Raw genomic sequence first — 72,089 nt, 5'->3', positions numbered from 1 at the left:
ATTCCAATCCATTTTTCTTATGACTTATGTCAAATGTAGAGTGAGCTAAATGGGGAATATAATAGTGATCTATTTAGTATTGTGCATTCTCTTCTTGCTCCTCTCTTCTTAAAACTCAATAGTTTTTTTAATTTTGTTTCTTTTTTGACTTGGTGTGTTACCGGAAAGCTTTTCATATCTCTCAAATCTTTGAAATTTTCGATCATCCATTTATTTAATCCCTATGTTGTGTTTGGATATTTAATAAAAATGTGTGTGTGTGCATGCTTGCGTGCGTGTGTGTGTGCGTGTGTGTGTGTGAGTGTGTGCGTGCGTGTGTGTGCGTGTGTGTGCGCGTGCTTGCGTGCGTGTGTGTGCGTGTGTGCGTGCTTGCGTGCGTGTGTGTGTGCGTGTGTGCGTGTGTGTGTGCGTGTGTGCGTGTGTGTGTCTGTGTGTTTGTGTGTGTATGTGTGTCTGTGTGTGTCTGTGTGATAGACATAAATTTATGTATGTGATAGATCAAACCTAATTAGGAAAAGACATAAATTTATGTCTATCAACAAATTTAAATTTTTTAATCTTTTCTTTTCTCTAATCTATACCAAATTTATTCTTCTTCTTGTTTTCTTATCTTTTTTTTTCTTCTTCCCCTTATTCTACTAGTTTCTTCTTCTTCTCCTTCTTCTTTTTTCTCTCCTCATATTCATTCTTCTTTATATGATAAATCTAAAATTATATAAACATAAAACATAAGTTAAAATTAATCAAACATCTAATATAAACAAAAAGTCATACAACTCAAGACAAAAAAAGAATATATATATATATATATATATATATATATATATATATATATATATATATATATATATATATAGCAATGACCGAGTTTCCCTAAAAATAGTCATAACGAGAAAAGTGAGAAACTAACCTCAATGCACTAAAATATTCAGAAGGATAATGTTTTCCAATAAACCACACACGAGAATTTGTAAGTTTTGATCATCAATGAATACCTAACTCTACACCAAATGGTCACTGTTGTTGAGAGGAACTTTGCACATGGGAGAAAGTAAGCATAAATGAGCATTGTAGGTTTTTTTAAACTTATTTACGTCTCACCTAAAAGTACTAGAGTTAAAAAATGATTTTTAGTTTGATGCTTATAAGTCGGATATAAATTTACTTTTGACCTATAAGCTCTAAACATGAAATTTTCTTAAGTCATACTTATATATGTTAGACATAAATATTAACCATTTAATTACAAAAATATAACGGCTCATTTTGTTAAATATGTTATCTACAAGTTATTTTTATGTTAGTGCTTGAATTAAAAAAAAGATAATAGAAAGTATATAAAATTTAAAGTTTCTGAGTGATTTAATAAATATGCTATATAAATATTTTAATTAATAAAATTGTAAGATTACAATTTTACTAGTGATTAAAATTAATTTAAAATAAAATATACTTAATTCAAATTAATTTAAAATAAAAGAATGGAGAATTGATTCTATATATAAAAGAAACGAGGATCGATTCTCTTTATTTTTAACTCAGATTGTTCTTCAATCATGGTTACTTTGTAAATTAAACGATAATTTCATATTTTTTTATGATTGTTCAGCTAACTTTTCCTCCTCCTTTTCAAATAATAGTGAGGATATTAGAGGTTACTGTCTTTATATTTCTCTTTCTCTGCTACTAGGGAATTTGAACTTAGCTTTTTGAACTAATTATGTAGGTACAATATAATAACACACGATCACATAGTGTATTCATAATGGGTTAAGACACTCTAAATATCAAGTTATATTTATTTAAGTTTTTGTTGTTGATAAAAAAAGCATGTTAAATACTGTGGTTAACTAGAAATTACTTTTGTTAATATTAAAAATAAAGTTAAATCATATAAAAGAAGTACAAACCTCTCATTTTATAAGTTGATATATTTGTAAAATTGGGTTAAATATATAAAAAAAATATTAATTTATTGAATTATACACCAATATGTGAAACACAAGTGTTAGAAAGGTTAGACCTATATGGAAATTTCCAAAATATGGAAAGTAATTATTGCCCTAGGTTTCCTAAAGAGGTATTATGAGTCATCCATCACTATAACCCTATTTGAAAGGCAAGGCTTATCATCACGGAATTTTCTTTCTTAAATTTTAATGTCAAATAAACTTTATGGGATTCCAATGAGAAATAAAAAAGGTTGGATTGAATTAATCTAATTTAGAGTATATGTCAACTTGTTTATGTAATTAATGAAATTAGGTTGTAGTGGCATTGTAGCTAATTTTGTTCCAAGTGTCTCATTGTTATTGCTTCTTAATCAACTGTGTAGTTCTTCCCTTATCCACATACACACACTGCTTTATTAAAATATATGGAATTAACTTTCATTAAAATAATAAACATGGATAGTCAGCTAATTCGAAACAAAAGTTCAGGTTCAAATATAATAAGTAACTACTTTTTTTCTTTTTAAAGTTATATTGGACAATGGCGTCACATGATTAATTTACTCATTTTTTAAAGTTATATACGAGTCTTCACGTGAATTGATTGATTTTCAACTAGTCGTTTTTAAATTTAAATGCTGTTTCATTCTAATTTTTTTCATCTGTATAAATTATTTAGATGATGATTATAGAAGATATTTAATATCAATAGAAGACTAAATGAAAAAAGTATTAAGTGATTAAGAAAAAAGTATTAGATACGATGATATATATGTGTGGGTGTGTAAAAATTATACTTATAAATTTTTATTTATAGTAGTTTTTGTTAGTTTTTATCTTTATATAAACTTAATTATAGCTTAAACATATAATTAATTGTTAGGTTGATTTGTTATAATATTTTTTTTTTCTAAAAACAATCGACACGGAGCATGAAACGTTATTAAGAAAAGTACTAAAAGTTAAATCAGAAACAGAAAATATTTCAGAATTCAGTGAATTCGTACATATCCAAATATATAGTCAGTAATGGCTGTAATATAGTTTGCAGGAAAGTTGTTCGGGAGCATATTTTTAGAGTTAAAAATTAAGATAAAAATAAAATAAGTTTTCTTTTTCATAAGTTAAAATTAATTTGTACATAAACTAAAATTAACAAAATTTGAAACTTTCATAATTAACTTATTTATAAACTATAAGCTTGCAGTTTAAAGGATAAATTTATCAAACATATTCTCTCTCTATGTGTATGGGATATAAAATTCTAATTATTATATGTATTTATTATTTTGAAATTAAATTTCTAATTGAATAAGACGTTGATAGTAGAATATTATTTTATAGATTTTTTAATATTTTAAACCTAAGCTTTATATTTTCATTAACGTAGAAAGTACATATGGAATTAAAAAAAATAAAAATAATATAAAATTAAAAGAAGTAAGATAAAAAAAAGACTATAAATTAACATAAACTACCATTACACGTTACATAAAAAAAATGAATAATGATTTGTAAAATATGGGTGGATTGAATGGAATGCATTATGAAAATAATAAATAATAAGAAATTTTGAATTGTACAGTGATGAGAGCATAATTTTGTTAGAGTGTTGGAGACAGAGACACATGAATGTGTGAGGATAACCCACTTTTGTAAAGTGCAATTGAACAACAGAAGCAGCATTTGGATAAATTCAGACAAACCTTAGGCAATATCTTTCTCAATTTCTTAACCCAACAAAATTGTCACCGTCATATCTTTAAATCTGTGTTTTGTCATCAATCACGAAATTAACCAAAAAATAATGTCGTGGTTTTGGGTAGTGGAATGCTCACAATTACCACCTCTTGCAGTAAATTAACATGGATTTACTTTCACAAAATGACAATGTTTCCATAGTGCTTGAATGATTAACCCCTTTTTAATACCATATATACATGCACCAATAACAAAGTAAATATAACATCTAGTGTTAGTGACTTCCGACACATTCGAATTCACTTAGCCTAATCATGCATTTGATGTGATGCCAATATTCTTTATGATTGTGTTGAGAAAATCCAGAAATTAATAAGATTTATCAATCACGTTTTTTCTTACCAAATTGATTGAAATCTTTAGTGGTAGTTTAGGGTAATATTTGTATCTATCTTCGATTTAGGAAGGTTTGGATGATCAAGTGCAAATGTCAAGGTAAAATAAAAATATAAAGTGATGACATTGTGTTATATGTATTCTATTTAATAGTATCAACTATTAAATATTTTGATGATTCATAACAATTATATAGAGATATAAATAAAATATTAATATAGTTATCCAAAATAATAATTATAATAATATAATATTAATGTAGATCATATATTAAATTTCATTTTTTTTAAATATATTAGACTCAATTTATTCATATACATGCATTGATATAGATTTTCAATGAAGGTGTGCACATATAGTAATATTTATACTCTACATAGTTATAAACATGGATTTATCACTTTACTACTTAAAAGAAGAAGAACGAAAAACTCAACAACAACTCAGTCAAACCAACAAATTGAATAGAAATACATAAGCCCATATTGTACAAATTTTGTTTATTCTTCTCATATAGTTGTATATTTTGTTAGGTAGTACATATAGAGGTGTTGCACACACCTCACCTGCGGTTGTACCCTCTGCTATAATTTTCTATTATTCCTTTGTGTCCTTTCATAAGAAATAAGTTGTATATAAATATATTGCTTTGCTTTCATCAAAGACAGTAGAAATTATTATTTAATTCATTGGTTCTCAGTCTTTGTCTGTCATTTAATATGTTCTCTTATATGGTATCAAGATCCAACTCTTGGAGCTTTGCTAATACCTTCCTTTCTTCATCATGTCTGAAGATCACTCTGAATCTGAAACCACCTCCAATGGTGGTGTACTATACCCAGGGACCGATCGGCGAAGGAGAGATCAGTAGCCAAAATAGTCAACCGACCAGCTGTCCAGCAAGCGCAAACCAGGAAAGATAGATATCATTAATGGCCAATTAATACGTTTAATGGTCATATTAAGGACGAATATACGGTATTTATGAGTGATTGGAAGGTTATATTGCCCAAAAATATACTACACTAAGGAGAGATCAATAGCCAAAATAGTCAACTGACCGGCTGTCCGGCAAGCGCAAACCAGAAAAGGTAGATATCATTAATGGCCAATTAATACGTTTAATGTCCATATTAAGGACGAATATACGGTATTTATGAGTGATTGACAGATTATATTGCCTAAAAATATACTGCACTAATGGTTAATCAATGGACTTGGTTGTCATAAGTCTTATAAATATACAGTTGGTATCCAGGTACATATTTTTTTACTATCCCAATAAAATATAGACCTCTTTATGAAACATATCTTACTTAAGCATCAGAGTGTCTTTTGTAGGTCAACCACCGATCAGAGTGGATTACGTTTTTTGGAGAGCATTAGACAATAAAAAAAGAGCAGAGTAAAGAAGGACGACCGACCCTCTGACAAATTCAACCGAAACATATGGCGCCTACCGTGGGGCCGAGCAACATCCCCAAGAAACCACGAGGAACCAGACGTGTAGACGTGCGCTCGGCCTCGACATTGCTACTTCAGATCTATACCAGGTTTTGCAACAAGAGTACAAAAGACATGTCTTTTGTTTTGAGAACTTTCAGGAAGATTCAGTTCTACGTACTTTCAAGGTTCCACTTTTCATTATAATTTATAAATTATAATATATTTGTTTAACTCATATTTGTGAGTAAAAATATCCTATAGAGTAAAAATATTCTGCACGGGAAGGTTCAGTCCTATGTTCAACCTTGACAGGTTCCACTTTTCATTATAATTTATAAATTATAATATATTTGTTTAACTCATATTTTTGTGAGTAAAAATATCCTGCAGAGTAAAAATATTCTGCACAAGAAGGTTCAGTCCTACGTTCAACCTTGACAGGTTCCACTTTTCATTATAATTTATAAATTATAATATATTTGTTTAACTCATATTTTTGTGAGTAAAAATATCCTGCAGAGTAAAAATATTATGCACGAGAAGGTTCAGTACTACGTTTAACCGTGACAGGTTCCACTTTTCATTATAATTTGTAAATTATAATATATTTGTTTAACTCATATTTTTGTGAGTAAAAATATCTTGCAGAGTAAAAATATTCTACACGGGAAAGTTCAGTACTACGTTATACCTTGGCAGGTACCACTTTTCATTATAATTTATAAATTATAATATATTTGTTTAACTCATATTTTTGTGAGTAAAAATATCCTGTACCGGAGTTCAATCCTACGTTCAACCTTGACCGTTTTCACTTTTGATTATAATTTATAATTTATAATATATTTGTTTAACTCATTTTTTTGAGTAAAAATATCCTGCATAGGAAGGTTCAGTCCTACGTTCAAGCTTGACAGGTTCCACTTTTCATTATAATTTATAAATTATAACATATTTGTTTAACTCATATTTTTGTGAGTAAAAATATCTTGCAAAGTAAAAATATTCTGCACGGGAAGGTTCACACCAACGTTCAATCTTATCAGGTTCCAATGTGGTCTCGTTATAAGAATAAAATATTCAATATTTTGCTTTAATGCATGCGTTTTGTGAGTAAAAATATTTTGCACAAGAAGATTCAATCCTCTACAACATGTTCATCGTTCGGGGTGAAGTCCGAAAAAGGACTTCAGAAATCCCCGCTCAACATAGGAAGTCAGAAAAATGACTCCTACCTCAAGTCGCTCGGGGGAAGTTAGAAAAATGACTTCAGAAATCTCCGTTCAACGCAGGAAGTCAGAAAATTGACTCTTACCTCAAGCCGCTCTGGGGAAGTCAGAAAAGTGACTTTAGAAATCCCCGCTCAACGCAGGAAGTCAGAAAAATGACTCTTGCCTCAAGCCGCTCGGGGGGAAGTCAGAAAAAAGACTTAAGAAATCCCCGCTCAACGCAGGAAGTCAGAAAAATGACTCCTGCCTCAAGCTGCTCCGGGGAAGTCCGGAAAAGGGCTTCAGAAATCCCATTCAATGTAGGAAGTTAGAAAAATAACTCCTACCTCAAGTCGCTCGGGGGAAGTCCAAAAAAGGGCTTCAGAAATCCCCGCTCAACGCAGGAAGTTCAATAAAGAACTTTTGGAGCCTCTGCTCAACATAGGAAAAGAGCTTTGAGAGCAAACTCCTGCGTGGCACCGGCTGGTGATTCAAAAGCGAAATCACCTCGGTGCCGCTCGGTGATTTGAAAGCAAAATCACCTAGACCAGAGCAAAAAAAGCGAAATCACCTCGACCAAGAGCAGAACTACCTCCCACAACTTTTGCCAATCACTCTTTCCCGCCAATTTAAATATGTTCGGCTTGTTTAAACCCCTTCGCACCCACAAACAACTGCTCGGGACTTGGGGGGCTTAATGTACTATACCCAGTGATCAATCGACGAAGGAGAGATAAGTAGCCAAAATAGTTAATCGATCGGCTGTTCGGCAAGCGCAAACCAGGAAAGGTAGATATCATTAATGGCCATATTAAGGACGAATATACGGTATTTATGAGTGATTGGCAAGTTATATTTCCCAAAAATATACTGCACTAAGGAGAGATAAGTCGCCAAAATAGTCAACTGACCAACTGTCCGGCAAGCGCAAACTAAGAAAGGTAGATATCATTAATGGCCAATTAATACGTTTAATGGCCATATTAAGGACGAATATACGGTATTTATGAGTGATTGACAAGTTATATTGACCAAAAATATACCGCATTAATGGTTAATCAATGGACTTGGTTATCACAAGTCCTATAAATATACAGTTGGTATCCAGGTACAGATATCTTTTACTATCCCAATAAAATATAGACCTCTTTATGAAACATACTTGACTTGAGCGTTGGAGTGCCTTCTGTAGGTCAACCACCGATCGAAGTGGATTACTTTTTTGGAGAGCATTGGACAATAAAAAAAGAGCAGAGTAAAGAAGGACGACCGACCCTCGGACAAATTCAACCGAAACAGGTGGTAATGTAGATCCTAATCTTAACCCTTCTAACCCATTTCATATTCATCCTAGTGAAGTGCCTAGTTCTGTTACCATTATCCCTGTTCTCACCGGCTCAAACTACCATTCCTGATTTTGTACCATTTATATGACCTTAATATCTAAAAACAAGATGGTGTTATTACTAAACCTTCTACTACTGACCCCTTGCGGACTCCATGGGAATGTTGTAGTACTTTAATCATGTTGTGGCTCCTTAACTCTTTCTCCCCATCTATTCCTCAAAGTGTCATCTATTTTTAAAGTGTTGTTGCTTATGGAATTATCTTAGAGATTGCTTTTCTCGTAGTGATCTTCTTCGTATTGTAGAGCTCCAAGAAGAAATATATGGCATAAAGCAACGCTCTCTTCCTGTATCTGAATACTACTTATCCCTTAAATCTCTTTGGGAAGAACTTGATAATTACCGTCCATTTCTAAAATGTTAGTGTTCTGCCAAGACATATCATTAGTCAGACTTTATTATCCATTTTCTCAAAGGATTGGATGACCAATTTTATGTTCTTCATTCCCAAATCCTTCTTATGGACCCTTTGCCGCCAATATCTCGTGTTTTCTCTATGGTTGTGCAACAAGAGTGTCAATACTTTCTTTCCATGGAGAAGAAGAACCAAATACCTTCATTAACTTCAAATTCACCTCTTCTGGAAGGATGCAACGGTCAAGTTCCTCCAGGAGGTCTTACAGACAACAACACACGCAATGCTTCTAACAAGAAGTATGTGTACTGCCACCAGACCGACCATATTGTTGAAACTTGCTATGGCAAGCATGAGTACCCACTAGGTCATTCATGATATTCGGGTTGTCCTCGCTTTAATCCATATGACGACATTACCTTTACCAATAGTGCGACTCAAGAAACCAACAACAACGGCCACAACAACCCTTCTATTGAGGGATCCTCCTCTAATGGATTTGGATTTCACTTGACCTAAGCCCAATATCAAACCTTAATCAACCTCCTCCAGCCACAACCTTCTGACACTGATGGTACAAGTTCTTTCCAACCCTCTCGGGCCAACATTACTCAAGTGTCTTTCTCAATTGGTCCTATACATGTTTCTAACTTTAAGCTTGGTATTTCGTTTTTTTTTTTTTGCACCACATCCTTTATATAGCCACATAATCATCATTGTTTGTCCAATACACACACTATCCTTGTCACACATTCACAAAATAACATTCCTTGGATCATTGATTACAGGGCAACTCATCATATTACCTCCTCTTTAGATTCTTTTTTTAAATATTCAAAATCAAACCTATCCAAATCAATTTACCTAATGATACTATTGTCTTTGCATATTTTTCAAGCTGTGTTCAATTCTCCCAAATTTTATAATTCATCATGTTATTTTTTGTTCCCAATTTTACATTTAATTTGTTCTTTATTTCTAAACTTATTCTTTCTCAAAAATATTTTCTCACATTTTCTCATGTCCATTGTTATATACAAGAAATGGGGTCATTGACGACAATTGGTTTGGGTAAATTGAAACAATGCCTTTATCACTTGGACATTAACCAGCATGCGAGTTTGACATCACCTAAAGCCTCCTTCTTCAGTAATTTCACCACTTGTCCTATCAACAGTGCCAATCTTTGGCCTTTTAGGCTAGGATACCTTTTCGAAAACGTCTCAATGTTTTACACATAAATTTTCCTTTCATTTCTAAGCATGTTGATGATAATTGTGACATTTTCCATTTAGCTAAACAAAAGCGTTTGTCATATTCCCAAAGTATTAATAGATTTTGCAATTTATTTGATTTAATTCATATGGATATTTGAAGACCTTTTTTCTAAGCCCTATTTTCACGATCATAAATATTTTCTAACTATTGTTGATCATTTTAGCCATTTTACATGGGTTGTCTTATTAAATTCAAAGGGGAAGTCCATTTATATATTCAAAATTTTATTACCTTAATTGAAAATTAATTTCATATTACCATTAAGTGTATCCGTTTTGACAACAGGCCTGGATTTTTTCAAAGAGATTAATCCATTCTTAATGTGGCTAGGGCCCTCATGTTTCAATCTAACCTTTGCACACCTTTTTGGTCTTATGTTATTAAACATGCAATTTTCATAATAAATCGTGTTCCCTCACCTGTTATTAAAAATAAAACTCCTTTTGAATTATTGTATAAAGAACCTCCTGATTTTCTATGATTAAAATTTTTGGTTGTCTTTAATATGCGTCAATAAATCCTTCTCGCCAAAAATTTGATGCCCGCTCTAGACGGGGATTTTTTTAGGCTTCTAAACAGGAACCAAAGGCTATGTCATTTTTTACATCAACAACAAAGAAACTTTTGTATCATGTAATGTCACATTCAATGAGACATTTTTTTTTTTTCACCACCCTCTCCAGCTTCATAATCCACTACCAATACACCACCTGACCATGACACTGCCCAATTCATATTCACACCCTTCTAAAACCTGAAATAGACTATTCCTACCATCCTTCCTTTAAATTACCCACTTACCACGAGCCCGAAGACTCCTCAGACCCCACTCTTTGTCCTAGTTTATCTTCTCCATCACAAATCAACGACTCTCCCTCATCGCACCATCAACCCTCTCCCTCATCACCACCACCAAATTTCCCTCCACCTTCGCAACATTCAACCTGAGTCATTATTTTCCCAAGCTATCTTGATTATTATTATTGCAACATTTCTTCTAGTGATTTGGCAATTGTTCCAAAGGGTTCTAAACAATCATCTTCAAAGATCTTGTATCCTCTCCAATTCGTCGTTACTTCTTCTCACTTATCTTCTCCTTATTCTCACTTTGTAATGTCTCTCAATCAAGAGGAAGAACCAAATACGTATCAAGAGGCTATTGGCAGGAGGCGATGCAAGCCAAAATCATGGCCTTGAGGCAAAGCAAAACTTGGGACATTATTGCGACACCTTCTTCTATCAAACCCATCGGATACAAATAGGTTTTCAAAATTAAGAAAAGGCTTGATGGATTTGTGGAACGCTATAAAGCTTGCCTAGTTGCGAAAGGGTACTCACAAATTGAAGGGATCGGTTATCTAGAAACTTTCTCCCCTTTCATAAAAATGGCAATGGTAAAGGTCCTTCTTACTTTGGCATCAATCCACAATTGGGACTTGCAACAACTCGACATCAGCAATGCTTTTTTCCATGGGGACCTTTTAGAAAACGTGTATATGGTAATTCCTCATGGATTGTCTAGGAATCCTACTAATCATTGTTGCAAGCTTAAAAAGTCTCTCTACGGCTTGAAACAAGCAAGCTGCAAATGATATGAAAAATTATATCTTCTATTGTTGTCTTTCGGGTATGTTCAAGCATATGCTGATCATAGTTTATTTGTCAAAGTTAATGGTTCTTCTTTCACTACTTTCATTGTTTATGTTGATGATATCATGATTACTGGAAATTGTGCTTATGAAATTACTAAAATTAAGACCATCTTTCACTCTCATTTCCATATAAAGGATGTTGGTCAATTGAAATGTTTTTTTTAGGAATAAAGGTGGCTCATTCTAGCAAAGGAATTTATATATGTCAACGCAAATATTGTCTGGATTTTATTAAAGATTATGGTATCGTAGGTTGAAAACCCTCTTCCACTCCAATGGATGATTCTTTGCGTCTTTATCAAGACTCTAGTGATCCTTTGTCATACAGATGATTAGTAGGATGTCTTATTTATTTAACCAGCACAAGACCTTGTATAGTATTTGCCACCCAACAACTCAGTCAATTCATGGTAGCACCAACTCAAACTCATTTTCAAGCTACCTTGAGAGTGATTCGCTACCTAAAAGGATGTCGTGGAAAAAGTTTATTTTTTGGTCGCAAGTCCTCAATAATGCTTATTGGATTCGGTGATGTTGAATGGGCTACATGTGTTGATACACAACATTCCATCATTGTTTATTTTTTCTTATTGAGAACTCTTTAGTGTCCTGGAAAGCAAATAAGTAATCTATAGTTTCTAGATCTTTTATAGAAGCAGAGTACATGGCACTTGCCTTTGTCACTTGTGAGCTTCAATGGCTCTCTTTCCTCCTTGGTGATTTGAGAATTCATATTATTAAGCGTTATGTCCTCTATTGTGATAGCCAAAGTGCATTATATATTGCAGTCAACCAAGTCTTTTACGAGAGGGTGAAGAATTTAGAGATTGATTGTCACATCGTCCGTGAAAAATTACTCGCTGGTCTCGTGCACCTTTTACGAGTCTCATCATCACATCAGTTAGCAGATATTTTCACTAAAGCACTCCCTCTAAGGTTGTTTCACTCCAATTTATCCAAGCGGAAGCTTCTTGACATCTTCAAACCTCTAGCTTGTGAGGGGATAAAAGAAGAAGAATGAAAGGCTCAAGAATAGTTCAAACAAACCAACAAATTGAATAGAAATACATAAGCCCATATTGTACAAATTTTGTCTTTTTTCTAATACAATTGTATATTCTGTTAGGTAGTACATATAGAGGTGTTGCATACACTTCACCTGTAGTTGTACCTTATACTATAATTTTTTGTTATTCTTTTCGGTCCTTTCATAAGCAATAGGTTGTATATAAATATATTGCTTTGATTTCATCAAAGAGGGTAGAAATTAGGCTTAAATGCTTACTTTGTCCTCATGTTAAGAGGTGAATTTTTGTTTAGTACTCGGTTTTAAAAATGAAGACATTGGGTCTCTATGTTATGAAAAATGTATGACTTTAAAAATTGAAGTTACTGTGGATGTAAGGTGTGCAAGAAATGTCGTTGTGGCAATGAGTTGGCCTAAAACGTGGCAGCCAATAGAAATTCGTAAATTACTCCCCTTTTGCACTCTACTCCATGTGCTCCGAAACCAATTCCTCCATCACGCGCATCACATAAACACACCAACACACAGAATCATCTTCATTTTTCATACCCTTCACAAATGCATCAGATTTTCTTCACACATTTTCTTTAACCATCCATCATATTTCACCTGCAAAATTGAACCAAAAAGAAAGAGTTCCAAAAAAGACCAACTCAATTTCAATTTCACCTTTCTGAGACCATTCATCAGCACTAGTAACCTTGATTGGGTTCACCCTGGTCATCCCATCAATCACGAACCACAACTTTACCCTTCCTGCACCAATTCTTCTCCCACATCCCTATTATCCATCATCGTTCCAAAAAACAGAAACAAAGATAGCTTCATCTCTTCCGGTCCCTCCATTCTTTGTCAACATCGACAACCTATAACCACCCATCACCACCATCTTCATTGTCAATATCTAATCAGAACATAGTTAAGAGAGGAAGGGAGGTGGTCTCGCCAACACCTGCTCCATTCCCGATGGTGGCCATGGCTGGCGACTAGGGGTGCCAATGGCAGTGGCACAATGGTGGTGGAGAGAACTCGAAGGAGACCGAGCCCTAGCGGCGACGTGTCGCACAACAACGCGATTTTGGGGTTGAAGTTGTGGCAAGCTGTGCGGATCGAAGAAGGAGGCGCTAACGTTAACAACACCCCTGGCTGATCCATGTGTCATAGACAGCGAGCCTATTTGGAATGGACCGCGACAGTGCCTCCATCGCTCCTGATGAGCGTTTCGGAGTTTTAAGAGGATGGAAGAAACCCAATGCAGGAAGAGAACGACGTTGACAATGCCGGTGACGTCGTCGGTCTTGGTCGTTGCGACGACGAGCATGATAGCTACGAGCAACGGCGACGAGCGATGCCTCACGTGTGCTGTGTTTGTCTCCCATGAGTGAAAGAGAGCGAGCCAAAGGAGGAGGGTCGTGAAGGGCGGCGACGCTTCCAACGTTGGCGTTGTCAACGCCAACGACGTGCTAGGCCGGCCATGAGGAGCGACATTGATCCTTTTCGGGGTAGAGGCAAATGATTGTCGCGATGAAGAGGGAACCCCAAGCTTTCCCTGTTCCTAGATGGGAAAAGAAACCCTGGCTACCACGACGACATTTCTTGCACACCTCACATCCATAGTTAGTTTAGCGCTATCAATTTTAACGTCGTTAAACGGATAGGACTGAAGTCATACACTTTTCATAACATAGGGACCCAATGTCTTCATTTTTAAAACCGGGTACTAAACAGAAATTCATCTATTAACATAGGGACGAAGTAAGCATTTAAGCCTAGAAATTATTATCTCAATCATTGGTTCTGAGCCTTTGTCTATCATTTAATCTGTTATTTTATACTACTAGGTTAATCTTTCACACTAAAAACAACAGTCCAAGTAAAGAAATCCTGTCATGCCTCCCCCCTTTCCATTCATCTCTATATGAGGTGAATGGTTGTAGTATATCAAGATACTTTCTTTCAAAAATTCTTTTTGTCAAGCATACACTAATCATTTACTAATACACAAAATATCTCAATGAGACTTTATCTCACAATACACATTATACATGAAACCGAGTACTAAACAGAAATTCATCTCTTAACATGGGGACGAAGTAAGCATTTAAGCCTAGAAATTATTATCTCAATCATTGGTTCTGAGCCTTTGTCTATCATTTAATATGTTATTTTATACTACTAACGAGGTTAATCTTTCACACTGAAAACAAAAGTCCAAGTAAAGAACTCCTGTCATACCTCCCCTCTTTCCATTCATCTCTATATGAGGTGAAAGGTTGTAGTATATCAAGATACTTTCTTTCAGAATTTCTTTTTGTCAAGCATACACTAATCATTCACCAATACACAAAATATCTCATTGAGACCTTATCTCACAATATACATTGTAAATGATTCAATGACATTCACAATCCATAAACATAAACCATTCACAATTCCTCATGAAATGCATTTACCTAAATCAATTCAACCATAAAAAAAATCATAAATATCTCTGAAACCTACATTGGTTTCGCCATAGAGAACGCTCAGCAGTATGGGGCTAAAATGCTCCCAAACTTCATTGTAACTCTAGCGCTCAACACCATACCAGAGTCGTTCATCGTCATACTAAAATGCAACAACTTGATCTGATTGCACTCAATACCTATCCAAATGACCAAATTGGTATTCTTGGTATTGTGATTGATACAAAAACATGTTTAAACCTCATATCAAATACCAATTTGCTCAATAAGCTGACAATTCAATCCATCAGATCAATCTAAAAAAACAACCAAAATCTCAAACAATAACTCAACATACCAAATGACCAAATATCAACCATTCAAGAAGCTAACTAATTCCTAAATGACACAAACACGAGCCCCTAACATCAAGTTTCTTCAATAAACACTCCCCACTGAATTTCACATGTCAAACCATCAATTCTAGACAAATTCTAACCATTACAACCTATTATCAAACCATAATTCAACAACAATTTCAACTTATACTAACATCAGTTTCATGAGTTAAAACAATCAAAACAAGTACAATTTAACAAACAATCGCATTATTACTTACTCATACCAAACAACAAGATTTCATACCAAAATCAAGCAATCATACCATTACACAACAGAATTTTAGCAAGTTCATCTACCCACATTCAACAACTGAGTGAATCTAATCCAACTTAAACATACCAATTCATATTATAAAAGTACTAATATTGTAAAAACAAGGTATTTAGTTTCCCTTACCTGTCAAACGACAAAACAACTCTATAGAACTCCAAACAACTCCTACATATCAAAGAACTCTATCTGGACCTACAAACAATGAAATCACGATCATGAGACATTGTTATAACCATTGATCAACAGATAACTTAATGAAAGACTCAGATGACACATGCAATGAAAAACTACTCACATGTATGGGAAAACGAGAAAACTAGAGAAGAGTAGAAACTAACTAACTTTTTTGCAATAACTGATCGGACAAAGAGCTTTTAAGGAATAAGCTTTAGAGAGATAGTATATTTTTAGATAATAAAACTCGTTAACTGGAATTCTATTTATATTTTAAACTTTTAATATTAAAACAAACTAGTCTCATTATTTAGAACACACTGTCACTTCTAATCACTATTTTCTAAGTCTTTATATTATATTTATCTTAACCATCACACTATATAAATTCAAAGGATAAATACAATTTACTAAATATAAGCATCGAGCTTCATATAATTATAATTAAGGCAGTGACTCATGACAACCAGTTATATAAAAAAATCAATTTTTAAAGTTTATTAGTTCTCCTCTGTGTTATTCATCATGCTCCTGGTGTGATGAGTGTATGAGTAATATAGAAGAAAATGAAAAAAATACATTATTTATAACGAGAAGCAATTCGAAATAAAAATGGTCTTACGTAATAGAAAGAGTTTTGTTTTTTTTCTTTATTATGTATTCTATAAGCTTGTAATTTTTATTATTTAGTTATTATATCATCAGATATATATTTAAAATAAACTTGGGCTTTCTCAAACCCACAAGAATGAAGAAGAAAAAAAAGTAGAGGGTTACTACACCACCTAGATTGCTCTCTACACCACTACATTTTAAAAAAATTCTAAAACTATCATTTACATTTTAAAAAGTCTTACACCTCCACTTCTTTTCTTCAACGGATATGTCGTGGCCACCTCCGTTTAAGTTTTATGTTTTTCTTTTTAATTTTTAATTTATTAAAATCTTATATTTTAAATTAATTTATAGATTACTTAAATTTTTTTTGTTTTTTTATAATATATTACGTAAATTAATTTTATTTTATTTAATTAAATAATTATTATTAATTTAATTAATTTAAAGTAAAACAAAAACAAAATTAATAAAATTAATAATAATTATTTAATTAAATAAAATAAAATTAATTTACGTAGTATATTATAAAAGTATACAAATTTTAAATAATCTATAAATTAATTTAAAATATAATATTTTAATAAACTAAAAATTAAAAAGAACGTTGATTATAATTAATTAAAAAATAATATAATTAAATTAATATTAATTATTTCACAAATAAAATAAAATTAATTTATATATAGTTAAGTAACAAATTTAAAAGAAATTTAAATAATATTTATATATTAATTTAAAATACAATAAATTAAAAACTAAAAATTAAAAAAAAGCATAAAGCTTGAATGGATATGACATATGCGTTGAAGAATTTCTTCTTTAACGTGACATCAGTTGAAAAAAAGAAGTGAGATGTAGAATTTTTTAAAATATAAATGATAGTTTTAGAATTTTTTAAAAATGCAGTATAGTAGAGGAAGAAATTTGAGGTAACGTAGGGAGTAACCCTAAAAAAAATATAATTGGAGTCCAAGTTAAAGCTTAATTGAAGACCACCAAGTTCCATAAAAGGCATGAAAAGCATAACAAAAAAGAATCAAAGTATGAGAACTAAGAATTCATTCGTTGGTAGATGAAGTTGATTTTTGGAATGAAGTTGAGAAATGATGATTCTCATTTTCAAACGTTGGATTATCTAATGAAGAATTAAGAAAGTGATAACACCTAAATAACTATGTTCCCACTAAATTTTGTAATATAAATGTGGATTATCAAAGACACAAATCATTTATATTCAAATTCAATATATTCCATGAAATGTGAATTATCTTTCGAAATACCAAAAGAATGTTAAAAATTATTAAAACATCGATCCATAGATCCTTAGGTTTAAGCATTATGAATTATCGTAGTAGTTTATGATTCAATTTCAAAATTTAATAATAATCAATATAGCCCTATATTCAATTAAACTATAAAATCAAACCGATTCAGGAACCAAAAGGAAATATCATCCAAATTAATCTATAATATTCAACAAATTGAGCTATCAATTAATTACCTAAATTCATTTTCTAACTCCCATAAATGCAAATCATGATCATCATTTAACGAGTTTGGAGTTAATGAGAAAAAAAAAAATAAAATTTGATAATTGTGAAACAAAAATCAAACCCTTATAATTGTAATTGATTTTTTGACCTAAAACTTGAAAAGTCTAAAATGAAATCAGAAAACTTCATTCTGACTTCGTTCATACTACTCATACCTAACTTGAACCCCAAAAATACGAAATCAATTCTTTTAGTAAATTTCAAACTTTATTATTTTAATCATTAGAAATACATTTCTTAAAATTCTTAAATTTTAATTTGCTTACTCTAACAACTGATTTAAAAGCTTTAAATTTACCATGAGTGAATTATTCTCGTAATTTTCATAGTCCAAACACAAAAGCTATTATGATATGAACAACTTGAAAAGAAGAATAGTTGAGAAGAGAAACCAAAAGCTTCAAACAAAATCTTCAAGAACCAACTTATTTGTTGTATACGATGTAAGATGAGAGAGCTGAACGTTTTCTGGATGCTAAATTTAAACAGATTCCAAATGCTACCATTTCTTCTGATATTCATCAAGACAAGTACAGAGCAGAAGGAAGCTGAAATGCTAGTTCAACCACCATTTGTTATCAACTGTCTCAGATGCAGCTCAGACCAATTCAATTTTTAACTCAATCCATCTTATTTCTATTACTTAGAAATCAAGACCTCCAACAGTTTAAATACAACTTGCTGTTGGAAATATAAGTTTGATTACAAATGAAAAAGTAGAACATTAGTCTTTGATTCTAAAGACTGGTTTCCGAAATTGAAAAGAAGTTAATAGTGCACAATTATCTTTGTTTCCTTTCCGAAAGGAGATTCATCAAAGCTTGGCAAAAATGATCTACCAATATTCACAACTATACAGAAAGATGTAATGTAAGGACATTTAGAAGAAACTTGATACTTGTGGAGTTCCTCTTGGCTAAACCAACTCTCTGCAAGGATTTACATTTATGTGAAATTCACATCAACAATGATCTTGATGTTCAACAATTTCTGTTATATGATACAGATTTTACAGAGAACAGAATTTGGTACATACCATGAATTTGGAAGAACAGAATTCGTTCCCTCTCTCTCAATCTTGTGAACATAGATCTAAGTTCATCTACCCTTCAGTCTCATTGAAAGTGTGAGAATCAAAACTTAGCACCTTATGCTGCTGCTCGGAGCTCTGAACAACCACAACAAGAACATGGCTACTTCTATGCTGTTATTCCAAGGCATTAACAGTGAGTGTTGGTGGCGGTTCCATGGCAGGATTTGGGCAAACAATGGTGATGGTGGAACGGCACAAGGGGCAAGAGGCATGAGATTTGAGCCAAGGATCAATGCAAGGGAGATGAAACGCATGGTTGCATTTTGGCAACAATCTCAAACTCTCATTCTCTTCAAACTCACTCAAACAAACCGAACAATCATGAGCCTCCACCACCCCTTTGGTGTATTTGCAGACTGTGATGGATTTGATGAGAGCCTCATCCAAACCAGAGTTTGAGGAAGAAGAAACCTGACCCAGTTCACTGCTCCCATCTTCTTCTGGTGCAGAATCATTTGATTGCATGATGGTGCTGCGTCTGCAGAACCTTGAGATGATGGTGTAGTATGTGACCAATATGAAAGTGCTGGCTAATATTCCAATCACAGCAACTATGAGAGGAGAAAACTGAAATCCTGAAGGATCATCAGCATCAGCATTAGCACCAAAGAAGAGTGAAGGAGGAGGAGGGGAGTAGACTATGTAACACCACTGGGGGCAGTAGATGCTGCAGATTCCTTCAGAACAATCCTTTGGAGTCCATGGATATGGATTTGGATTGGAGTTTCTTGCAGAACCCATTTCTGTTACTTGCTCTGTGAATGAACCTAATCATTCATCCATGGAAGACTCAATCATTACCCATTTTTTGGATCTTACAAGAGAAGGAATCAGAATCAGAAGATGGGAAATTGAGAGAAAAGTAATTGAGAAGAAAAGCAAAGGTAGGTCATCACAATTTGCTTACTCATCTTATCTTCTTCACCTACTTTTTCATTCTACTTTCTTCTTTTTCTTCTCTACCATTACATTCTCAAAATGTATACCTATAATTATGCTATATAAAATTTATCAGATTATAATTAATGTCTTCAATCTTCATAATATATGAGTACATATAAGTACTTAAATATAAGTACAATTCATAATATGTAAATACATATAAATATTTTTCTATAAATTGATTTCAAATTTAAAATTTACTTTTTAACCATTTTCAAGATTATATTAGCATTTTAATTTTTTTTTTTCAAATTCGTTCCACCGTAATTTTAGTAGTGTAGGGAGTGTTTTATTTTAGGTGGTTGTACGATAATAAAACCATGTCAAGAAGCTGCAAAATTAATCGATAGTTTTGTCCATGTGACAACTTAATAATTGCTTCTAATTAATATATAAATGTTATAGTTAAATATTTTATAATTCAATCTAACCTTATCACATGGCTAGATCCCAATATTATTTATCAATTCTGCTACGTCGGTTTTTGTCGGCGGGGAAGATCGTTATTCTATGTACTCCACTCTCATAATGAATCTTAAAAAAAGGTTTAAAAATCTTAATTACACTAAAATAACTTTTTAATGTAACTTTATATAAAGAGAATGGTTTATATTGCCATGATTATTCATATCAAATTTTAGTATAGATAAATAAAAATGAATTTGAAAATATGCATTATTTGTGTTTTAATATATATAAACATGGTATTAAATAATTTTATATGAATATAAGTATATAGAGATCAATGGGGTATTTGTTAGTTAGTCGAAGTAGGCCATGTTTGTTGATCTATATATGTAGCTTTGAGTAGTCTTTAAGACATGGTTGGTATGATCACACTCAACATTTTCTATATATTTACATTAACTTGTCTTATATGTATGATATTTGTATATATTATCGATATTTTTTTTTCCTTTTTTATGATCCTGATTAGAAAAAATTGGAATGTCTTCACACCCACTATGAGAGGGACAGGGGTCTATTTATCAAATCCATATATTTTTTCAGGATGAATTTATTGTAAATTTAAATCACTTTCAATTGAAATTTCTTTAATCTAAATAACTCTTCAATCATTTTCCTTGACTTTTTTTTCCTTTCTCTTAATTTTCTTTTAGTCAGTCAACTTTTTCACTTCCTTTTTCTTCATTCAATTTCATCTCAATTCAAATCAAAACTTAATAAATGATGTTGGAAGACTATGGTGTATAAGCTTTAAGAGTTGAGATTTCATGTGCTCGGAAATTATTGAAAGAGTTAACTTGCTTCGTCTGTGGGTGGTATGATCTTCTTTCTGATTTTATTAAGTTCGATTTCCATAAAAATAAATGTAATCTAAGTGTTGATATTGGTATAATCTGTATTTAGTTTATATTCAATTTCTTTTTTATGATTGATACAACTTGAGATTACAATTTATAGTGATAAAACATTTTGTCAGCATATAGTAATAAAATTAGTTAACTTAGAAGGACTTGAAACAACAATAGAAGGTATCAAGATTTACACTTGTTTAAACTATGTTGGGTTTACTTACGTTAGGATATAATTAGTACAAATTCATTGCGTAATAAAATATTTAACTTACAACACCTATTTACCGAAACATATAGAACTAGGTCAAAAACTGCTATAGCTTATATTAAACCAAACCACTTTTAAATTTATTCACTTTGTACTAAATTATAACTTAACTTGGCTCATGTTCTAAAATAAACGCTATTCATATTACAACATTCATATTATAATTTAAATGACATTCAAAGTGCACAATCAAATATATAAAATATACTATTTCATGTTTATCTTTTCCTAATTTTATACTTTTGGTTGCATTATTCGATTAGTAACCAATAATATTAATTTTGGAAAAGCAAAAATTGAAAATTGGAAAATGGTTTTGTACACTATATACATTTACATTTCTAAATCACATAATGGATGTGATTTGTATGATAATGCAATAACCTAAGAAAATATGAATAAAAGAATTTGCATTGATCATCTGAGTTGGGAACATCTCTTGAGCTCACCTTTTCGATATATATCCTTCTTAGACAAAATTAAAATTCCTGTTTGCTCCTCAACTTTGCTTATAAGAAGTTTAAGTAAAGGAACCTTTGATAGGGTTCTCCGAGACCCTACCATGATCAACTTTTTCTGTAAGAAAAAAGCAAGGCCAATACTTGTTCAGACAAAAACATGAATAATTTGATATAACCAAACCCCTACGTAGGTTGATTTACAAAGTTCTTGTTATGACAAAACATGGTGAAAATTGTTTGAGGGAAAAGTAAGAAACTGGAAAATGTTTGAGCACAAGAGAAGTACCTTAGCACGAGTAAGAGCCACATTTATCCTGTGCCAGTCTCCAAGCAGAGAAGCAGCACAGCTTGTTGGGTTTTCAGTAGACCTTACAAAAGATAATAATATACAGTCCTTATCTCTACCCTGGAAAAAATACAAACAAGTGGCCATTTTATTGTGAGGAATGGGGATCTTTATCAGTGTAACGAGAGCAAAAAATTTAAATGAAATGATCAGAAGGAAACGCCAAAGTGATTCCTTAAATGTTAGAGAAATATTAAAGACTATTCGATTGTATGACTTAATTTTTTGGAGCACAGATTCACAAGTCCTACATAATACTTTGATGCTTGCTTCAGCCTAACCTGGTATTTGTCAATCGTATGTATCTCCAAGGAAGTCAGTATCGCCAAGGAAGTCGTGCAATGGCGGATGACGTTTGCCTGTGAATTATATGGAGTAATAATGCCAATGTGTTCTTTTCCGATTCCATTTTTAACTAATTCCTTTGCAATCTGCAACATGAGTAAATGGAAAAAACTGATTTTATGGATATGAAACAGACAAATGACACGAATCTTTAAACAGTTAAGGAAGAAGGACCAAGGCAATTAACCCACCAAGTTCTTCAACTTTGGGGTTGTCATGTATACCGATATAATGTTCAAGTGTATTTTAACCAAACATAGAGCATTCATAAAGCAATAAGAAAATTTAACCAAATATAAAGACATAAAACCAATTGATAGCTAAAAAAAGGGACAATAAAGCTATTTTATCTGCTAGTATATCGTATAAAGAGAGTTTCGTCCTTAAAGCATAATCACTGAGTTTAATCACTATTAGTTAGGTAAACATACTCAGATGACATACGGGTTACCGTAATATAGGTTAATTATTTTGTTTTTGTTAATCAGAACTATCAATGAATCGATCATTTTGGAAGAAATTACTCCTTCACAATACAATCAATACCTATGGTCTAACAGTACAGACTACCAAGGCTAGGGCAGCTTGACATGAAAAACGTATGAATTTGCGCGTAAAAAACAAATCTATATCATCTTTGAAAATGACCTACCTCAGCAATTATTTGAGCTTCAATAGGGTTATTCACAACCTTCTGATCTCTTGCCTCTAAAGCCGGCAACTTGTCTATGATGAAAAAGTAAATGTAAGCAATCTCATTTACAATGAACTAGAGGATAAAGGATGTAAAGGAAAATATGTTCAAACCAGTATCAATAAATATCACAGGTCTTCGAGGATTCAAAACCTGCACATGGTTATGCAAAAAGAGACTTAAAGACATAATTTAACTTATCCAAGCATAAACATTGTTATCGTATCTGTGACAGTGGCAATTTTTCCCTTAAAGATTGTTTATTTCACCCGCTCAAAATTTTATTAAAACTCAAACTTTACCCAGAATACATTAATAATACAGCTTAATATCTACATTACACTATGACTATTCAGTATCTATATTAAGACTGACAAATACAGCTCAGCATAATTTCCCAACCTAGAGACTATTTGACACTGACAACCAAAGGTTGATATCTGCGGAAATGAGTTTCTAAGACTTTTAATGAAACATTGAAGAAGAACTTCTAAATACTATTTTTCAATTTTAATTTTTCAAGGTGAATTACGTTGTATAGACAATGCTAATAACATACCTAGAATAAAAGAGACAATGCAAGAAGAAAATTACTGTTAACAAAAATAAATAAACCAACAAGCACAGAAAAAAGGAAACTGTCTTTTCTAAAGCGTACTATCCATTATAATAATTTTCAAGGAAGATCAAGCTCATATGAATAGATAGAACTAAGCAATAAAAGCAAAAATCCTCCATCTAGTAAGAATTCAGATAAAAACTTACTATAATATAGTAAGAATTCAGATAAAAAAAGCCTCACATGTTCTAGCCAGGCAAGTCACAGCTTAAGTCTGAAAACTCAAGTTTTGCATTAGCTACCTCCACTGAACCACACCTCAATCTGTCACCATATATCAAGGCATTTGAAAGGTCCATGATGTCTTGACACATACGATACTGCATATACCAAATATGTCAAGCCACTAGACAATGGATCAAAAGGAACAAAACAGAAGATTCTAATCCAATATCCATTAGCCATAACATACCTGACTCTGTAAGGCTAAAATAGCCTGTGGATGGGCTTCTGAGAGCCTACAGAACAAACTTATCCCCATGCCATTCTCTCGGGCTTCTGTACTCTAGGAATTATCAGATAAAAAATTCGTAAGATATTATAGAGTTTTGTACAAACAAAGAACAAATAGTTTAGGCACATACATTGACAAGTGGTGGCAGTTGATAATGATCCCCAACAAGTACAAACATTGAAGCAAACGTCAGAGGACCCAAGGACACCTGCAATGGCAATATTTACAGCATATTTTTGTGAAAGCATACAACATAATTACATACACGTGAACAATTGTTTCCTTTCTCTCAACGCTTCCTTATGTCATGGTTTGTTTCAATTAAAATTGATTTTTAAATGCATAGGGAGGAAAAGAGACAAAAAAGAATAAGACATGAATTGATACAAATTGAGGTGTATCATATTTACCGTTATTTATACTAATCAAATCATGGTAAGAGAAAGAAATAAAGAAATCAAAGAAAAAAATGATGAAACTAATCCAAGAGGACAATATAATTTACTTTATCTTGTGGAAAAAGTACTATAAAATATACGAAAGGAAAAAATAAGCTTACTGGTAAGGTTGTCTGTCCAGCTTCATCCATAATGCATACATCAAACCTTGTGTTGGCAAGCAAGGGACTAGAAATGCCAAGACAAGTAACTGCGACAACTTTGACTTGTTCCAACCTTCTTTTGATATCTTCAACACCTTGTACACTCATTGCTGAAATAGAAACCACTGTCAAAAGATTTATTACAAATCTTATTATAATTCAAATAGGGAGCGTACAAGCAATAAATTGGCAAACCTGAGAGGCAGTGTTCTCTGACCACCTCATTCACTACTTCGTGTCTTCCAATTCGTACAAAATCAATCCCCTACATCAATATAAATTATAATGACATGTAATATATGACACCTAAAAGTAGACATTGAAGAATATACAGAAATAATAATCGTAATCATTTAGAAAGAAGAGAGGCACGCATCAGTAAAAATTAGTACACCATGCAGGACATCAATCAAATCAATTTAGTACAAGTTTTCATGCTGGGATTTAGTACAGCAGAATTCCCAAGTGAAGGGACGTGGCAGAAGGTACAGGTGCAGACGTAAAGTCACAGTAGATTAATTTTAAGAGATGTCACAAATCTCAAATTAGAGGAATCAACGAATTTGATTTGTTTTATTTTTAAAAAATGATCTCCATTGTTATTTATTTATTTGTTTCAACAAGGAAGACATTTAAGGTAATCTTTCTGTTGAAGCAGTATTTTCACTGCTGAAAAATACATGAAAGTTTCTATATATCTAGGTTTACCAAAAAGTGACACTAAGAAATTTCAAATTTAAGAGGACCAAACAGAGGCAAGCCTCAAGGTTCTTGAAAAACCTTCGAAACTCCTCTAAAACAAACTGAACCAGTTTAAGATGGTTTTCATTCCCTTTGTTTCTTAGTAGTCAATCTGCAGGACACCAGAATAACCTTGTCCTTTCCTAGGCTAAAGAAAATAAAGCGATCCACAAATTGAAAAGTTTATCAACTACAAAAGTTTCTAAAAGGGTTTCAGGAAATGCTTCAGAGGTTAAAGTAGAAGAAGAATTGCAATCTAAAGAAAACTGAGCACACGATTGAAAAATTGCAAAACTATTGATTGACGATTCAAGAGAAGATAAAGGATGTGCCGTTTATCAGGACAAGAACTATGACAATATTTTGGAAGAGGAAAGCAAGGAACATTAAGAGGGATAGAAATTAACCTATTCTGTCTAATTTTAGCTCTGTAGTTTTTATTGATGTTGTTAGAGTTCTTATGTAATGTTATGCTAATTTTATAGGGCCTCGCAAATTTTATTTCACAGAATGCGTTTCATATTTTGTTATCATTATATATGTCATTAGTTTATTATTTATTTTCCACATTGACTAAAAATAAAGACAATTTACAGTATATAACTGAATACAAACCTCACCTTACAAGTTGCTTTTTAAAAAAATAAATTAGACTTAAATTTGAGTTCTTAACATTTATTACATTTACTAGAATTATTCATGTATAACACACATTTGTTAATTCATCCACTATGTTTCTTCAAAGTGCCCATAACACCATCCACAATATCATATGGCGTAGTTTTGGCCTTACGTAGACCACAATCTAGATTGAAAATTGAACTTCAAAAGTAAGAGGAGGATGTTTGGTGGAAGCTACAATGGAGGACAAAGAACGGTGGTTAGGATAATGTGTTTCACTCTTACACATGTTTGCGGAGCTTCAGATAGAGTACATAGTAAAGTTACACAATGAGAAAAAAAAAAGTTGGTGATTCATGTTGCATTAAGTTCAGGTGTTTAGTTCGTTTTAAGTTTTAACCAGTCCTAGAGAGGTTGAGTGCACTCTGACCTAAATCCAAACTGTCAAAAACCTCTAGTGATCTCCATTTTACTTTGTTATACTTTTCTAAGCAATTTGTTATACTTTTCTAAGCAATCTATCTTCTTCAGACTTATGGACTATTGAGAATAGCTGACAGTGGACAATTTAAATAAATGGTGTGGATTCTTATCCAGCAGCATGGAGCCATATTCAATTAGATGATATAATCCAAGATATTATAATATGCGGACATGGATACCTGTGCTTTTAATTTGATGAGTAAATTATCAACAGCAGAATTTGTATAGGCAGTAAGCAAAATGGATGTTCCTCTAATCAACAAGGCTTTCACGGCATGGACCAATGTGGACGTTTTCCCTGTTCCAGGCATCCCTAATATAAGTGCATAATCTTTTGCTGTAAGTATCTGAAAATCAATAACAAAGCATAGTCACAGAAAAATCATTTTAGTGATAAACTAAATCAACTTGCACACTAAACCTAGAAAAGGAAGTCAAGAAATTATTGCTTCATGCGGACCTTGAGAATTGCTCTACGTTGGTCATAATTCAAACTCTTCTCTGAGCAAACATAGGATATCGCAGGATCCTGGCTAAGTATAGATCCACTGTCAAATCTAGGAGCCTAGAGCCAGAAGACATCAACACAGGAAAAGATGAAGTTGTTAGTCATACAGAAATATAGTACCTAATTCAAACAGCATATAGCAAGTAATCCACCTCAAGGTCAACAATCATCCGCCGCAAATGAGCACTTCGATCATTTTGTAGAAAGAGTTGTACAAGATTAAACCTACAAGAAAAATGCATAAATAATCATATACTGAAATAACTTTCAATAACATAACACAATTTGCAAATTAAATTTGTGAATGAAGCGGCAGTCAGAGAAGATACCGCATAGTTGCAAAGGAAGTCACAGATTCATCCTTGTCAATTCTCCAAACCTGCTGAATGAGATCATTTACACTGGAAGAACTCCTGGGGATTCGTAATCGCTTTGAAAAGGAAACCTAAAGGAATTTGACAAAGTAAATAATTTGACAAGACATAGCTTTCCAACCAAGGATTGTGATGATAAGGCAATACACGAAAGAAACAATTAATAAAATACTCACAGATACATGATTTGGACTAATATCGGATATCACCCCTTTAGCAATAATTTGATGGCTAGATTGATTACGCAGTATCTAAGAAGTAAACAAAAGATAGTTATAATTAAAAGATAATAGTACATATCAATAACAAAATAAGATGCATAACACAACCCAAAGGCAGTTCTTAAAATATCCATTTGCTGGTAGGAAACAACATTCTCTCCTGAGTAGTACTACTTGTGTTAGATGATAAGATGTGTGTTTCTGTTATTTGGGCTTAGTCTATTATGTATTAAGGGCATTGGCCCATATCTTACAATATAAATAAACTACCCTATGTGTATGCTAAACACACAAGGGATATTCTCTCCCAATCTTCTCTATTTCTCATATGCTCAATGGTGATTTGCATGAAGAAATTTATATGGAGCAACCGCCTGGCTTTGTTGCTCAGGGGGAGTCATCTGGATTGGTATGTCGTCTTCGCAAATCCTTATATGGCCTAAAACAGTCTCCTCGGGCCTGGTTTGGTAAATTCAGTTGTGTTGTTCAACAATTTGGTATGTCTCGCAGTGAAGCGGATCATTCAGTGTTCTATCGCCACTCGAGTGCTGGATGTATCTACTTAATAGTGTATGTCGATGATATTGTTCTCACAGGAAGCGACTATCTTGGCATCTCTCAGATGAAACAACACCTTTGTCATCATTTTCAAACCAAAGATCTTGGCAAACTCCGGTACTTTTTGGGTATTGAAGTAGCACAATCCAATGATGGTATTGTCATATCTCAGAGGAAGTATGCGTTAGACATCTTGGAGGAAACAGGGTTAATGAACTGTAAATCTGTTGAGACACCTATGGACCCTAACATCAAACTCCTACCAAATCAGGGGGAGCCTTTCTCAGATCCTGAACGGTACAGAAGACTAGTTGGTAAATTAAACTATCTTACTGTTACGCGTCCTGACATTTCTTTCGCAGTTAGTGTGGTGAGTCAATTTCTAAACTCCCCATGTGAAGACCATTGGGATGCAGTTGTTCGCATACTGAAGTATATTAAAAGATCACCTGGAAAAGGTTTGCTATATGGCCCTAACAACGATACAAAAATTGTTTGTTATTCAGATGCTGATTGGGCTGGTTCCCCTTCTGATAGGAGGTCTACTTCTGGATATTGTGTCTCTATTGGTAGCAACCTGATATCTTGGAAAAGTAAGAAGCAGAGTGTTGTGGCAAGGTCTAGTGCAGAAGCAGAATATAGAGCTATGGCATCAGCTACTTGCGAGCTTGTGTGGCTTAAACAATTGCTTAGTGAATTGAAATTTGGAGATGTCACTCACATGATACTTATATGTGATAATCAAGCTGCTCTCCATATCAGCTCTAACCCTGTCTTCCATGAGAGAACCAAACACATTGAAGTTGATTGTCATTTCATTCGAGAAAAAATCATATCCGGAGATATCAAGACTGAGTTTGTTAACTCAAGCAACCAGTTGGCAGACATATTCACTAAGTCCTTACGAGGACCTAGAATTGATTATCTTTGTAACAAGCTTGGAACATATGATTTATATGCCCAGCTTGAGGGGGAGTGTTAGATGATAAGATGTGTGTTTCTGTTATTTGGGCTTAGTCTATTATGTATTAAGGGCATTGGCCCATATCTTACAATATAAATAAACTACCCTATGTGTATGCTAAACACACAAGGGATATTCTCTCCCAATCTTCTCTATTTCTCATAACTTGCATGACTGACTTAAGGACTAAGTCAAATAAAATGTCTAGTGGATTGTCTAGAATGCAAAGCCAATTTCTAATTTTTGTAAAAATATAACAGTGAAAATAAACAGGCAATCACAACTAAGTTTTGTATGATATAAAGTTGCTATAAGCATTGCCAAGAACCCAGTTATTTAAGATAGAAACTAAGCATGTGGAAATTGAACAATTTAATAAGAGAAGATTGACCATGGTGATAAAGAACTAAGAAAGAAGGAAGCTTGAGACTACATTTGGAATTAAATAGTAGATTAGGAATTGTATAGTATATTGAATTGGGCCTTTGCTCGGAGTATTTTAATTTTTTCTATGTTTTATGTAATTAGAACCTCTTATTGGGCATTATTTCTTTGTAGGCTTCTTAGATAGTTTGTTGGACCATTAGGTCTATTCAGTAAGATGGAGTTAGTAGTCTTAGGTCCCCAATATAAGTAGTCATTTTAATTTTGTGATTGAGATTGTTAGGTTCTTTAATCAAGAACCTAATGGAAACTCAATTCTCTTCACTCAACACAACACAACGATGCTGTAAAGGTTCTTTATTCACAAAACAATCAAAGATACAATGCAAAGAGCTTAACCTCTCCCGATCAGGACAACACGTTCCTGACAAACAATAGTATTTACTTCGCTAACCCCTCAAAGCTACCCTTACAGCCCTTATATACAAACCTCCTAACTACCCATTCTAACTGCCTTGGCAGTTAGGTTGTGTACCGGTCTATGTACCGGTTTTCCTTCTATTATATACAAGTAATGGCCTAACAGAGATTCTATCATTTCTAAAGAAACTTTGTTTATTTTCTTGCAAACTACTCTTGATTTGTATTTTTGAATGTTCGAATTCAATGTAGCATATCTTTGTTTCAACTTGTCAATCATTTTAGGATTGCAGTGTTGTTCCATACATTGGTTACCCAAATCCATTTGTTGTTGGTTTTCCTCATTTTTATTCCTTGTACTATAGTGATAGGTTCCTGATCTGGGAACCTAATCAAGAACTCACTTCTCACCGCAAAACACAAAGAAAAGAATGAAACTGAGTGTTATTCACAGAAAGAATGTTCTGTACAATCTGGATACAGAGGCTTAACCCTCTTCAAAGGTCAATACCTGTCAACAATGATCTCTCCAAAAGTCCCCTCCCTAGACAACCCTTTCCCTATTTAAAGACTCCTCCTAAACTGAACATAACACCCCACCAGGACAGTTATCCTACCCCTGCTTCCTAACTGTCCAAACAGACCCCTAAACCCCTCTAACAACTATATTTTATTATTGTCTTCCCTTCCTTCTAAGGCCCACATTCATATCCTATCATATAGTGACTGATGTAATAGATACAAGATGAAACTCAAGATTGGATCTATTATTAGCATCAATCACAATTCAACAAGGAATCAAAAACACAAAAAAAGGAAAGAATAGAATTAAGAAATGTGAAGAACAATGTCAAGACTCTAAAAAAATGGATAAGTTGAAAGAAAGATTTGACACTTGGACTTAGGAAATACAAATATAAGAATCAAGAGTAGTTCCTAAGTGTTAAGAAATAAACTTTAAGCTTAACTCAACCCCACAAAACCGGCTTGTAAGGTGAGGATTGCACTCACTTATATACTCTAAATTGGTCTTATCTTTAGTCGATGTGGGACTTTCAATACACCCTCCGCATGCCAAGTTATATACATCTTGTGACATTAATAGGTAATCCGATAACGGCATGATAGCAGGTGGAACAATATGTCCAACAAAAACAAAATCTTGCTACGATAGAGTTAGACATAAAGTCCACTTCTTAACATGGTATTAGAGCTTGAAAGAGGAGAAAGAGACAACTTCAGCGCAGTTGACCGCTATCTAAATGATACGATCCTATCTAAGAAAGTGTACACTCTTTTTTGTATTTGATTTATCTCGAAGTATAAACAAAGTAAATCAAAGAAGAATGCAGAAATAAGACAAAGATGAAGATGTCACTATCTAGCTTATTAATGAGTCAATGAAAATTCACCATAAAAATCTCAATCTTTAAGAACAGTGTTCTACGACAAGAGCCAAGAAAATCCTCTCAATGAATTCAAAATCCAAATATTGACAATCAAAACCTTTAGGCGCTTTGAGTTAGGATTAATCTCTCTTGTGTCTAAAACACACATAGGGTAATATATTTATAATAAAGAATGATACAAGTATATATGGCAACCAAACATAAATATGGTAAATAGATGATTGTGTTAAAAACAATATCTACCAATATCAAACAATAGCAAAGGTCAACGATTCTGTTACGTACCTGAGTACGTAAACTAGCCAAATACAACCTTTCACACTCTCTCACACGTAATAGAACAATAAACGAATAACAATGGATGAATGGATCTCTTTTATTGATGGTAATATCTGAATAAACAAGGGTAAACAATAATTGGGAGCATAACCTCCTTCAATTACTTTGAGAGCATAACCTCCCTCACAAGACAATAATGTCTGTCACAAAACTCAATAATCAAAAGCCTGTCTTTAACCCTTGACTCTAACCTTATTTATATTAATTATTTCCCGCCCATCTCTTATTAAATATTCCTCTAGAATATATCTGCATTTAATATAAATATCCTTATATTTAATATAAATATCCCTATATTTAATATAAATATCTATATAATCTCTCCGTATATTATCCTAGCATATATCCTTAATTATAAATATCTTACATTGAATATTTCCCTAAATATATATTTATTTACTCTAATTAACTTATACTATATTTATTTACTCTAATTAACTTATACTAAATATTCTCTCTGCTCATATACTTTCCAACCCTTATTATTACCCCTACCTTAGATCGTAACATTACTCCCCGCTGCAAAACAACCTTGTCCCCAAGGTTGGATTGGGGAGCTTGATCTCATGGCTCCTCATCAATTCAAGTCTGGAGGTTTGGGTGGTGGAAATTCTTCGTCATCCTCTGCATATATCAGGACTCTCAAACTCCTATCCGGACAACGGTGCGTAGGACCGAACCGCTCGCCGCATCTAAAGCACCTTCCTTCTTTCCTACGTTTTTCATATTCCTCATAAGGTAGATCCCTCACGTTTATGTCCTTTCGTCCGGTCCCCACATTCTCCGTGATGTCCGCTCAGCTCTCCACGGCAGTTACCATTCGGCCTTGGTTCGGGCGACTGACTCCAGTCGCGTATCCACCCCGTTCGGTTTTTCTCCAGATTGATTCTTGATCACACTTCCGCTCCCAGCCTTCACGCCCCCTTGGAACTCTTCCACGTCCTTTGACAGTCTCATAACGTCCATCAACTCCCGCGGATCAAGTAATCTGAGTTGATTACGGATCCCCTCCTGCAATCCTGCCATAAAGTACCCCATCAGTTGTGCTTCGGGCATTGTTTCTGTTTGGCCGACCAAGAGTTCAAATTCTTGGATGTATTCTTCCACGGTTCCTGATTGTTTACAGGCCGCCAGTCTCTCGAAGATGGTTCCCCGGTTTCTTCCTCCAAAACGGATCACCATTGACTCTTTTAATCCTGCCCACGAACGGTTCCTGGCCTTCTCCCTCCAGAATCTGAACCAGTGTCCCGCGACTCCCTCCATGCTGATATAGGCTAGGCGCAACTTTTCTTCCTCCGACACTCCTTGTAGCTCAAAGAATTTGTCCGCTCTATTGATCCAATTCAAAGGATCGCTTCCTTCGAAGATGGGTAAGTCTACCCTTCTCCTCCAATACGGTTGCTCCTCTCGGTGTCCACCATCTAGCCTGCTGCCATCTCTCTCGTCCTCCTCATTCCTTCTCCCGTTGACAGACCCCTGACTTCCATCAGGATTTCCCTCATGTCGTCGACCTCGCTCTCCCATCACCTTCACCAGTTCCTGGACTGCTGCCTCCAGTCCTCCCATGGAGATTTCTATGAGCTCTAATCTTCCTTCAATGACATTCACTCTTCCCTCCATGATGATCCGGCAGGTCGGACCAATTGTTACGTACCTGAGTACGTAAACTAGCCAAATACAACCTTTCACACTCTCTCACACGTAATAGAACAATAAACGAATAACAATGGATGAATGGATCTCTTTTATTGATGGTAATATCTGAATAAACAAGGGTAAACAATAATTGAGAGCATAACCTCCTTCAATTACTTTGAGAGCATAACCTCCCTCACAAGACAATAATTTCTGTCACAAAACTCAATAATCAAAAGCCTGTCTTTAACCTTGGACTCTAACCTTATTTATATTAATTATTTCCCGCCCATCTCTTATTAAATATTCCTCTAGAATATATCTGCATTTAATATAAATATCCTTATATTTAATATTATATATAATATAATATCCCTATATTTAATATAAATATCTCTCCGTATATTATCCTAGCATATATCCTTAATTATAAATATCTTATATTGAATATTTTCCTAAATATATATGTATTTACTCTAATTAACTTATACTAAATATTCTCTCTGCTCATATACTTTCCAACCCTTATTATTACCCCTACCTTAGATCGTAACAGATTCCCTGAGAACCTAGAGAGTTTCTCTGAAAAACATAAAGTTTCCTTTACAAAAGGGTTAAAACTTCTTAAACAAGCCAACACATGGCTACTAATAATATGTACCTAAAACTACTAGGCTCATTTAACTAATTAGGCTTAATGGTCCAACAAGTTATCTTAAAAGTTAACTTAATAAATAAAAGCCGAGAGATGCTAATTACACAAAGATAGAAACAATTAGAAAAAGCCCAACAAAGACCAAATACAATAATTTATAAATCCTAATCTATTATTTATCTCCAAATGTAGCCTAAAGCCTCCTTTTATGTACCTTCATGCATCCAAACTACAAACATTTTAAGTAAAGCTCTTCTAAGGCCAAGTTATAAGATTGTTGAAGATCTCACATGGACAAAAATAGCATGTTAAAGATCTTATGACTAGAGATATAACTAAATTATAATACATTTAAATGGGAGCAAACCTTACCCTATAAACCAATTTTGTAAGGTTGAATTATGTTTAAAATCCACTTTCTAAGGGAACATTAGATTCAATTGATAGACATTTATCACCCAACTTGAGGGGAAATGTCATTCATAGAGCCTCAATTTTGGGAAATTCATTCCAACCTTAATTTTAGGAGATTGATTGAGATTCACAACATCAATAGAATTTTCCATTTGATGATGTACCTTTATACATTATTTCGGTCTTCAGTTTGTTGCCAACTAAATGAGAATATATCTTCGGAATTTTGGGCATAAATTAACGTACAACTATTCATCTAATCCATATTTTATATCTACAACATGTAATCAATTATTCATTATGGAATGAACTTGTTCTGCAACACTTTTATGAAAATTGTGATGTGATTGATCTAATTCTGCTAAATAAAACTGATGATTAATGATTGTGAGGAGTGGAAAATGGGAGAAACTGGGAACCTAAATGACAAATTTGATCAACCAACCAAAGCATTTTTGGGTTTGTCAGTGACACACTTATCCCATTTTATAGCGATGATTCATAGTACATGGCTTACCTAGATGTATTTTGTTTATATAATATTTATCCACTCTTGGGTTCTAATTATATATTGTATACATATAAACTATAACCAACTAATTATGGATATTTCTTTTCTAATTGTTTCCTAAACAGACTTGGGACTTTGGAATCCCTTGGGTGCATTCTTCACTACAAAAGCTTTTGTGGGAATTATATCTTCCATACCACATTGCAAACTTTACCTTGATTTTGTTAAACAACCAGATATCACAACTACAGCCAATTATTTCCAAATAGTAATAGGAAAGTATACATACCACATGATCTCCACTTCGAAGTGTGGAATCTAAATCATTTTTCAATGAGACACTAGAAGACATATCGGAAACTTCATAGAGGTTAGAAGAAGAATCTTGTTGTATGAAACGATAAGTGAATTGATTATCTTTAAGGGATTTCTCAAGAGGTATTCCTAGTGAGTCAAGAACAATAGAAGAAAGACCACTACTGTTTGAACTCTTTGAACTATGTGATTGCCAGACCTCTTTCCTTAAAATCTGAAACAATAAAGGAGAGAAGTAAAAAAGAAGACTTTTTAAACTTGTAAATTGATTAAAATAAATTTCAAGGAAAAAACAAAAGCACAGAATTCAAACCTCAGTCTCTTTAGCTTCTAAGTCAATCAATCGATCCCATTGGCGGAGAAACTTAGAATGCGAAGAAGTCATGTAATTAGTTAGAGAATCAAAATCTTCTCCCAACCCACTGCTCTCTGTGCTTCCACCATTTGCCTAAAGCATTTTATAGTTGTGACACAAGAAATAGACATGTTACCCAGAATAGATTGTTACAAAAATTAAGCAATAACATTATGATAAACTTCAAAAAATTATTGTTTGAGATCTTTCTAATATCCTCATTACTATAGTAGATATCATATTATATAACATTGTGCAGAAACAAATCAATGACATCTATATGAACATAACACAAGATGAAAACACTATTTTCAGTAATAATGATCAGAAAGAAAAATAATGCAGCAATTAACATTAGTGTACTGGGAGAATTGGTTAAACTAACAGTAATCTTACAGGGTTCTTAAATACAGAAGTAAACATGCAATTGCAAAAAAAAAAAGCTTCTAATATATGTGTAGAAATCAGAAGAAAAAATAATCAATCTTAGTCACCTATGGTCCTATCCATTGAGAACATATCTAAGTAAAAGATGATTTTGAACCTTAAAATCACCAGCAGAAACAACCATAATAGGGTCTATATTAGAAGAGGTAACTGTTTGCAAAGATTCTGCACTTTTTAAGGTAAAGAAGAAGTACCTTGTGATAAATGCTACAAACATTAAGATGGCGACAACCTCTGCAAATGCTAGGACTCTACAATCAGCAAATGAAGGCTTGTAATGCCAATACAATGAACTTGTTAAAAATACTTTATAAAATTATGGAAAACTAGTACCTGTAACATTGGAGGCAGTTGCTGCAGAGTCAACGCCTTAAGAATATAACTTGCTAGTTCATTTCGTTGCATTATTAGCCCAGTTAAGTCAGATCTTTGAACCACGATGCCCTTTGTAAATAAAAAATAAAACAATTGAAGTTTATTTCCACATAAATAATCAGAATATTGGCTCCATTAATCTAGGAAACAGCTGGATATGGACCTTTCTATTATTGGCTCAATATCCAACAACAATATTACCTTCTCTTAGCAGAAATAAAAATAACTGATAACTTAAAGGAACGGATTTTACCTGTGTTTGATCAGATTGGAGATAATATAGAAGACCAGAATCAACAGTTGTCTGATACCTATTAACATAATCAGGACAAAATAAACAAAATTTCAGAAATTTTTTCTACATACTGTTAGAAATTAATAGTTTGGTTTGCACCTTTCAGACATCAAGAGAGTGTACAAAATTACTTGGGCACTGTGCTCAACTGATGACTGCAGATATGAAATGGAAGAGTTGCAAGTGAAAAATACCACAAGTAGGTATCATATAATATTTCTAGTGCTTGTAATGTGTTCATTGGAGTACCTATCTGATTCACTTTTTATTGACTGAATTTAAGTGAGGACCACAACTTGCCTGGCTATTTGGTGTTTTTCCAGTCTTGAACTCTACTGGCATGATCTTTTCCTCTTGTTCATCCCTTTGTGATTGAATTTTCACTCTGACTGAAGCATCAATCATCCCTTTTAATCCATATTTTGGAGCCCACACCATCTCTTCAATATCAATTACCTAAAACATTAATTATGAATACTAAGTTTAAGAGAAACAAAAGGGCACAACAACGACCAAATCAAAAAAATAGTTGCATATTTGTGGACAAATAAGCAATTCATCATTAAAAGCTAAAGTGCTCCCCCAAAACTTGTTAAGCTATTACAACTGTGCATCATCTACAAAATGTATATTCCCTGGCTAAACATTCTTTGGAGAATAGATTGGAGCTTGCCTCAGATATGCCAACATTCTTTGGTCCATTATCAAATCCAAATTTGACATTCGGGTCTTTTCTTTCCTGCCAAAACACTAAGTCATCAGTCACAATACTCAATGAATAAGAACTAGAGCAATAGGTGACAGGTTTAATATTTTCTAGTATTCCTACTAAGTCATCAGTCACAATACTCAATGAATAAGAACTAGAGCAATAGGTGACAGGTTTAATATTTTCTAGTATTCCTTATGTAGTTTTGGGATATGGTACAAGAGCATTGTTCAGTTGATTCATTTGGAGATCACCTTTCCTAAAAACTAATAAAACTTCCCCTTTTGTTTGATAGGTATTAGATCCTACCGAAGCTAGGGTCAAAACAACCTAAACTTCCCTTCTACCCTTTCTTTCCAACAAGAGAATATTCTTTCCCAAACATTGAACACCACAAATCTAATTAGCACGACATCTAAGATATAATGTAAATTATTTCACTTGAGATCTAAAACTGAGAAAAATAATTCTGAAGGGCTTGTTAGACCCTTCTCAATTCTCTTATTTATATAGATAAAACTGATACAATAGATGGGTGGAAGATGAAGAGATTGTCCTAGACTGCTAGGAACAATCATTATAGATAACCCAACACACAACTACCTACTTTAGGCCCTGCTATACTAATCATAGGTAGACTTAATAATTATTCTAACACTCCCCCTCAAGCTGGAGCATACAAATTGTATGTACCAAGCTTGGAACAAATAAACTCAATCCGAGGTCCCCTTAACGACTTAGTCAACACATCTGCGAGTTGGTCATTTGATCCAACAAACTCAGTACAAATTTCTTTTGACAATAATTTTTCCCGAACAAAATGACAATCAATTTCTATATGTTTGGTTCTCTCGTGAAACACTGGATTTGATGCAATGTGAAGAGCAGCTTGGTTATCACAATACATCTTCATACTCTGGATGTCACAGAAGTTAAGCTCTTGAAGGAACTGCTTCACCCATATAAGTTCACATGTTAATGAAGCCATTGCCCTATATTCAGCCTCAGCTGTTGATCGAGCCACTACATTTTGTTTCTTACTTTTCCATGAGATAATGTTTCCTCCAAGGAAAACACAATATCCAGTAGTAGATCGTCTATCAATAGGAGAACCTGCCCAATCAGCATCACAATATCCTGATACCTGAAGACTTCCTTTTTCTTCATATAAGAGCCCTTGCCCGGGAGCCTTTTTCACATACCTTAGAATGCGAATGATAGCATTCCAATGGCCAACACATGGAGCTTGCATAAACTGACTAACCACTCCAACTGCAAAAGATAGATCCGGCCTTGTAATAGTGAGATAGATTAGTTTTCCAACTAGCCTCCTATATCTCTCCGGGTCGGGAATAATTCACCTTCTTCTGTTGTTAATTTTTGATTTGGATCCATAGGGCTATCAACAGGTCTACAATCAATCATGCCTGTTTCTTGCAAAATATCCAGAGCATACTTCCTTTGGGAGATTACAACTCCATCTTTTGACTGAGCTACTTCAATGCCTAGGAAGTATTTGAGGCTCCCAAGATCCTTGGTTTGGAAATGTCTACACAAGTACTCCTTCAATTGAGATATTCCAGCAGTATCATTTCCTGTAATAACTATATCATCAACATATACTATCAAGTAAACACATTTCCCGGGAGACGAATGATAATAAAAGACTGAATGATCTGCTTCACTGCGTTTTAGCCCAAATTTTTGAACAATGGAGCTAAACTTTCCAAACCAAGCACGTGGTGATTGCTTGAGCCCATATAGAGATCGGTTCAATTTACAAACCATACCAGACTCCCCCTGAGCAACAAACCCTGGAGGTTGCTCCATATAAACTTCTTCCTCAAGATCACCATGGAGAAAGGCATTTTTGATATCCAACTGATGAAGTGGCCAATGACGAATGGCTGCCATTGCAAAGAACAATCGAATGGTAGTCATCTTTGCCACGGGAGAAAAGGTGTCACAATAATCAAGACCATAAACCTGAGTGTACCCTTTTGCAACCAGCCGGGCTTTGAGCCTATCAATGTTACCATTAGGGCCGACTTTAATTGCATATACCCATCGACAACCAACAGCCTTTTTGCCCGGGGGAAGTGGCACAAGCTCCCAAGTGTGACTGTGGTCAAGAGCCTGCATTTCTTCAATCATGGCTTGTCGCCATCCAGGATGATCAAGTGCTTCTTTCACATTTTTAGGAATAACCACAGGAGATACTGAGGATAAAAGGGAATAAAAGGAGGGCGACACTCTGTGATAACTAAGAAAATTATAAATGGGATGAGGGTTTCGAGTGGAACGAGTACCTTTTCTGAGAGCAATGGGCCAACCAGAATCATCTTCACCAGGAGGCGTGACAGGAGATGGTGACGGAGAAGAATCTGAAGGAGGAGATCCACCATTTTCTGGAAGAGGATTACTCACCGGGGTACTGTGTCGAAGGATATCAGTATGTGGAGAGGAAGGTTCAGGAGGACCTTGGGCATGACTTGGATTGACTGAGGCATTGGAGATATTAGACTCAACCACTGGAAGAGGAAGGACCTGGTGGAGGATATGAACATCTTGAACAGAGGGAGAGAAGAAAGGTGTCTGTTCAAAGAAGGTAACATTGGCAGACATGTAGTACTTTTTGGTTTCAGGAGAGTAACACCGGTACCCTTTTTGAAGCCGAGAATAGCCCAAAAAGACACATTTGATCGCACGAGCAGAGAGCTTGTCGAGCCCCGGAGACATGTCGTGAACAAAACAAACACAACCAAAGACTCGAGGAGAGGTGTGAAAGAGAGGATCATTGGGAAAGAGAATGGAGAAAGGACTTTATGATTGAGAGAGGAGGAGGGCATCCTATTAATAAGAAAACATGCAGTTAAGATGGCATCCCCCAGTGATGAACAGGAATATTAGCACCAAGCAAAAGGGTACGAGCCGTTTCAACCAAGTGTCTATTTTTTCTTTCGGCTATACCATTTTGCTGGGGTGTATGAGGACAAGTGGACTGATGCAAAATACCATGGGAGCTAAGAAGTGAAGAAAAATTTGAGAAATACTCTTTAGCATTATCACTTCTTAAGACTTTAATTACGTGACCAAATTGGTTCTTGATTTCATTCAAAAAGGATGTGAAAATGGGTAACAATTCAGAGCGATCTTTCATTAGATAAACCCAAGTACATCTAGAATACTCATCAATAAAAGTAACAAAATACCTAAAACCAAAAGAAGAGACGCGACTAGGTCCCCAGACATCAGAATGAATAATAGAGAAACTAGAAGTACACATTGATTGAGACCTTTTGGAAAGACAGATCTAACATGTTTTCCTAGTTGACAGGACTCACATTCTAAAGTCTGAAGACCACTAAGTTCAGGACACATCTTTTTTAACTTTGACAAGTGAGGATGGCCAAACCGATCATGTAACACTTTAGGGGGAAGAGCTGCGACACAAGATACCCGTGGACGAGATCCAAAATGGTATAAACCTCCAGCTTCATATCCTTCTCCAATCTGTCTCCCCGAGCCACGCTCCTGTATAACAAAAGATTTTGAATCGAAAGTTATTGAACAATGTAACATTTTGGTTAACTGACTTAGGGAAATTAAATTGAATGGACAGTTAGGGACAAAAAGAACAGATTTCAGAGTTAGAGAGGGAGACAGGGAGACTGACCGACTCCCTTTGAACAAGTTTTAGAGCCATTTGCAAGGGTAATGAAATGGGGTTTTTCTTGGAGGGAAAGGGTTGAGAACAATGAGGTATTACCAGAAATGTGATCAGAAGCACCCGAGTCAATTACCCATGAATTTAGACCTTCCATGGATTGAGAAATGCAAGCTGTGGACGTACTTGGGGACTGAGATGATTGCGCCAAACTGTTAGACTTTAATCGCAGATACTCTTGATACTCTTCCTCAGTGAACTTGGAGTTGGAAGTGGAAGTTTCAGCCTTAGAGATATTGGCGGTTTTTGAAGGAAAGCCATGCAAGGAGTAGCAGTTTTCTTGGGTGTGACCCACCCTCTTACAGTAAGAGCACTGTGGACGTCCTCGACCTCCACGTCCTCCTCCTCTAGTGCCACGTCCTCCTCTTCCTCGCGTGGCAACCATGACAGATGGTTCCATTGTTTCATGAGCTTCCTGAGACTGAGACACAAGGAACACGAAGAAGACGTGTGGTCAAGACTTCCAAGGAAGGGACCTCATGACTTGTCAGAAGTTGATCTCTAATGTGATTCAAATCTGGATGCAAAGGACGGAGGATCATCACCATATAATACTTGTCAAGCTTCTTTTTGATATCTTCCGAAGATTCCACTTCCAAGAACATTCTCAATTCTTCCACAGCTGCTTGGGCTTCAGTCATGAATGAGACCATATCATGGTCTGTCATTTTGAGACAGGCGAGCTTGTTTGCGGTATCATAGAGACGTTGAATATCATTAGCATAAATGCTTTGAGCTTTCTTCCAAAAAGTGTGACATGTCTTGAAGGCTCTAAGAGATATCAAAAGTCGGGGTTCCACAGATTGCCACAATAGGGCACACAATTGGAAATCAGCTTGTTTCCATTGTTCAGCTTTGTCAGAAGGTACTTGGCTCCATCCTGCTCGAGGTGGTCATAATGTCCTTGACCAAGGAACCACATTTCTACAGCAGCAGACCAACATAGATAATTCTTTCCATTTAGCTTTTCGGAAGTGATTGAGGGACTTCCAGAGAAAGAAAGAGCACTTCCAGACGCCATTCTTTGATAAAAAGAGGAGAAGGAACCAGAAAAACCGTGAAGGACCAGAAAAAAAACGTGAAGAACCAGAAAACCCTAGGGGGTTCTTAGGGTTTTCTTAAAGGGGAGCTTCTGGACACGCCAAAGTAATATTTTGAGGGGCAGAACGGACAGAGGAGCAGAGGGCGACAGCTATGGAGGTGGCGCGGCGACTTTCCAGTGAGCAGAGGGCGGCGCGTGGACAGCACGCGCCTGTTGGCAGCGCACAAAGAGGCGGCGCGTGGCGGAGCGTGGAGGAGAATCAGGCGAACCCACCGGTGGGGTTGGCGGTCGCGTGAAGAGGCGAACCAGATCCAGTGGTCGCCGGACGGAACAGTGACGGTGGCCGGCGGCAGACGGCGGCGGACGGCGGCGGACGGCGGCGGACGGCGGCGGACGGTGGCGAACGGCGGCGAATCGGCGGTGGACAGCAGCGGACAGATGCGAGGTGGCGGACAACCAAGTTGAAGAACTACAAAATGCAGTTGACAGCTGCAGATAGTGGCGAGACAGCCGCGGACAACGGCGAACGGCACCGGACAGATGCAAACAGCAGTGACAGTGCTGGTGGACAACCCAGGACAGAAACCAGAGCAGGATGAACCTGCTCTGATACCAACTTGAGATCTAAAACTGAGAAAAATAATTCTGAAGGGCTTGTTAGACCCTTCTCAATTCTCTTATTTATATAGATAAAACTGATACAATAGATGGGTGGAAGATGAAGAGATTGTCCTAGACTGCTAGGAACAATCATTATAGCTAACCCAACACACAACTACCTACTTTAGGCCCTGCTATACTAATCATAGGTAGACTTAATAATTATTCTAACAATTTCTATAAATGCTATACCTATCGAGATTGCCACATATCATCAATCTAAAAATACATATTCTAGAAAAGCTACAAAGAGACAATATGGCCTTGAAGTATCAGTTACATTTGAAAACAGCAAAGGAAACACTTCTATGACAAAAGATAACAATAAATAAAGTTTCAGAAAAAAAGAATAAAATTTTTTTATGTACCTCCATATTTTTAAACCGTATGATCCAACTTAGTAATCTAGGAATAGCATCTCTCATAGTTTTGCGAATGTCATTCTCATTTACTGCAACGTACATATGCAAAAGAAATGATACAGAGTCAATATTCAACAAGTTATATTGGAGAAAAACTTTTGTTGGTGAAGTTCCAAACTTTAAATGTGAGATGTGTACATACAAATTTAAATGTCATACATATAAAGACACAATACCACACCTCCACATGCATACAAACTTTCAATGTTTTTCTGTAATACCACTTCTGCATAATCTTCCATGAAATTTACTGTAGGATGGTCATTTGTTAGCCCAGCCTGCACCAACATACCACACCGCAACACAAGATAAAATTTTGAAGAATAAATTTAAAAGAAAAAAGAAACAAAATGTTACAGTATGATTCAACAAAATGAGACCATGTGTGTGTATGTATGTATTTTACATTGTCTTATGGGGTACGGATGAATTTTAGAGACCTGGAAAATTTGGTGCAGCATTGTTCCAGCTAATGCTGCAGTTGAGTAATCATTGTTTTTCAGCCTCTCGTCTAAGACAGTTCTCCTTGGGCAGCTAAAACTGGAAGCAACCTGGAATGATGTATCATGTTAGAAGTAAACATCCACAAAAACACACATAAATATAGGTCATAGAATACATTGAATTGCATATAAGGGCATTTACCACTCAACAGCCTGAAAAGTGTCCATTTCCTTACATTTCAAAGTCATGAATGGTGAAACATGATTAAATTTTTCAACTAAAAAATAAATTGAGCAAATTTTATGAGACTATAAGACTTGCACTCGACATATGTGGTTCAACCACCAGTTTTAAGGCATTAATGTGTGAAAAATATTAAAACAATAGTTTGCAGGAGTGCAGGTTGATGTAAACATCTTTGTCAGAACTCCCCCTTTCAGTATGCACTATCTTACAATTCTATTTACTAATAACATCACTTTATTTTCTGCTTCGTTTCAATAGCATGCTTAAGTTACTAATAAAAAGCTATGAGGGACTTCAAAGTGGAAAATGTGCAAACAATACTAAATACATCCAACACTATCTTTGAATGTCTACAGAAGCACAGAAATAAGTGATGTAAACAACAGTAACCCTGCTCAGTTAGAAAAACTGAAACAAATAAACCTTTTAACATTGCCATGGCAAATCTATATCATATTTCCCACAGTAAATCAAGGTTAAAGTCTGAAGCCACAAACGGAAATGAGAGAGTAATAGAAAACTACCCGCGTTCCAGACATTAGAATATCTGGGTGTACAATCAAAAGTTTTTATCACGATCAATATCACAATTCCCCCCTTCATCAAATTGTCCGATTACATGCACAGTATCTCCAGGTGAAATTACACAACAAGACCTGGGATCATTTATTTAGAAGAGGAATTAGAAATGCTAGAAATATTATAAATAGCAAGTGAAAAACCGACAGTAATAATTATAAGATAGGTACTCTGATATAAGCTTAAGTACACTGAAGCACACCAGCTTACCACTCATTCCATAGGTTTACAGCCCGCTCTTCCCCAGTTTGTTCATTTAGCAAACGTAGCACCTGGAAAACAATGGACCAACTCGTATTATTTGTCAGATTCACAGAAGCAGTAAGAAAATACAGCAATGATCCTCACAACACCTTGTATGATGAGCATTGAGCAGCAGATGAATCAGCAGACCTAAGTTCAGATACCTAAATTAGAAAGTAAATAGTAATAACCCTATGAGTATTTGTTTTCTTTTCTTTTTGTGAACCCAAAATCCATTACAAAAGCTTAGTTCCAAAATTATACCTCTAAAACCAAATAATTAGAATTGGAGAAGACATCAACACCCTCTTTAGGTAAATGTGATTTGGTCATTTCTACTGCAGGTCTGACTTTGACAGGGAGCTCGTAAGCTTGACTTTGAGGTACTTTAAAGGAATAAGTGTTGCTATTGCAAACTGGAGCATCATCAATAGCAATGGCATCTTCAACTTGATCTAGGAGTTCAAGCAATGCCTATAAAAGTGAACATTCAAATTAATAAGTGGCTTCCAAAGTGCTGAAGTTTAAGCATTTCACAGAATGACAAGTAAAATGCCAAAAGACTCCTCCATGAAACAAAAAACGTGCCAATGATTCAGACTTCAGAGGGGTCTTTTTCATAGTAATACGGGAAACATTTTATTAAACTAGTTTTCATTGACTGTTAATAAAAATATAGTAGCTCATTGTACAACTTTAGTAGCACAAGGTTGACAAGTTCAAACTTATAAATGCATGAAAATGTGCTAAAGCAATTGATTGTGGCTTTGCCATCCGTTCTTTTCAGGTTCCAGTTTCTCTCTCCAACTCTAAGCAAGGTTTTAATCATGCCTAATGGTTTCGGATACCATTCTCTAGAACTATGTTTCAGTCATGTTAAAACTTATATTATGCTCACTTTTATTCCAAAATTAAATAATTTTTTTCTTCTCAATCCAAAACTTTCTTTCATATCTGCTTTACCAAAAGGTATAAGAGACCAGACCTAACCTAACCTTTTTGTTCTGTCTTAGCAAAGGCCGGTCGCACGGTCTCTTGTGTTCAATATCCTTGCTCCGCTGCACCTGCAAGAAACAAACACAGAAGAAACTCAAACGAAGTAGTCATTTGATTCACAAGAAGAATACAACAAATATCCACGAGCATCAGTCAATCAATGAAAAGGATCATTAAGCACCCATTTCATTCAAAACAAAATTCCATGAACAACAGTAAAAAGGGGTGACTTTCCAAAAATTCTGCAAGAGTGCATTGGAATAACTAGAAATAAAGGCAGTGTGATGTGGGATCACCATAAATAAGATTTAGGAACTTGGCTATTTTGTTGATATGCATAAAAATTGTGTTCAGTCTCCAATCAGAAACCTGTGTTTTCTATCCCAAAGTAGAAATTGCTACAAGACCCAGTAAAAGGGTTCAGCCTTACACAGCATCATGTGTAAAAACAGTGAAGCACAGCATCTGATATGGCCAAAGTTCTCAAGGATGCCAGTAGCAATTCAAATGTCACTCAAACAATTCATAAAACGAAACCCTAACTCCACTAAATTTTTTTGTAAAAATAAACTAAAATTAGCACAACAAAAACTCTGCAGGTAGCTAACACAGCTTTTCCACATCAATACTAAAGGACAGACTAAAAGCAATCATGCCAAAACCTTAGAGAGAGTGATAGAAAGAGAGGGACGATGATGAAAAGGCTCAGAGGGATGTGACTGGAATTAAAACACCTACAACTACCGAAAGCCTCCGTGTTTCTCCTTCATATCCCTATTTTATCCGTCCTAAAATAATTAACTGTTATTTTTTCTAAAAATAATCCAAACATTCCCAACATGAAATTCCCGAGAAACTAAAAGCTCCCTTCTTATTACACACCTCTTAAGGAAAGGACGACAACAACTTTAAACGGAATCAACAATTTCAGAATTACAGCATACCACCACCCAATCCCCATACCTGTGCAACATGGTTCTCACCTGAACGAAACCAATACTATAATTCAAACCACAAAATGGAAACTCCCGTTGTACAAAAAAAAAAATTCCAAGACCATTACTCGATCAAGGAAAACGAACATGTAAGCACCCAGATTTGTACACAAGAAATCAACCACCTTGTCAGGCCGATAAGACAGAGACGGTGGAGTTCTGAAGGGACTCTGTCCGATCACATCAAGGGCCAAGTTTATCCTTTTGAAGCTCAACGGCACCTTGGGAGTTGGCGAAGCAACCTTATCCAGACAAGTCTGCACCACAATCAAATTCATTCACTAACATTGATAATTAGAGCATGGTAACAAGTAGCAACATACTCCTTGGCACACTCTGATTAAGACACTCAATTATGGGTTGAAATATAAAACTTCAACCCACCAAAAAATTTGATTTTCAATAACTTTCGGCCAACATAAAAGTGTGTTGCAAGCATTTCTCACATCAATAAATGTCAAATTAAAAGGAACAGAGAGAAAATTTGCCTCCTTGCCACTGTCATTGCGAATTGCCGACAAGTTTAGTTTGGAAGAGGCAGCCAACGCTTTGATCACTTCAGGCGTGTGTTTGGAAACAGCCAGAAGCCTCTCATTCACGGGAGATATTTTCCAGGTGACCTCGTTGACGGCGTCGTCCTGGCTCTGCTTCACTAACTGAATTCATACAATGTAGTTAATTTCCGAAGAAATCCAGAAAAAAAAAAACGGTCACTGGAATCATGCTAGAATCCGTTTGGATGCAAATTAGAAGAATTTTTGGGAACTCTATATTTCCAACAGATAAGCTCTCAAAAGTAATTTTAGCTTATATCCAAACAAACCCTTAATTGGCTACTTAGTTAGCTGTGCTACCATTCCAGGGGAGAAGTTGAAACGCGTCTGCGAAGACACTTCGTCGGGTTGCTGTGGCGAATTGATGGTGGAGGTGGTGGTGGAGGTGGTGGTGGAGGTGGCGACAGCGGTGCTGGTGGAGGTGGCGACAGCAGTGCTGGTGGAGGTGGCGGCGGCGGCAGTGCTGATAGATGTGGCGGTGGCGGCAGTGCTGGTAGAGGTGGCGGTGGCGGCAGTGCTGGTAGAGGTGGCGGTGGCGGCAGTTCTGGTGGAGGTGGCGGTGGCGGCGGTGGTGGTGGTGTGGGGTTGAAGGTGGTGGTATTTCTGAGAGGCGAGATCGAAGAAGTGCTGGATGCCGAACTTGGAAGGTTGCTCGGTATTGAGTTTCTTCTTCTTGGGAGGCATTTTCCGATTACTGTGATCAATGAATGGATGCGAAGGTAGGGCTTCGGCTTCTTCTTCAGCCCGAGAAAAGACACGTTTTTTTTAGTATGTTTTGCTTTGCGTTTTTTCCCGCCTCGATTACACATCTGTGTGATTACGAGATTGTCCTTTGGACTTCTTTCTTTCCCTCCCAAATGTTTGGGCTTGATGTTGGGCTTTCTCTTTTGTTAACGGCTATACTATGGGGTATTGCTTCCTGCACTCTATCAAAGTTATAAAATACCATAGTTAACCTTTTACATTGTTTACTTTAATTTTCCGGTAGTTATGACAAACGTAAGTTATTTCCTTATGCTGTTTAATCATTTCCGGAATAAATTTTCCGGTTTTACATTTTCTTCTACCGTAATCGAATTTTCAGACTCTGTTCCCATACCAAAATATGGAAATCCTTTCCAGATTCCGATTTCCAGCAACAAAATATATTTTCTTTCCTTTCTCAATGTTTAATTTGAAAAACTTCAGATTACTAAATTCATAAAGAAAAAAAAATGTTTGTTTAAAATTATGAAAAACTCTCTAAATATCTTGTCCTGAAATTTTTATCTTGGAAATCTTATTTCGAAAAACTTCTGAGATATTTTCATAATAGTATGACAGGTAGGATGATCATTTTCAAATATTTGTGTTGCGGGCAGTAATTATGGGAGGGTAAGAAGAAAAACCGATAAAAGTTGTTGTAAAAAAAATCAAAGATAATGAATTATTAGAGTGTGCTTGCTTGCTTCCTTTTACAAATTAGTAATAATAAGGGTAACGTATAATCAGAACAACTAACTGATATCTAAGCACGCCTTGTGTACGTAAAATATTAAGAAATTATTTTTTTAATAAGTATTTTATATTGACGACAAAAATTTTAAGTAGTTTCAAAACTTCTTATCTATTTGAATTATTTTATTAAAACTAGCTATAGCTAAAAATAATTTTGTAACACAGTATATTTAAAATATAGTTTACATATTTATTACAAGTTCTGATTATAATATAATGCATATATTTAAATATATTATTTGTTATAAATATTAATGACATAAAATAAATAATTATGTCTGTTGCATAGGCTAAACTGATTGTTTTTCTTGACTTAAAAATAGTAAACACGTTTAGATAAACTAATGAGTTAAGATCTAGTTACACGTGTTTATTTAGTATATAAAAATACAAGTGTTTATCAATTATATATTATAAAAAATTGCAACATAGATAGGTAATAAAAGACAACGATAATATATCTTTCTATGTTTCAAATAAGGGTTATTTTTTACTTATAAGATACACTGTTATACTTAATTATAGTAATTGAGATCATTATAGCAAATGTATCTTTTGATTAAACTAATCCAACGAAATTTTTTAACATTAAATATTTTATATATAACATGTTTATTTAATTTATTAAATTTTATGAGATGTTAATTATAATCATAATTAACGTGAGTCAATTTATCATAAACATTTATTGTAATGATAATTAGTATATTAGTAATGATTAAACAATGTGAACTTAGCTTGAATACCGTAGTATCATCATTGTGAATTATTAATTCAATTATATATTTTATATTATAAAATTATATGGGCAAATGTCACATGGTATCACCATATTCAATTTTTTTTTTCATTTAAACATTTTTAAATTAGTATTTGTAGTTTTTGAAATTTTATCATAGAATTATACTAATTACAGTAATTATAAGAAATTAAGGATATAACTTGTATTTTGAATTCGCTTTCTATTTGGGAGTAAAACTACCAGAGATGGAGGGAAATTTGATCACACTATCTTTTACAAATGGTGCCATGAGAAAATCAGGAAGGGAATCCAAATCCTTGAAACGTGCATATGAAGTGTTACAAAAATAAAACAAAAAAATGTACAAAAAATATATTGCAAAATATTTTAAATTAAAATTAATATATATATATATATATATATATATATATATAAAATAAGAAAAAAAATCATTCTTTATATATTAAAGTGTGATTCCAAGTAGAGTGTCAGACCCATTAAAAATCTACCCAAAACTGCAGCTGAGTGGAAGACAAGTATCGAGGAAGGAGAGCTGGAAAACAGAAAGTAGAAGACAAGTGTGAGCAGTGGAGTGGCCGTTCGGTTTTGACGGTAGGAGTAAAACTCTAAGTTTTCAAAAATTCACGCCACTCTCTGCATGCAACCATCTTCTTTAACCTTCTGAAACTCCATTCTTCTCCTCCTTCTCTCTAAGATTTCTTCATCTTCTCTCTACGAAATCTTACTCTTTTCTTCCTCCGATCATCAAACAGACCACACCTGAGCATTCCCGGCGTCGAGGGCGTTCGTTTGAACCGATCAGTTTTCGATTTCGAGCTGGTAAGTTCATCTCTCCCTCAGCCGTGTGGTTTCCTGGACATGCAACCCAAGTTCTGGTTTCATGTGTTGATCACTCTTCTCAAAAGAGTGATTCTGATAGTGTTTTGATTTTTACTTGATTTAGTTTCGGAAGTTGTCAAGCGTTGAGAGTAGAAGGATTGGTAGAGGTGAACCAGTAACCATATCTGTGGGCGTTCGGTCACGTTAAGAGGTAAGGAAAGCTTATATAATTTGATTTATTTTGTTGCTTTGAATGGATGCATGTTCGTTGATTGTTGAATGAATATGAAATATGGTTGTTACTGCATTGTTGGCTGTATGAGTATATGAATCTAAGAGATGAGAAACTGGAATGATATTGTGTTTGATGATTTGGTTGATGATGAAATATGGTATGTTGTTTAAAAGTATTGATGATTAATGAAAGCCATGAAATGGGTAGGGATGTTGTCGAGAGTCAGTATTGAACATTCAATTATACAAGCGTTCGTTCTCAGTAGCGTTCATTCTTAATAAGTGTTTGGTATTAGACCATGTTGTCCAGAGTCAGTATTGACCATTTAATTATACAAGTGTTCGTTCTCAGTAGCGTTCGTTCTTGATAAGTGTTTGGTATTAGACCCTGTTGTCGAGAGTCAGTATTGACCATTCAATTATACAACCATTCGTTCTCAGTAGCATTTGTTCTTAATAAGTGTTTGGTATTAGACCATGTTGTCGAGAGTCAGTATTGACCATTCAATTATACAAGCGTTCGTTCTCAGTAGCGTTCGTTCTTAATAAGTGTTTGGTATTAGACCCTGTTGTCGAGAGTCAGTATTGACCATTCAATTATACAAACGTTCGTTCTCAGTAGTGTTCGTTCTTAACAAGTGTTTGGTATTAGACCAGCGCTCGTTCAATATAGTATTCGGTTTTCTTGTGGACTCGGTTGGAACTAGATTCTTTCATTTGGAAAGAATTCTAGTTGAAGACTAGCGTCTTCGTGTCGTTTTGTAATATTTGTACTTAAGCATTCAACCAAGGATATTCGTTCCTTGGTATTTGATTATAAACTTCAGTATATTTATATGTATTTGTATATTTCGTTCGTTCTTGAACATTAGTTAAATGATATCTTATATTTATCAAGCCTTTATTCTATAAATTAAGTAGTGCTAGATCTTACACCAAGCGCTTGTACTAAGTAAGTGTTCGGTCTTACACCAGGCGCTAGTTCTCATTTCCATAATCTATCTTTATAATAAGAGCGTTCGTCCAAACTCAATAGCGTTCGCTCTCTACAGTGCCCCGGTCTTCAACTGACATTCGGTTTCCTTGATGTTTAACTCATTAAAAAGCTAAGTATTTATTCGGTTTCTTCATATGATTCCATCAAGTACTATTATTTGATGTTCTATAGTATCTGTCTTAATTGGTTTCGGCCTAGAGTCTTAGTACTCGGCCTAGGCTTTAAGGTGTTCGGTTTAAAATCTCAAGAGTCAGTTCATTAACTCACTTGGAAAATAACGTTCGATTCTATTGGTCTTTGAGAAGTATTATTGTATTCGGTCCCTTTCACAACAAGTGAGTAACTCTCTCAATTTGATTAGTTTTGAGTTGGAAACATCTCGGTCTCACTCCAAGTTTTCAGTCTAGTTCTGGGTTAAAAACTAACGTTCGGTATTTGGTATCCTACGGGATCTTTATTCAAATTGGTTTAGTTGAAGCTTTAATGATGAAAGATGATGGAATATGATATGGATGAAATGACTTTGATTATGAAAGAGTATTCCGGGGAGGAATATCTCACGAATGGATATTGAAAATTGGTAAAGTATGAATGTGGATAAAGCTAAGCTGGCGGTTCATCCTGATATTCCGTGATTACTCGTTTCTCACGTAGAGAAGAGTAAGTCATGTGTGGAAATGACAGGAGGTCCTAGTCCTTATGGTTAATTTGGACAGATAGGACTAACCTCGGGTGGCAACTGTTGAGGGTATCTCAATTACTACATCACCCTGGTGCACGAACGTCGTAGCTACACAAAATTCATACAGTCCGGACAGTTAGAGTCTAGTATTTGGCTTTGCATGAAAGAGTTAATGATTTATCTTGTTTAGTTGATTGTGTGAAATATATGTTGATACTTGAATTAAATTACATAAGTTTACCCTATTTCCTGTCTTGTCATGTATTCCCGTTCGTTCGTCCTTGTCATTGCGATGATCACCCTATGGGTGGGAGCAGAAGGAGAAGAGTTGCTGGAAGAAGCATTGGAAGAGACGGACGTGAAGGTCGAACCTTAGGACGCTCGGTCAGTTGTTGGCCTACTCTTTTGTAGGAGCGTTCGGTCATGCGTTTACTTTATCTTTTGATTTGACCGTTCAGCATAGGAAAGATTATAAGTCGTTCGTCCTATATTTGTAGCCATTTGTGCAGTTTTAACTCCCTACTATTTTAGTAAGGTCATTCGACCATAATCGTACGTCTTATCTTTTGTAATAACTGAACTGTAATATTATTATATGTGATCATTCTATTATATAGTTTTACACTGTATTTTTGGGATGTTACTAGGGCATATACATCCATAAGAGTAAATACTATAAACAAAAAAAATGAAGAATAATATTTAACTAAATTGGGTAAGCCTACCATAACAAAGCACAATAAAAAAATATGATTATAATATGATCAACTCAATGTAATAAAAATACAAAATACAAAAGAAATAAAAACATAAATGCAAAATCACTTACATTGGTTTAACTAGTATCTTTTATGATATTTATCACGTTATACTAGTTTCTAACCTTTCTTTTTTCATATATATACTCTTTGTCTTTAAAATATTGATTAAATTTCGTAACGTTTTTTTTTTTCTGTATGGTATAATTTTACCTTATCCTATTTCTTAACAGAGCTAACTCTATTCAATAAAATACGACAACATAAAAAGCTGCAGAGTCTTCAAAGTATCATATTTAATTTGTATAGGATCACAATGAGATCAAACATAAGAGATTTCTGTCAGTCCAAAAGATTTTAGCATGCAAAAACAGACAAGTAATAGAAGAAAAGAAGAAATGACTATCATTTAAACCAAATTCAATCTATGATAGTATTATGGATCTTGAAAAATCCTCAAGAGGCACTATCTAGAACAAATTCAAGATGTTGAGATGCAGAACCGAGCACAAAGAGTTCTGACAAATGGTTAAAATGTAAATCTTTCGAATTGCAATTCTGCTTTTGATTACCAAAGCATGTTAGGTTTTTTCAACTCACAGTTACAGCACATGTGGAAGCTGTTTATGCTTGCCCCGATAATAGATAAAAGAAAATTAGACCCCAAGTTATGACAAATTATTATAATAGGATATGTACATCAAAATAAAGACTAGACAACAAAAATGGAATATGGTCAGAAATAATTATCTGCATTCACAGATTAAACATTTATCTTAAACAAAGACTTGAACCTAAACTATTCACGGAAATTATGTGCTTGTCTATCGTACTGTTTGATTAAATATATAAGGTTTAATACATCATTTGGTCCCTACTTTTGGGGGTTTTGTTCAAAATGGTCCCACCTTTTGAAAAAGTTCAGTAAAGTCCCATATTTTGGTTTAAAATGTTCAATTCGGTCCTTTTCGTGGACGGCGTTAGAAACTTAACAGTGGTGGTGCTACTGTGGCGAAATTTGAGTGAGCTGTTATGTTTTGATGATTACGTGGCACTGTAAATTGGGGAAATATCCTAAATTGGGGAAAACCCTAAAGTTTTAATAACCCTAAACCCTAAATTAGAATCAGAAACCCTAAATTGGGGAAAAATCCCCAATATCAAAACCCCGACCCTCAACCGGTTAGTCTTTCTCATATTTCCCTCCAACAGCACCGCAGGGGATTGAGGGATAGGAGAATGAGACTTTCCCTTAATGTTGCAAGGAGGTTTTTTGGTTTGCAAGATATGTTGGGCTTTGACAAAGCTAGCAATACCGTGGAGTGGCTGCTGAACCAAGCAAAAACTGAAATCAATCGTCTAGCGAAGGAGAAAAAGAAGTAGAAGAAGAGTGTTCACCGCAGTTGCTGCAGTGCTGATTCGGAATGTGAAGAAGGTGTGTCTAGTCTGGATGAGGTTGCAGGGAGTAGAGATGAAGAAGAAGCACGAGAAGATTGGGGATTTTTCCCCAATTTAGGGCTTCTGATTCTAATTTCCACTTAAGGTCCCCAATTTAGGATATTTCCCCAATTTACAGTGCCACGTAACCATCAAAACATAACAGCTCACTCAAATTTCGCCACAGTGGCACCACCACCGTTAAGTTTCTAACGCCGTCCACGAAAAGGACCGAATTGAACATTTTAAACCAAAATATGGGACCTTACTGAACTTTTTCAAAAGGTGGGACCATTTTGAACAAAACTCTCAAAAGTAGGGACCAAATGATGTATTAAACCAATATATAACTTCTCAAATATAATCTAATTTTTGAATACATGAACAAGACAGTTATTTTTCCATGATATGATACTTTGCAACAATGACAAGATCCCACATTAACTTAATTTCCGTAAGTCCGGGGATAGGCCATTGAAAGTTTGTGTCCAAAAAATAAAATAAAAGACAGTTATACTATATCTATGGGACAATTATGATTTTAGATGTGGCATTTATTTTTGGTAACAATAGGCAGTTATTTTCTCAGACGGGCAGACACAAAGCTTATCACCACATGATATTTCTACTAAGCATGTTTTAAATAGTAAATTATTGTAACAATCTCGATTTCACACGCACGAGCTACATACATACATACATATATATATATATATATATATATATATATATATATATATATATATATACACACACGTGTGTGTATGTATACACAAATGAAAATAGTAGAAATAGAAAATAATTCTAAACTTCTATATAAAATTACTAGACAAGGTCAATCTAAAGTGAGGAGCAGGGGAAAGAAATAATGACTGTTGAAAGTACTTAAGTACATACTATCTTGCGCTGAAAACTGGTTCCGCATCAGGCGATGGTTGCGTCCTTCGAGTGTATTTGAGTAGCAAACCTTCTGAAGAAAGACCTGGTATCTTCAGATCTCTGAAACATCTCAAAATAGGTTAACTCAAAGCCAAAAGATATGACACATTTTAAGGTAAAAAGAATTATGGCATGTTCACCTGACATACGGCTGCAGATCTTTCCATTCCCATTTTGTCCTCTCTCTGAAAAGAATGGTGAAACGCTCAGCTGGAGTCGAAGGTAAAGATGCGACGCTGAAGGCACGAATCCATGTCTCAACTCCAACTCTCTCTATTAATACCTCTCCTTCCACAAGATCAATACTGGGCTGCATTCCATCTGGAACCTTCTGCCTCCATTCATCCATGAAACTCTCTAACTTCCTTTTACCCCCTTTCAGGATTTCTCTTGCAAAATGGATACATACTCGCTTCTCGTCCAATTTCCAGGCACAGCCAGGCATGCCTTCATTTACTTTGGTGCCATATGTATGGAAACAATGCCTTGCTAGCACCCCAGGAAATCCATCTGATACCAGTGTACTCACAACTTCATCTTCGTTTAAAGCATTAAGTGACCAATCATTTAACACCGAATTTTTCAAAAGCATTCCAAGAATCATGTCCATGTAACTCCCATCTACTAATCTCCAATATCCATTAATCTCCACTGCGGAAAGAGCCTGCAGTCCAGACCTTAACTCCTCATCACTAGCTTGGATATTGTGGACAAGATCATTCCAGCTATATAATCCTATTGTAGATTCCTGGTTGTCTTCTAAATTTCCCACATCATAGTCCTCAAAATTGTAAGTCTTTTCTAATAGTAAAGACTTAAGTTTATCAAGTCTGGGGGCTGCCTCGACAAGCTCCATATTACCAGATACAACTTTGATTACAGGTGCAACAACTTTCTCTTCTTCCTTATTACTATCATTCTTTTGTGGATTTTCACAAAATTCTGAATGATTCGCTGGTGGTACAAGCAGAACCGAATTGGAAGTTCCAACAAACTTCATAGCATATGTTTTGGATTGAGTACAAAGAACTGCATCTTCATCAGGCTGTCCTCTCAAGACCACCCTGAAATAGAACAAAAATCATATTAAAGCTAAACAAGTACAACTTGGGAGGGCAGGGAAAGAGGTACAAGCAACTGATTTTCGGTCAATGAATACCTTTCATGCAGAACATCTGGGAGAAGTTTCTCATCAAGCTCTAGAAGGAGGAGGTCATCATGAGGTCCAAAAAGTGGGTGATATTTAACAGAAATAGATGAACCAGGAGCTACATGTTTAAGAGCTTCTGCTCCTCTTGAACCTGGCTGTGGCGATTCCATTACTCCCTCTCACTAAGTATAAAATATTGGTTAAGGAAAAACATGAAGATTTCTTCACATACTACACTATAATGGCATAAGTTAAGGAAAGAAAGGCACAAGTTTTCATCTATAGCATAGTATAGTATGGGTTGTGCTATTCAGCAAGAAAACAATGAGCATGAATCATACAAAACAAAACATGTCATACAGAGATATTTTTAAACAAAAAATTATTATTAAAAATTAAAAGAATTATAGTTTACTTAAATACAAATCACCCTTGGTCTGCTTTTGCGGAAATATTAATTTGCAAAGGTTACCAATTCCCTTGAGAGTATAGAGGCTTGGTTCCTTCATTTCTAGATGCTTCTAACAACTTTACAGAAACACTGCATAGTTATAATGCATAGCAATCTATGAATTTCTGTTTTCAAAGTGTATATAAATATTACCATTGATATTAAAATCAAAATAATGACTTAAACATGTTTTTAGACTTTGCATTTGAGTCCTGTAGTTTAAAAAAAAGTTTGAGTCTCTCTTTTCAAACACCATTTCTAGATAAACAATGTCAAAATGAATATATTTGAAAAGAAAACAAATATATAGTAGGATGTTCAATGATAAGAATTCAAAATCAAAGAAGGTATACAAATTATATACGTGAAATCCTTAGCCGCAATTGGGCAAAGGGACTAAATAAGAATTTTTCAAATTACAGGGACTAAAATATATCAATTTTAAATACAAAAAAAAAAAAAAAAAAAAAAAAAAAAAAAAAACTCTCTCAACATATTCAAATCTTAATAGTTTATATTGGCTGTAAAAATTGAAGTTTATAGGAAGAAAATCAGCAGAAACTCAATCGACAAAAAATCATTTAATACTATTAAAGGGGTAGCAAAACCATCACTCAAACTCTCCCCGCAACAACAAAAAATCAGTCTCATTTGTCCACATCATCAACAGATTCCTCTTTTATTTTTTCGGCACTAAAATTTGAAACACTCGACTTCTAAATCCAAAAGAATTAGAACTATTACAGGGTTATTCTTTCAGTTACACAATAAATTACCACATGAATATCATCATCACATGTAATGCTATCAGTCTTGAGGGATAAACAAATATTTTACGAAAAAAAAATTTCTATTTGAATGAGTAAATGAACAATTGAATAAAATTTGAGGAAATATGTGTGAGTGTGTATGTAATGTAGAGTTATTGATAATCAATATATAAATACTTATTTTAGTCCAGCTCGTGCAATTCATGATTTTTGGTACTATCTCTTATATAGCTTATATGTATATGGGTGGTTTAGGGGCCTCCACAAAGAGGTGTTGGATTAAAAACTTCGTGTGGTATGGTGATGGAAACATCAAAAAATTTTGTTAATATGAACTTAAAATCAAAATATTGACATAAATAAGTCTTTAGTTTTTTAATTTGAGTTAATATTAGTTTTGGTTCTTCAGTTTTAAAGTTGCTTTGTTTCACTCCAGTAGTTTGAAAAAAGTTTTAGAGTCTCTTTCCAGACACCGCCTCCTACCCAAACAATGTCAAAATGAATACACTGAAGAAAACTAGTATATAGTACAATGCTCAATGATGAGAATAAAAAATCAGACAAGGTTATCGTATATAAACTAACTTTAATTGGCTGCCATATAAGTAAAATCCTCAACAGTAATCAGGGCAAATGGCCTAAATGAACAATGTTAAAATTACAGACGCTGAAATAAATCAATTTCAAATATGAGAGACGAAAAACAAACTTAGTCAAACAGATTTAAATCTCAATGGTTTATCTTGGCTTTAACCATTGAAGATTATCAGAAGAAAATCACCAGAAACTCAAATGAGAAAAATGAATTAGATAAGATTAAAGTTATAGCATAACCATCCCACCAATCTCATTTGGTCACATCATCAACAAATTCCTCTTTTATTTTTTTCGGCACTAAAATTTGAAACACTGGACCTCTAAATCCAACAGAATTAGAACTATTGCAGTGTATTCCTTCAATTACTCTAATCCGTGCACGTTTATTAGTAACATTTTAAAATTGCTTGGCAGCACAGCATAGCCATAATCAAGCACAGAAACATGCGATAAATTTCAGCATTCCTTCAAATATCTCAAATTGAACTAAAAGGATGCGTACACGTACGCGTGTTGGAGGAAAAAGAGATGAAAAAAATAAGAACCTGAGATGAAGAAATGAGATTAGGTTGACGAACTTGTGTTAATGGCAACTATGAAACGCGATTGGTTCTTTCTCGGCAGCGAATTCGAACGGAGAAGAAGAAAACCCTTCTCACCTAAACGAAAGTGTGATTTTATAAACGCGCCACTTTTCCTCTGGAGATATTTTGCTTTCAAAATCATATATAATTTTGGAAATTTAAAATTAGGTTTAATACCCAATTTTGTCCCCACTTTGGTTCGGAAATCTCAAGTTAGTCCCTTTATAGAAATGTGAGTTCAATGGATCCTTACTTGTAATTATTTGACTCTAATGAGTCCCTTCCGTTAAATAGAAGGAAACAGAGTTAGTGGGCTGATGATGTGGCAGTTGTATTTGGTGAGGTGTCAATACGCAATTGTTTGCGTGCTTACGTGGTGTTAGGGTTCCCCATTTTCAAATTGGGTTTTATTAAAAATTGGGGATAAAAGGATTTGGGGCTGATTTGTTGGAGATTAGGGCATGTCCGAGAAAGAAGACAGAGGCAGGCAGTGATCGCGGGAAGACGGAGCAGTGGTGGTTCGCGGTTGGCGAGTTCTTCTTCGTTGTCAGTGGTTGTCTCTGTTTGGGGTTCGCTCTTTCGGGTTCACTCTTTGGGGTTCGCAATGTCTTCGAATCACGGTTGTTCGTCTTGCTCATGGGGGAGCTGTCGTGGTGGTTCATCCAGAGGATTGGTTGGAAGCCAAATATGTCACTGTGGGGAGGCTGCTGTGTTGAGAGTGGCAAAAACAATTAAGAACGAGGGGAAACAATTCTAGGGCTGCCCTAACTACAAGCGGACAAGAAATGAAGAACTTCAAGGATGCAATTTCTTTAAATGGCTTAGTGAAGATTGTGTAGATGATACTATTAGTACTATTGCAAGGCAAAGGAGGAAGATTAATAGTCTGGAGAAATGTGTTAGGGAATGTCAAAAAAGGGAGAAGATGTTAATAACAATGATATGTTTTCAGGGATTGATTAATATCATTGTTGTATGTATTTTGTTTAAAAGTCCATGATGTGTTCTGTTAGATAGTTTATGTGAAGAGCACTTTAGACAAATTGTAATATGATGTTATCAAATGAAGGTGAAATTTGAATTCAAGGTTCTGAAATTATGGTTTGAATTCAAGGTTCTGTTAGGTAGTTTGAATTTACAATAAAATGAGGAAGATTCTTCTGTAATCCAAAAAGAGAAATCTGTATAAGAAGTTCGTTTTTAGACAAGAAGAAGTACACTTTCAGTGTTTGTAATAGTACTTCTGTAATCCAAAAAAAGAGTTATGTAACAAAGGTACAACACACTTTCAGTGTTTGTAATATAATTGAAGAAGAAATTGATATGCCAAAATCTGTGAACAAAATATAAATATAAATTGAATCCAAAAAGCTGTGATCACAATATAATCAGAAATTGATATGCCAAAATCTGTGAACAAAATATGTGATTGAAATTGATATGGCAAAGGTCCAAACAGCATTCATAATTACATCATAATGAAAACAACAGCTGTCATAATTACATCATAATGAAACCAAGTAGATGTTTGTGATTACAAAATACATGTCTGTGATTACAAAATAGCCATCACTTAAGCTAAACATACTGTCAGTCCTAAATCAGTTTTAAACTTGTGTTGTAGATGGCTGAGTAAGTTGACTTGGTCCAGTAATTGGCTGACTTTGTTCAGCTTGGGTTGCAGGTTGCTCACTTGATTGATATTGAGTTTGGTTTGTTGGAGGAGCTTGTGGACAACTATTTCTTTTATGACCAACCTGTCTACATATGGAACATCTCTTACGAGTTCCATTTTGCTTCAGTTGTGTGTCATCCTTCTTTAGCTCCCAAGCCTCTAGCCTTCTCTTCTTCTTTGGTCTACCAGGCAACACTCTTTTAGTTGGAGGCAAAACATCAAGCTGAGAAGTTGTTTCCCATAGCTGAGGACCATTGACAGGGTAGATGATTGGAATGTATGTTTCTTGGTAGGTTGACTTTGTAAACCAATGTGGCACGTAGTCTTCTCCATTGATGTTGATAAATGTCATGGCAGCTAGTGCATGACAGCATGGGATAGCTGTTAAAGTCCACTTTTTGCAACTGCATTCCAGTTTATCAATGTCAATGACATACTTGTCACTCATCATTGAAATGTGTCTGACCTCAAAAATTTTCTCTCCAGACCAACTGCAAATTTTTAAAAGAGAAATCAGTGTTTAAAAGAGAAATCAGTGAAATGGTAATGTGGTCATGTCAACATACCTAGGTATCCAGTATTTTGTCAGGTGCAGTTCCTTGTCAAATCTTTTCTTAATCTTTGGACAAATACTACCTTCATATGTGGATATTTTGTTTCTAAGAAGCATCCTTGAAGTTCTTCATTTCTTGTCCGCTTGTAGTTAGGGCAGCCCCAGAATTGTTTCCCCTCGTTCTTAATTGTTTTTGCCACTCTCAACACAGCAGCCTCCCCACAGTGGCATATTTGGCTTCCAACCAATCCTCTGGATGAACCACCACGACAGCTCCCCCATGAGCAAGACGAACAACCGTGATTCGAAGACATTGCGAACCCCAAAGAGTGAACCCGAAAGAGCGAACCCCAAACAGAGACAACCACTGACAACGAAGAAGAACTCGCCAACCGCGAACCACCACTGCTCCGTCTTCCCGCGATCACTGCCTGCCTCTGTCTTCTTTCTCGGACATGCCCTAATCTCCAACAAATCAGCCCCAAATCCTTTTATCCCCAATTTTTAATAAAACCCAATTTGAAAATGGGGAACCCTAACACCACGTAAGCACGCAAACAATTGTGTATTGACACCTCACCAAATACAACTGCCACATCATCAGCCCACTAACTCCGTTTCCTTCTATTTAACGGAAGGGACTCATTAGAGTCAAATAATTGCAAGTAAGGATCCATTGAACTCACATTTCTATAAAGGGACTAACTTGAGATTTCCGAACCAAAGTGGGGACAAAATTGGGTATTAAACCTTAAAATTATCATAAATCATATTGGTAGTTATATATGTAAAATTTTGAATGATAACTCTGTAAACTAAAAAGGGCTATTTCAGAATCAAATAACTATTGAAATATTAAAGGGACAAAGCGATACTCTTAAACTCTAAGATTACGAAAGTTTCTTCTAATTGATGAATAAAAATAATTTTAAAATTTGAAGGATTGAATAGATCACTTTCAAATTTAAGAAACTAAAACATCACTTTTAAATTTAAATAACTAAAAACAGTCTTTTAAATTTGAAAGATTATAAATTTGCTTTTAAATTTGAGACACTTGAAAAAACAACTTTTAAATATGAAAAACTGAAATAAAACTTAACCTAATTTTGCTTATCGTCTTGCAAATTATTTGTTATTGTTTTGCTCGTGTGGTAAAGACATATGCAATGAGATTGTTTGAGCTATTCCACGACAAATTAGTGTTCTGAGGGTAAATTTCAATCTTTGCAAGGTTGAAAATTTATTGGGTTGAATGATTTTATATTGTGGTGGTAGGAGGTGTGTGTTCTTTTGTTCATAATTTGGTTGTTCTTAACCTTGGTGACAAGGTGTGTAGGCAATTCTCGAAGGAGAAGACTACAATGTGATTGTGGACAAAGGTTGAAAGCTTGTACATGACAAAGTCTTTGACTAACCATTTGCATCTAAAGTAAACATTTTATAATGAAACAGCAAGTGGCGAACATATAAATGAATTCAACATTAAGTTATTCTTAACATGGAGAATATCCACTTTATATTGATAATGAAGATGAAATATAGTTGTTGTGTTATTATCCTATGATGCATGATAATGTAAGGAAATTCCGCTATATGAAGAAAGACTCTCTCACAAGGAGGTTAAGGCTAAGTTGAATAGCGAATTTGATGCAAAGGATCTTGGTACCGGTAGAAATATTATGGGTATTAAGAATGACATGATGATGTGAAGTATTTGTATGTCTAAAGGGATACCTCAAAAAATATTCTTAACTCGTAAGGGATGACAAACTTGAATATTGTGTCCACACCTCTTATTTTTTATTATATAAGTTGATTAATGAACAAATTTCTAAGATGGTGAATGAACATGACTATATGGATTATATTCCATATGCAAACATTGTTTGTTTTATAATATATGCAATGGTTTGCACTTGTCCTAGCATACCCAATGTTGTGAGTGTTGTTACCAAGTTCATGTCAAATCGTGGATAAGCTTTGTTAGATATATTAGATTATTAGATATCTTAGATAGATATATTATCCTTTATCTTTAGTTAGTTTATTACTATTTCTTACTTGTAGTTTGAACTTAACCCATATTTATTCTATTATAAATACAATACTCTATGTGTATATTCAATATAAGGGAGATTAATATCCTACATAGTTTTTATTATATTGAACATGGTATCTAGATCATAAGGTTCTTTGGAAAAAAATTTGTCCCCCTACCCACTACAACCATCATTGATGCCATTAGAGTCGTCGTCGTTGTTGTCATTAGAGTCATCGTCGTTGCCGCCACTGTCACCACCAAAGCATTAGTTTCGACTAGGGACCACACAATTTTGCTCGTATCGACCAAGCGATCACAACATTGTTGAGATTGTCGCCGCTATCCTTTCCAACTACTCGTGGCAGTGCGTACGTCATCGTCTCCAATGCCAACCACCTTTGTTGGACACGTTGCGACCTCCTATCTATGGATCTGGCCTTGTTGCATTGATTGGGCCTCTTTCGATTTTTAAGTTTTTCTCTCTCCTACTTTTTCATTGTTTCTTCTCCAACTATCTCTTATGACCTTTCTTTTGTAATTAGTATGTTTGATTTATCCATACATACTAACTATATCAATGTGCATTTATCTATTGATAAGTTAAATGACACTAATTATGCAACTTGGGCATCAGAAGTTAATCTTTGGCTTACAATTCAAGGGTCATATTACTCAGACCATGACGACTATTAATTTCGTTGTACTTACCTGTTGGTTGAAAATTGATGCTAAATTATGCATTGTTCTCAAGGGTACCCTTCACTCTTCTTTAAAACAAAATGTTTCATTTCTACAAAACATTGAGATTGATTGTCCAAGTTTAGCATATATTTTCATTTGAAAGAAGATTGTATCTGGAAACATCAAAACTGAGTTCGTTAATTTAAGTGATCAGTTAGCATATATTTTCACTCAGTCTTTACGGAGGTCGAGAATTGATTATATTTGTACTAAGTTTGGTACATACGAGTTGTATGCACTGTTACCAATGAGGAGCATTAGTGTCTTGAAGATAATGATTTTGATGGTGCTACAAAGTGAAGAACTTGAAGACTCTACTTGTTATTTGAAAACATTTTTGTAGATTCAATACTAATAGGAATAACTTTTGATAATGTAAACACTAAGACGTTTTCATGTCTTTAGTAAATTTGCGTAGATAATCGATTATTTGGTGTAATAATCGATTATCACGAGCTCATTTGAAAAAGCATTGCTCGCGCAAATAATCGATTATTGCTCTGAATAATCGATTATTATAGTCTGAGTTATTACTGCCCAAGTCTCGCAGATAATTGATTATCCATCGCAATAATCGATTATCACTTTTTGAAAAACCCATAACGAACAAGGATAATCGATTATCACTTACAATAATTGATTACAATGGCAGTTGGGAGTTGTCTTTTTAAATTCTAACATCTCGGCTATATATACTCTTTACCAAACCCTTAGTGGTTACACTAGTGTAGAAAAGGCCTTTATCGTCACCCTTTAGACGTCCGACCCCGAATATCTCACGTAAAAAATGACCGATGGCACTTGTGTAAATAAGTTAATGTTGTAGACGTCCGACCGGGCTGGTCCCCGACGTCTGATGTCTCTATAGACATCTGAGCCCCTATGTTAGACGCCTAATGACCTGACAGGTAAGATAAAAGTTACCCTGATTCATTGCTTTAGACGTCCGGGTCCCAATGTCGGACGTCTGAGGTCCATATAGACGTCCGAGCCCCTATGTCAGACGCCTAATGACCTGACAGGTAGGTGAAAAGATGCCCTGATCAATTGCTTTAGACGTCCGAGTCCCTATGTCGGACGTTTGAGGTCCCATAGACGTCCGGTCCCCCATATCGGAGGCCTAATCACCTGACAAGTAGGTGAAAAGTTGCCCTTTTCCATTGCTTTAGACATTCAGCCCCCTATGTCGGACGTCTGATGGTGGCAAAGAATACCAAAAGTCATTTTTATTTCGTAGAGTAGACATCCGAGCCTCTATGTCGGACGTCCGATGTCCCTATAGACGTTCGGTCCTCATATATCGAACGTATATAGCCTCCGCCAAAATTAAATTTTAAATAGAAATAGACGTTCGGGCCCCACAAGTCGGACGTCTGATGTCTCTACAAACATCCGATGGGAGAGGGCCCTGACGTCTAAGGAGTTTTATTACTCTTTGCGCAAACTCAGGGCAGTTACGCGCACTATTCATCATCTTCTTCATCATGTTTCCTCTCTCGGGTTTGCATTTTCAGGTACGCTTTTGTCATTTGGACCCTTTAAACTTACTTTTACTTCGATTAAATTAGTCTTTGATGGATTATCTTTGATTTGAACCGATTAAAATGAGTTTTCGGTGTGTTTTGGTGCAGGTTTGCTGATTTCCTTGGGTGGTGATTTCTTATGTTTTGGACATCTTTTTTTTTGTGTTTTCCAGTCCTCCAATTCCTCCACTACGTTTGTAATCGGTTAAGAATGTTAGCATTCTTGTTTAAAAGTTTTTGTTTATGCATGTTATATATTGGCTTTTCGGTATGTACATGTGATAACAGTTGAAAAACCGTTATTTTTATACTTAATTTTGATATTAAAAATAACCGTTATGACTTAGAAACTAGCTTGAAATCATGCTTTTGCCTAAGTTTTGGAAATAAGAGAGTTGAATGGGTTTTATGCTTGGTTTTCCTTGTTTTTGGCAAAAATTAAAATGAATTAGATGAAAGAAGTTGAAGTAGTAAGGAGTTGGACGTAGAAAAGGAAGTAAAAGTGCACAAAAGAAGAGTCGCATTCACCACTCAGCGCAACTTTTACCGCTGAGCGGCGTTTTGAAGCACCGCAGTCACCGTTGGGGGCCAAAAGTGCCGCTGAGTGCCATTTAATTGGGCTTGGGCCTATTTTCTATAAATTTTAATAAACTATATAAGGGTTTAGTTGACCTAGGGTTGACATCTTTGGACAGAAAGAGGCGAAATTACACTCCTTTCACCCCTTAGAGGCGGAATTTGGATGCGAAAGCTCTGATCTTCAACTTTTAGGGTTCTATCTTTCATTCTTTTCATTATTTTCATCTAGTTTCACCATGTCTATGGTGAACTAAACCTCCATTGTTGCTGGGGAAACGATGTAATCCTTTGAAACTCTCATGTATTGAATTGATTCTTGATTATATATGTTTTACGTTATTAATTGTTAGGGTTTTTCCTCTATACTCTATGCATGCTTTGTTTAACTCATTCAATTGCATGCTTATTGATTTTGTCACTATGGACACATATGAGAAAATCTAGAACTGGGGAAATTCTCCCGAAAGCAATATTACCTAGACATAGGAATATGGGGATCGGTTGCCTTTAATCTTCGGTGCGAATGTAATGCATGATTAATCGCTAGGGAGACAAGACATTGTAAACTAGTAATTAGGATTAGGCTTTCTTCACCAAGACATCGGGTTTAAGGTAAATTAGAAAGTGACATTAACATTAATGAAGAAAGATGAATTCATAAATACATGAAAGTGGATAGGATAAGTCGAAAACCCCAACAATATAATCATTCCATATTTTACATCAATCACTTTTGCATCTTTCAATCCAATTGATCAACACTTGCATTCATGTTTACTTTTCCGTAATATAAACACAACAATTTCGTTTATAAGTCTTATTTAATCAAGAAATCACGTAACTATTTAGGCCTTGAGTCTCTTGGGAAACGATACTTGGTCTTACCATTTATTATTACTTGATACGATTCGGTACACTTGCCGAAGTGTTAACAACATGTTTTTGGCATTTGGATATGCATGTTATTAACTTTCGAATATGCATGTTATTAACCGTCGAATTTGCATGTTGTAGGTTTTTGGAGATATAGATGTTGACTTTTGAGTATGCATGTTATTGGCTTTTGCGTATGCATGTTATTGGCTTTTGAATATGCATGTGATAAAGTTTTGTTGTGTTGTTATGATTAGTATGTTAGATTATTAGTATTTAATTGAGTGAAACTTAGTTCTCGTTTGAAATTTAACACAAACGGTTAATCTTTTAATCGTTTGTGTTAAATTTTGAATTGTCCGATTGGACAGTTTGGGAAAATTATTTTTCATAATTTGCTATAACATGTACGTTGGAGTTTATGGATAAGATTGATAAAATTTCAGTTCAGTATTTGTATTGTTCTCCGGATGCATATTTGATTGTGGTCATCCTTGACTACTCTCATTTCGTGTATATCGGAGACCAATGCGAAATGCTGCCGAAATTTTATCAAATTTATGATGTAGACTTCTTTGCATGTGTCTTAGCAAATTATGAAAAATAATTTTTCTGAATGGGTAGGGTCTAACCTTGTGGGAGTTAAAAAATTGAAACTGATGAAGTATATTACGAACATAGTATGGATCGAAGCTGAATGAATGAACGTCGCATTAGTGAAGAATATGAGACGGGTGTTTAAGAGTTCTTGCAATATGTTGAACAAAATGCTAAGTCTGTGAACGAGACATATTTTTGTCCTTGTGTTTGTTGTCTTAATCAAACACTCAAAGACTTAGACAATATGCGTGACCATCTATTCATGTTCGGCATAATGAGAACTTATACTGTTTGAACTTGGCATGGAGAAGTACTGGACCAACCTACCACGTCACGAGGAACATATTATGTGGAAGAATGGATGAGTGATCATTTAGAGGACATGATATGTGATGTTGGTGAAGATAATTTTGGAAGAGCTAATTTGTATGGTTCTCTTAAACATGATTCAAAGCAACCAATGTTTCCAGGATGCCCCAACTTTACACGTCTATCTGCAACTTTGAAGTTGTTTAGTGTAAAAGCAAGGAATGGATGGACTATAAAAGTTTCACAGAGTTGTTCGAGTTGTTTAAGGAGATGCTTCCAAAAAATAATACTCTACCCATTCGTCATTACGAGGCCAAGAAAATATTATGTTCAATGGGACTCGAATATCGAAAGATACATGCTTGTCCTAATGATTGTGTTTTCTACATAAAGGGGTTTGCTTCGCTAAAGTCTTGTCCAACGTGTGGTTTATCCCGTTTTAAAAAGAAAAATGACAAAGACACTAGTGATGAAGGTAATGATGGTGCACCTGCTAAGGTGATGTGGTATTTGCCTATAATACCTAGGTTGAAACGTATGTTCTTTGTTAAAGAAGATGCAAAGAACCTTAAATGGCACGCTGCCAGAAAAAAGTGCGATAATCTTCTTTGACACCTAGCTGATTCACCACAATGGAAGAAGATCGATGAAACATTTCCAAAATTTGGTGCAGATCCAAGAAACTTAAGACTTGCACTTGCAACTGATGGTATGAATCCTTATGGGAACTTAAGTAGTTAACACAATTCATGGCCAGCTATGTTGATGATATACAATCTTTCTCCATTGTTGTTCATGAAGAGAAAATATGTGATGTTGTCCATGATGATATCGGGTCCTAAACAACCTAGTAATGACATTGATGTTTACTTGAAACCTTTAATTGATGAATTGAAAATGTTGTGGGAAGAAGGGGTCGAAGTGTTCGATTTTGATGTTCAATTCTTTTTGCGTGCAATGTTGTTTTGCACTATAAATGATTTCCCAGCATATGAAAACTTAAGCGGTTATAGTGTAAAAGGTCATTTAGCATGTCCCATTTGTGAAGAAAACACTATTTACCTTCAATTGAAGCATGGTCAAAAGACAATATATACAAGAGATCATAAATTCCTTCCTCGTAATCACCCTTACCGTAGATTGAAAAAGCATTTAATGGAAGTGCTAAGGATGAGGTTGTGTGCAGACCCCGCAATGGTGAAGATAGTGTACAACGAAGTGAAAAACATTGACATTGTCTTTGGAAAACATCATAAAAGTACCTTTGCGAGAAACATTTGAAAAAAACGATCAATATATTTTAATCTTCCGTACTGGTGTAAACTTGATGTTAGACATTGTATATATGTCATGCACGTGGAAAAAAATGTTTGTGACAGTGTCATCAAAACTTTATTAAACGTGAAAGGGAAGACAAAAGACGGAATAAAAGAACGACAAGATTTGGCTGACATGGGAATTCGTTCTTGGTTACATCCACAGTTAATTGGAAGACGCACCTATTTGCCCCTAGCATGTCACACTCTTTCTAAACAAGAAAAACAAAGTTGTTGTAAGTATTTAAGAAATGTGAAGGTTCCACACGGATATTCTTCAAATATTAGTAACCATGTTGCTATGCAAGAGTTAAAGTTAGTTGGTTTAAAGTCTCACGATTGTCATGTATTGATGCAACAATTGTTACTAGTTGTTATTCAAGGCATATTACATGCTTCTATTAGAGGTATTCTGACACGTCTTAGTTTGTTCTTTAATTCCATTTGCAAGAAAGTTGTTGACCCTAGAGGTTTAGATCAATTGGAAAATGAAGGAATAAGAATACTGTGTGAATTGGAGATGTATTTTTCACCTTCTTTTTTTGATATAATGGTTCGTTTGATTGTTCATCTAGTAAGAGAAATTCAAATATGTGGACCGGTTTTCTTAAGGTGGATGTACTATGTTGAAAGATACATGAAGATCTTAAAGGGATATGTCAAGAATCAGTATTAACCAGAAGCTTCAATCATAGAGCGATACATTGCAGAAGAAGCCATTGAATTTGTTTCAAGTTATATGCCAGGTTGTGAACCAGTGGGTCTTCCTAAGAGCAGACACGAAGGAAAATGTGAAGGTAAAGGTGTTCTAGGTGTGAGAATTGGGTGTGTTAGTAGAAAAGAAGTTGATCAAGCTCATTTGTACATCTTAAACAACATTGTTGATGTGATTCTTTACATTTCTGAACACATTAATGAAATAAAGGCAGCATACCCAAGAATGAGTGAAAAATGACATCTTAATGAACATGTCAAAACCTTCTTTCAATGGTTTAAGAAAAAGATTTATTCGACACTAGATGTTTCTGAAAGTCTATTGAGGCTATCTCGCGGGTCGAACATAGATGTCATTACATATGGTTAGTACTATATAAACAATATTTCTTTTCAGACAAAGATAGAAGATGACAAAAGTAGAGTTCAAAATAGTGGGGTTACACTACAAGCTGAGGCTATGCACTTTGCTAGTTCTAAAGACAAAAATCCAATCATAGCATCCATGAGTTATTTTGGAATAATACAAGAAATATGGGAAGTTGATTATGTCAGTTTTAGAGTCCCAGTTTTCAAGTGTAAATGGGTTTATATCAATTCTAGTGTCATGACAGATGACTTTGGTTTCACATTGGTGGACCTCAACAAGATGAATTACACTAATGAACCATTTATTATGGCTAGTCAAGCAAGACAAATATTTTACGTAGATCCAGCAAATAAAAAATGGTCAGTGGTTTTGGAAGGAAAAAACATGCACAACTATGATGATGAAGATTCTCTTGATATACTTGAGACAACATCTGTTGCATCAAGACCCATTGAAGACAAGGTCGGTGACGTAGCCGATGACATCCACGCAATTCGTAGTGATCACAATGAAGGGATATGAGAGAAAACAATATCTTAATAGGTTTTATGAATAGGTTTTATGATATTTTTTTAGTGACTTTAAATATTGTCTTATTCATCATATTTGATGTAGTACTAACCTTGTATATATTTTGCAGGTATGTCGACCTCAGTACCAGGATGTTGTCGATCTGTCACACGATTGCCAGAAGTGACATCCCAACGCGTTAATGGACAAAGGGGACATGTTGACATTGACCCCATATCAGGTGTGCCATCAGGGCCAAGTGTTGATAGGTTTATGAGTTATCTGGGTGTGTTAGCAAAAACCCATGTGTCTATCCTTCTTAATTCTTGGGAGTACGTCCCAAAGGTCGACAAGAACCTTTTGTGGCAAGATATTCAGGTATGTATACTTAAAAGAAATTTGATATACTTTTTCTCTTATAGGTGTATGTCATTAACATGTTCTTTATTTTAAACAACAAAATTGTGAAATTCCAAACACTGCTCAGCTTAGAAAGAAAGTGTTGTCCCATGTAGTGATCAGATGAAAGGATTTCAAGACAAGACTGACACGTGTATATGTCTTTGGAGACAGACAACATGAATCCATGGGAACACTACAATTTCATACAGGAGGAGTGGATGCAGTTTCGTGCATCTAAATGTCTGTCGACTGACATGTTTGTCTCTTAACACCTACAGAGTCTTTAGTTAATGCAATTTATTATGTTTTTACACTTATGAATATACATGGTTTCATAGGATAAAAGGTTAGCCGCCTAAGAAAGACAAAGGCTAAATGATGCACCACATGTGTTATCACGAGGTGGTTATGCAAAACTTGAGAAGAAAATGAGGAAGACTCGAGTGGAGGCCTTAGGACTTGAGTCCCTCGACCTAGCACCTGCACCTGCTAGGTACGAGCTATGGAAGGTTGCTCTGATGGGAGAATGACATC

At 34.9% G+C, this 72,089-nt stretch overlaps 2 protein-coding genes and 2 pseudogenes across 4 annotated transcripts; all 4 read right to left on the bottom strand.

Moving 5' to 3' along the window:
* Positions 1-18,492: 18,492 nt before the first annotated feature.
* Positions 18,493-19,940, bottom strand: LOC148193042 (RING-H2 finger protein ATL52-like; annotated as a pseudogene).
* Positions 19,941-21,782: 1,842 nt separating this feature from the next.
* Positions 21,783-48,419, bottom strand: LOC124834588 (DNA replication ATP-dependent helicase/nuclease JHS1). The gene is given in 36 exon segments (XM_088098890.1): positions 21,783-22,083; positions 22,255-22,374; positions 22,596-22,745; positions 23,312-23,385; positions 23,467-23,506; positions 24,156-24,175; positions 24,178-24,292; positions 24,385-24,477; positions 24,557-24,634; positions 24,986-25,137; positions 25,223-25,292; positions 27,052-27,219; positions 27,333-27,437; positions 27,533-27,605; positions 27,710-27,825; positions 27,931-28,005; positions 35,554-35,793; positions 35,893-36,027; positions 36,576-36,632; positions 36,715-36,825; positions 37,010-37,067; positions 37,151-37,206; positions 37,352-37,507; positions 37,725-37,790; positions 43,558-43,640; positions 43,793-43,889; positions 44,052-44,162; positions 44,826-44,863; positions 44,866-44,957; positions 45,091-45,152; positions 45,234-45,287; positions 45,388-45,597; positions 46,119-46,187; positions 47,240-47,371; positions 47,603-47,770; positions 47,969-48,419. Coding segments are annotated over 36 exon segments (3,987 nt in total). The 5' UTR covers positions 48,353-48,419; the 3' UTR covers positions 21,783-21,924.
* Positions 41,411-42,508, bottom strand: LOC148193041 (uncharacterized; annotated as a pseudogene).
* Positions 48,420-55,647: 7,228 nt separating the features above from the next.
* On the bottom strand, positions 55,648-59,454 carry LOC124834589 (uncharacterized). 3 transcript variants are annotated; one of them, XM_088099164.1, is made up of 4 exons: positions 59,308-59,454; positions 56,954-57,126; positions 55,935-56,858; positions 55,648-55,854 (listed from the first exon to the last, which is right to left on the bottom strand). In XM_088099164.1, the coding sequence occupies exons 2-4, from the start codon at positions 57,112-57,114 to the stop codon at positions 55,752-55,754; spliced, it is 1,188 nt and encodes a 395-aa protein (XP_087955290.1). In that variant the 5' UTR covers positions 57,115-57,126; positions 59,308-59,454; the 3' UTR covers positions 55,648-55,751. The 3 variants fall into 3 exon arrangements, with proteins under 3 accessions (XP_087955290.1, XP_087955292.1, XP_087955291.1); XM_088099166.1 differs by having other exon boundaries at positions 56,954-57,099; positions 59,308-59,448; XM_088099165.1 differs by having other exon boundaries at positions 59,341-59,442.
* Positions 59,455-72,089: the final 12,635 nt, after the last annotated feature.

This window comes from Vigna umbellata, chromosome 9 (assembly GCF_029865625.1).
Source record: "Vigna umbellata cultivar VRB3 chromosome 9, Vumbellata_1.0, whole genome shotgun sequence".
Classification (NCBI taxonomy): Eukaryota; Viridiplantae; Streptophyta; class Magnoliopsida; order Fabales; family Fabaceae; genus Vigna; species Vigna umbellata.
The sequence above is the reverse complement of the archived record's forward strand: the minus strand, read 5'-3'. Positions and strand labels throughout refer to the sequence as shown.

Coding starts and splice junctions, on each gene's coding strand:
- LOC124834589 (XM_088099164.1), bottom strand. CDS start 57,114: ATGGAATCGCCACAGCCAGGTTCAAGAGGAGCAGAAGCTCTTAAACAT. Junction 56,859..56,953: donor CCAGATGTTCTGCATGAAAG/GTATTCATTGAC, acceptor GTTCTATTTCAG/GGTGGTCTTGAGAGGACAGC. Junction 55,855..55,934: donor GATCTGCAGCCGTATGTCAG/GTGAACATGCCA, acceptor GAGATGTTTCAG/AGATCTGAAGATACCAGGTC.